The sequence below is a fragment of the Zingiber officinale genome, unplaced genomic scaffold, assembly GCF_018446385.1.
Source record: "Zingiber officinale cultivar Zhangliang unplaced genomic scaffold, Zo_v1.1 ctg29, whole genome shotgun sequence".
Classification (NCBI taxonomy): domain Eukaryota; kingdom Viridiplantae; phylum Streptophyta; class Magnoliopsida; order Zingiberales; family Zingiberaceae; genus Zingiber; species Zingiber officinale.
Window position 1 is genome coordinate 23431 of NW_024589929.1, and position 72089 is coordinate 95519.

The window sequence follows — 72089 nt, forward strand, 5'->3', positions numbered from 1 at the left end:
CTTATATAAAAAGGGTTAAGAAATGACATTCTTGACCAGTCATACATCCAGACCAGCCGGTCGTGCAAGTATTCTCGACCTGGCTTAGTATACCCTGATCAGACTAGCTCTCCCTTGGAATAAACTTACAAGGGATAAAGCTATCTAAATGAGATAAGGTCGGAGATAGTTAGCACTCCAAGGCCGATCTAACTTCCTACCTCGGTCATCTTGCAAGTAGTAGGCTCCGGACGCTAACTTCTTAACTACTTTATAGGGCTCATCCCATTATGGTGCTAGCTTGGTAACGCCCCCCCTCCCCCCCCACAGGCTTCGTTTGTTTCCAGACTAGGTCCCCTTCCCCAAAAAACCAAGGGATTATCCTTCTGTTGTAATTCTACCTCATTCTCTGTCGGTAGGCCTCTAGTCTTGCCACTGCCCACTCGCAGATTTCACTAATGAGATCCAGCTCTGCTAACCGTCGCTCAGTATTTTCCTCATCATATAACATTCTTCTAACTGATGGCACCCCGATCTCTATAGGCACTACCGCTTCATTGCCGTAGACTAGATGAAATGGTGTAAGGCCTGTACTCTCCCGGGGTGTAGTACGATAGGCCCAAAGGATACTTGGCAGCTCTTCTGCCCAATCACCTCCAACATGGTCTAATTTTACTTTCAGCCCTCTGACAATCTCTCGATTGACAACTTCGATCTGACCATTACTCTGCGGGTACGACACTGAGGTGAAAGCTTGAGTTATGCCGAACCCCTGACACCAGGCCTGGATTTTTCGACCTTGAAACTGTCTTCCATTATCTGACACCAATTTATGAGGTATGTCAAACCTACACAGGATGTTTCTCCACATGAACTGAATAACTGCCCCCTCCGTAATCCTTGCCAGGGTTTCGGCCTCCACCCATTTGGAAAAATAGTCCACTGCCACGAGCAAAAAGCATTTTTGACCAGGAGCCATGGGGAATGGTCCTACGATATCCATGTCCCACTGATCAAAGGGACATGAAACTATGGCTATTTTCAGAAGGGCGGTTGGATGATGTGTCAGATTCTGATGTTTCTGACAGGACAGACAAGTATTCACCAGCCGCTGAACATCCTCCTGTAAAGTAGGCCAGAAATAGCCGGCCAACATCACCTTTCACGTCAACATCCTACCCCCTGCGTGATTGCTACAACAACCCAAATGTATTTCTCGCAAAGCATGCACTGCTTCCTCCATTCCTAAACATTTGAGTAATGGTCTAGAAAATGCTCGCTTATATAGTTGATCTCCAATCATAGTGTAGGCATGAGCTTTTTTCCTTACCAGTCGTGCTTCCTCTGGGTCAGATGGTAGGGTACCCTGCTGAAGATAACTGAGCATGGGCGCCCTCCAGTCGATCGACTCCTCCCTATTGTTCTACAAATCTATCTGAGCTATGAGGAAGGTCTATGCTATGGACTTATCCAATACCCATATGGTCAGAGAACTAGCAATTTTGGCTAACTCGTCTGCCCTCATTTTCTGCCCTGGAGATCTTGATCACGGTGCTTTCCTTAAACTCCTCATTCATCTTCTCATACGCTTCTCAATATATTTGTAACTTATCACTATTTACTTCAAAATTGCCTGCTACTTGTTGGGTCACTAACTGAGAATCTGAATAAATTATGACCCGGACAACTCCCACATGTCGGGCTGCCTGCAGTCCTGCTAACAAGGCTTCATACTCTGCCTTGTTGTTAGTGGCTCTGAAATTCAGCGGGATAGCTAGCTGTAGTATATCCCCCTGAGGAGAGATCAAGAGTATTCCTACACTGCTCCCGTGCTGGGTGGTTGACCCATCTAAATAAATCTTTTAAGTTTCTTCAGAGTCCGTCTGATGAATCTTCGTTAAAAAATCTACTAAGATTTGCACTTTAATAGTCATATGCAGTTGATATTGTATATCATATTCCCCCACCTCAGTTGCCCATTTGATGAGCCACCCGGCAACCTCTACGTTGGTGAGGGCCCGACCCATGGCGCTATTCGTCAGGACCTTGATGGGATGTGCCAGGAAACAGGGCCTCAAGTGACGCGCCATAAGAACCAACCCATAGACTAATTTTTCCAGGGTTGTGTATCGAGACTTAGCCCCCTTTAATAGATGAATAAAAAAGTACACCGGCTGTTGTACATTATCTTGCACCTTGACCAACACTGCCCCCACGACCTCAGGGGTTGCTGACAGATAAACCTAGAGCGGCTCTCCTGTAACGGGCTTGAACAGAGAAGGTAATGTTAGGGATCGGTGGCCGGCTTGAATGAGGGTTGGATAGATGACGCCCCCAAATACTTACTCTTCCTACAACGTTAGCTTGCACAGCGGAATAATACTAAAACAAACAAGCTAAATAATAAAGGAAAGAAAAATAAGCAAACCGCTAACACGTTCGTTTAACGTGGTTTGGAGATTATGGCTCCTACTCCGTGACTTGTCCTTGAGGTGGACGATCCCGATCCGTCGGTGGATTAACCTCAGGTAAACTCCGGCTATCTCAAGTCGCTCCTTGTGGGTGAAGAAACCTCACCACAACACCAACCAAGACTCTTGAGACTAGTAGACTACTAATTAGGGTTTACCACCACTAATTTCGTCAACCTCAACCAAGCTTCCAAGCTTGGTTATATAGGCCGTGGGTTAGAAAATCCCGCCTACCAGTCGACTGCCAAAACATGCAGTCGACTGCCCTCTGTGGAAATTCGACCGTTACATCCCAACGGCTCGATACCAGTCGATTGCTAAAACTAGCAGTCGATTGCTCCACACTGACCGAATGAACATAAGCATTCTGTTCGCTCCCAGTCGACTGCATGGTCGACTGCACCAGTCAACTGCTAAAACATGCAGTCGATTGCTACAGTAACGCTACAGTGCTGCTACAGTAACGCTATAGTAAAACCTTAAAACTAGGATTTTACTCCGAGTACAATCTCTCGTGCACTCGTACCCTCACTCTTATGACTCACTTGATGCTTCTTTGCAGCCTTGACCTCTTGCCTTCAAGTATACTTCCTTTAGCTCTCGTCCCTCGGATGCATTCAAGCCCGTGGCTCGTCCCCAATGTCATCCTTCGCGTATGCCTTGAAGTCGCTTCTCTCGGCCCTTGTCCTCGTTGCCTTATCCACAATCCCTCGGATACTCCATCCTTCACCAGACCCAAAGCCATCAATTTGAGTCACATGTGTATCCTGCAAACTTGCACAACTCAAATACATATATCAAATACAAGGGTAAACCTAACTTAAACTCTTTGCCCAAACACCAAAACACATGGTCGCACGGACCATTGGGATTGCTCCAACAATCTTCCTCTTTTTGATGTTTGGCAATACGTTTAAGTTAGGGAAAACAAATAGCAAATAAACATTCTAAAAACAATGGACTTACGTTGCTACGACTACACATTTGGACTTACACCGCCGAATGAACTTACGTTACCAAGGCTACACACTTGGACTTACACTGCCAAATCAAAAACAATGCAACATGCATTTGAACCTATCACAAGGCTCCCCCTACACATAAGCTCCCCATTGAGCTAAGAATTTTACCACAGGGCTATTTAAGAACCTATCACAAGGCTCCCCCTACACCTATGCTCCCGAGCTAGGATTTTTACAATTGCAAAGGTATTTTTAGGTTTTCCCAACTAAACCTTCTCCCCCTTTGCTTAACATCCAAAAAATTCTCCAACAATATTCCAATTGTTGAAAACTTGTCATCCAAATTGACCCTAAACTCATATATTTATCCCCTATGGATCTCATACACCTATACGAGCTGACCCGGTCACAAACAGCGCTGAAAAATAATTTCAGGCTGGTATTAGTCGACTAGTCGCTACTAGCTGAGTGAACAGAATGCTTCTGTTTGCTGCCAGTCGACTGCTAAAACATGCAGTCGACTGGTGCAGTCGACTGCTAAAACTAGCAGTCGACTGGCACCCTTTTTCAGCATTTTTCAACATTTCTGACCCAATTTCAAAAATGCACCAATAATTCCACAGACCTCCAAAAATCTCCAAATTTTGTGGAGAGGTTTGTTTTACCCATGTCTATTTGGGAAAAATACATTCAAAAATGTATCTATCACCAATCCCAATATTGACACAAAATCCAAAATTAGCTTAAATGGTTCAATAGAACCTTGACCTAAAGTCCTAGTTTTGACTTCCTCTTGATGTATTTGCCCATACTAACCCACAATTCATCCTTAGCATTGATTTGTATGACATCTATACATCCAAAATTAATTATCATTCTATATGACCCCAATGTCATATTTCTTTGCATGAAACACAACCCAATTGTGCCAAATCCCTAGGTTTGAGACTTAAGTCCGTCTCCAAACCACTTGGCACAATCCATGACCCAACCTAGACTCCCAAGTAAAACCCACTTGAGATCCATTGGCCATGGGTCTAAATTGACTCTTAGAGCTCCCCCTAGAGCTCTTAGCCTTAACCACCTCCCTAGGTGACTCATCCACAATGGCTAGGCCACATCGGTGCACCTCCGGTGATACTTGGCCTACAAACCTAACTTTCTTAACCTTGGACACCTTGTCCTTGGTTAATTTCTCCTTACCTTTAAATGGATTTCCCTTGCCATTTATTGACTTCTCCTTGCTATAGTCATATGCAACCCTAGCATACGACTTTCCCTTAGCCTTAGAGACACTAGATCGGTATCCCAAACCCGATCTATCATTGTTGAGTCTTTGACTACCCAACACCATACTCAACCCTCTAGATCCAACATTGAATCTTTCTAGGGTTTTCTCCAAACGATCACGCTTTGCCTTCAAAGCTTGATTTTCCCTTTCTAGGTTCCTAAACCTAGAGTCAACATGTCCACCATGGACATTCCTAGACCTACCCACTTTTCTAGGCATATGTTTCCCCTTCTTGGGATTAATGCCTTGGGTCTCCTTAGGTTTATCACTTCTAGATTTTTCATGAATTGGTTTCCTAGGGTTATGATTTACAATTACCCTATTCCTATCATGATATCTAAATCCAAAGTTTTGCATGGGTAAAGAATAACAATTATTTCTAGCTAACCGCACCAACACTAGCATGCATGGAGGAATTTAAATTTGACTTCAAATTTAAACTAGGGTTTACCTTTCCCTTTACCTTTGGAGCTCCCCCTTGACATGAGCCTCCATTCTTCCTCCACTTCTTTTCCCACATCCTTAAATGCCCCAACTTTTTGAGCTCTCTCTTCCTTGGGAATTTGGTGTGGTAGTGCCCTATCTCACCACAAGTGAAGCATCTAATGTGCTTCTTCTCCTTCTTCTTCTTGGCACCATCATTCCTACAACCCAAATTAGTATCTAAAATAATTTGAGTGGGTTTAGGAGTTACCTTCTTACCCATTGGACATTTACTTTTGTAGTGTCCCGTTTCACTGCATCCGAAGCACACAATGTGATCTTTTGACTTTGCTTCGGTGGAGGTGCTCACTAGGTTGACTTCTTCCAAGATTTCTTCTTCTTCTTCTTCACTTGTCTTGGATTCTTCTTCAACCTTTGAGGATGTAGATGCTATATCTTCCTCATCCACACTTGTGGATGGCCTTTCTCCATCATTTTCCTCAAATGTGACCAAATTCACTTCCTCTTCTTCTTTTGATGTTGAATTGGTCTCCATATCCGATTGATCCTTCTCTACTTGAGCTTCTTCATCCGTTTCTTCGAATTTTTCTTCCTCTTGTGTAGACAAAGGTTCTTCCCATGGAACCTTCTTTATCTTGCTCCACAAATCGTGGGTGTTCTCATATTCACCTACATGACTCATCATGTCATTAAGTAAAATATCAATTAAAATCGATATTACTTTTGAATTTGCCTTTGATCGTGAGGTTTACTCCTCCATCCAATGGCGTGGCGCGGTCAGAGTCTCTTTCCTTTTTTGCCCTTCGGAACTTCGAACGGCTCTTTGACCACCATCATAGTGTCCCAATCTGTGTTGAAGAAGACCTCCATCTTCATCATCCAATATGTGAAGCCCCATAAGCCTCTGCCTTCAAACTTTGGCGGTTCTATCAAGCCGGTCATCTTTGCTTCCTCGGCGGTTAGTCCGACAGAGAGCGGCCTTGCTCTGATACTATTTGTTGGGGATCGGTGGCCGACTTGAAGGGGGGTTGGATAGATGATACCCCCAAATACTCACTCTTCCTACAACATTAGCTTGCGCAGCGGAATAATACTAAAACAAACAAGCTAAATAATAAAGGAAAGAAAAATAAGCAAACCGCTAACACGTTCGTTTAACGTGGGTCGGAGATTAGGGCTCCTGCTCCACGGCGTGTCCTTGAGGTGGATGATCCCGATCCGTCGGTGGATTAGCCCCCGACAAACTCCGGCTATCTCAAGTTGCTCCTTGTGGTTGGAGAAACCTCACCACAACACCAACCAAGACTCTTGAGACTAGTAGACTACTAATTAGGGTTTACCACCACTAATTTCGCAAACCTCAACCAAGCTTTCAAGGCTTGGTTATATAGGCCGCGGGCTAGAAAATCCCGCCTACCAGTCGACTTCCAAAACATGCAGTCGATTGTACTCTGTGGAAATTCGACCGTTACATCCCAACGGCTCGATACCAGTCGACTGCTAAAACTAGCAGTCGACTGCTCCACACTAACCAAATGAACAGAAGCATTTTGTTCGCTCCCAGTCGACTGCTAAAACATGCAGTCGACTGCTACAGTAATGCTACAGTACTGCTACAATAACGCTACGGTAAAATCCTAAAACTAGGATTTTACTCCGAGTACAATCTCTCGTGCACTCGTACCCTCACCCTTATAACTCACTTGACGCTTCTTTGCAGCCTTGACCTCTTGCCTTCAAGTCTACTTCCTTTGGCTCTCGTCTCTCGGATGCATTCAAGCCCGTGGCTCGTCCCCAATGTCATCCTTTGCGTATGCCTTGAAGTCGCTACCCTCGGCCCTTATCTTCGCCGCCTTGTCCACAGTCCCTTGAATGCTCCATCCTTCACCGGATCCGAACATCAACCTGAGTCACATGTGTATCCTGCAAACCTGTACAACTCAAATACACATATCAAATACAAGGGTGAACCTAACTTAAACCCTTTGCCCAAACACCAAAACACATGATCGCACGGACCATTGGGATTGCTCCAACAGGTAAAGCCTCCAAGTATTTCTTCAGTTCTTCAAAAGCTCAGGTGCATTCTTCATCCCATTGAAATTTGGCAGCTTTCCTGAGTACTTTAAAGAAGGGAGCCGCCTGATCTGCTGATTGAGAAATAAACCAGGATAGAGCTGTTATTCTGCTGACCAACTTCTGCGTTTCCTTTAAATTTTGTGGGGCAGGCATGTCTCGAAGTACTTGAACCTTTTCTGGATTGGCTTCAATTCCCTGTTCAGTTATGAGGTATCCCAAGAACTTCCCTCCTTTAGCCCCGAACAAGCACTTCAATGGATTCAACTTCAGTCCGTACTGCCGGAGGGTTCCATAGGTCTCCTCCACATCGGTAATCAGGTTTATAGCAGTAGGGGACTTGATGAGTATATCGTCGACATAGATCTCCACATTATGCCCCATTTGCTCTCGAAAAATCTTGTCCATCATCCTCTGATAGGTAGCTCCCGCATTCCTGAGACCAAAAGACATGACGGTATAACAGAAGGTACCATCTGCCATAATAAAACTAACCTTCTCCTGATCTTCTAAAGCCAGTGGTATTTGATGATATCCATGATAGGAGTCCAACATACAGATTTTTTCATAGTCAGGAGTTGAATACACCATCTAGTTTATCCTAGGGAGAGGATAGCAATCCTTAGGGTTGGCGCGATTAAGATCTCTGAAGTCGATGCACACTCTCCACTTATTGTTGGGCTTTTTTACAAGGACTATGTTGGAAAGTCAGGACGACAATTGTACTTCTCGAGCCTGGTCTACTTTCTTGAGCTGGTCTATCTCAGCTCGAATTATTTCGGCCAAGAAATTCCTCTTCTTCTACTTGACTGGCCAGGCATCAGGTAGGAGATGGAGCTTGTGTTCTGTTACTTCAGGTCTGACTCCCGGTAACTCCTCCGGAGACCAGGCGAAAACGTCTCTATTGCGGATCAGACACTGGATCAACTCCTCTTTAAGATTGGAAGGTAGGTCGCTTGCTATGCGAGTAAGGCTTTCTGGGTGTCCATGATGTAATTGTACCTCCTCCCAGGGGATGGGCTCCTCTGCCGTAGGTAGAGGCTCTTCTTGGATGACATGAATGCGGCCATCCTGCATCCTCTGAGCTTTGCGGGCCTCTACTTTGACCATATCAATGTAGCATCGGCGGGATACCCGCTGATCCCCTCTAACTTCCTTGACCTGCTCACCGACTGGGAATTTGATCTTTTGATAAAATGTGGAAACGGTTGCCTGGAACTCATGCAACGCTGGCCTGCCTAGGATGACGTTGTAGGACGAGGGGGAATCCACCACTATGAAGGTGCTTCTCTGAGTGCACACCAATGGCTCACTACCCAGGGATATAGCTAGCTTGATCTGACCCATGGGCTTTACCTCATTGCTCATGAACCCATACAAAGAGGTGGCCACCGGTTGAAGTTCGCAGGCGTCAATTTGCATTTCCTCGAATGTTGTTCTGAACAGTATATTGACTGAGCTCCCGGTGTCAACAAAAACCCGGGCCACACGGCTGTTGACGATGATAGCTTTGATGATAAGGGCATCATCATGGGGCAGTTCCAGTTATTTGAGATCTTGTGGCCTAAAGCTAATAATAGGGCCAACAGCTTGTTCCTTGCTGCACCCGACGACGTGTATCTCCAGGCAACGCTCATGAGACTTGCGCACCCTACCCGAATCTCCATCAGTAGGCCTGCCAGAGATCATGCCTATCTCTCAGACAGCCACATTGCCCTGATTTTCTGCTTCATGGGCTTCTCCTTGTTTCCTAGCACGACCAGGCTGCTGAGTACTTGGCCTTGCCAAGTCGGGATGAAGCCGTCCTGCTTGACCGGTTGTGGCACGTTGATCATCTATCATTTTCTGCACCTGGGGAGCTAGCTCAGGAGGTGGTAGTCCTAGCTCGACAGCTCGTCGAGAATCACGGGCGAACTGAAAACAACCGTTAGTAGCGTGTGTATGGGATCGATGACAGGTGTAGTACCGTGAACCCCAGGGGCCAGGCCGGGGAGCATGGATTGCTGCAACTCTTGGAGTTGGTCGGATGTCTTGACCGGGCGAAAAGAAGGGTCTTACTTCCCGACCACGGGGAAGTGGTTGGGCCGGCTGTTGAGGCACATGCTTCTCTAGCTTGTTAATGGTAGAAGGTGCTCGATCAGCCTTCCTTCGAGCCGTCTGGGCTTCCTCCACGTTAATGTAGCTGGCGGCCCTTTCCAACATGCCATCGAAATTCTTTACTAAATATCGGATGAGATCTCAGAAAAACTCTCCCTCTACCAACCCATAGGAGAAGGCGCTCATTAGTATTTCAGAAGTGGCTGATGGAACATCCTGAGCCATTTGTTTGAAACGCTTGATAAAACTTCTTAGGGGCTCGACCGACCCCTACTTAAGGGCGAAGAGATAGTGGTTTGTTTTTTGATATTTCCTGCTACTAGCGAAGTGACGTAAGAAAACAGTTTTAAAATCTTAAAAGCAAGTGATGGACCCGTGTGGCAGTTCATCAAACTACTTTTGCGCTGAGCCGGATAAGGTGTTAAGAAATACCCGACACTTGACAACATCACTATATTGGTGCAGCATTCCTAAACTTGAAAAGATGGTCTTCGGGATCTTTGCTACCGTCATATTCCCCAATAGCCGGGGGTCTGTACCCTTTGGGTAACCTCTCGTCTAGTATCCTTGCGGAAAGGGTACTTTTTCATCAGGCTCCATGCGAGGCTCTTCCTTAAGAACTATAGCCTTTCCCTTCCTTGAATCTCGAGGAAGGGAACTCTTCGCCATAGATACTGGTGGTTGTTCCTTCTTAAGACTATGGTCGTGGGGACCTGGATGATGATATCCCAGGTCATGCTCTCGGTAGAAAGCTTGGGGAAACTCCTCGGGTTGTTTCTTTTTAGAGCCCCGATCTGAGACGGGAAGAGGCTCTTTAGCGGCTTCGAGCACCTTGCGCGGTCGGGAGACGGTAGCTTGCTTTTCAGAGGCAGCCCGCCTCTTGGCCTCCTTAAACAATTCGTACTCACCAGCGGTCATGGTTATGTTGATTCTGCCGGAATCCTCCATCGTCACGTTTTGGAATGGGTAGATGTGTTCCCACAGACGACGCCAAATTGATCCTGTCCGGAAGTTGAGTTAGACGGAGGTCGGCTGCGCTGTCCTTGGTGTTGACGGAAAGTCGTTGAGATGCCTGAATAACCCGGCAACTTGTGGAAAGGTTCCCACGGGTGGATGACAAGGGATGATGATTGGAATGATGAAATGAAGGCGCTACGCATACTCAGACGAGCCCACCTAACGTTAGAGGCTAGAAACCAGGAAAAAAGTCCCCGGAGCAGGCCCTCCGACGCTTAAGTCAGGTACTTTTTCCCCAGAATAACAGTAAAAGTGAAAAGATGAAAGTAAAAGACTGATGCGAAAAGGTGAGTGAGCGTACCTGCGTAAGGAAGAGGACCTCCCTTTTTATATGACACTGCATAGTTCTGGAATCTGACAGGTGTCAGGGAATGTCGGGCGTCAGGGTTTGTCTGGCGTGGAATGACATGTGTTGTCCTATGATAGGCTTAAGGAAGGTTCCCCGACCATTGATCTATAAACCGTTGGAATATTCCCTGACATGCACCAGTGATTCCTTGACAGGTTGTTACGATCCTTTAGCTTGGTTGTCATGTAGTGCCACGCTGACCGGGGGTAGAGGGAAAAGCTTCTGATGGTCGGTAGTCTGAGACTTCGCCTATATATCCTGCTCTGTTTATCCAACCCTGTAAGTTCTAACCTATACGTCCGTAATAACTCACCTGTTTGTCCAACCCTGAAATCCTGACCTTTTTCTGTTTATCCCGCTCTGTAAATCTTGACCTGTGTATCCGTACCTGTGTACATAGCCTTGTAACTCTTGACCTGTGCATCCAACCCGATGACTCCTGACCTAGTTGCCAGCCCTGTAAATCCTGACCTGATTATTCCACCCTGTGACTCCAGACCTGTGTATCCTTACCTACGTACATAGCCTTGTAACTCTTGACTTGTGCATCCGTAACTACTTACCTGTATTCCTTGATCCACAATCCCCATCCGTAACCCCTGCTCGATAAATCCAATCCTGTGAGTCTAGATCTAGATATGAGTAGTCCTTTACCTTGTGTGTCCTGCCTTGCGTACCCAGCTTCTGTATGTTTTAACTCGTATTTCTTGACCTGACTATATCTTACCGATCTACATGCCTCTGTGCTTATCTTACCCTGAATGGCATACCTTTGTTAGTTAGAGCTCTAGAGCCAATCATTTGATGATTGTATGGACTCATGTATATCATATTTTTTTATATTAATAAAGGCATTGGTTTTTGGTTATTATGCTTATTTGTATTAGTGTCAGATAAAATAAGTATAGTAATGTCCTTGAGTAGAACGTTCATACCTATATCAATCGATTAGTTGAATCGATAGTGAGATGATATAGGGAACACTACTCTAAATCATTCCTAGTCGAGTATTAACATTTAGGGACAATGTTAATACAATAAGACTAGCATGTAGGTCAGCTCGATGACTTGATCTCACAAGTCATAGATATAGAGATATCAAGCTGCCACATGGGTATGCATTAGAGAATGTATACTGAATGACCCGCCATGAGAAAGTATCATGGATCGTTATATGAGTGTCATATACTTTCTCATGTGGCTATTAGTATGACTATTAGTCCTTAGACCTGAAGTCACCATGGATCCCTACATAAGGAGTTATGTACTTTAGTTTCGTCAAACGTCACCCGTAACTGGGTGGACTATAAAGGCGATTACTGGGTATATAACAAATTATGCAGAGGGATGTGAGTGATGTAGATGGGATCTATCCCTCCTATATGACGGGAGAGACATCGATATTCTTGATAGAGTGAGACCACGAAGTGTATGGCCATACCCAAATGAGTCAATATGAGATATTGAACTCATTTGATTGAGTGAGTCTACTCGGAGTTCAAGATTTAGATTGGTCAGAGGATGACACTGTCTATGCTTCACATTGATTAATCTAGATGTCTAGGATAGAAGGACACTTGTCACATATTGTGAGGAGTCACAATTAGTAGTCACAAGGTGATGTTGGATCTCAACATTTCTTGTAACTTGGGTAGCAATGATGTATTGCTAGATGCCGCTCATTGCTTATGTTTTTAAAGGAGTTTATAACATTGCCAACGTTACAAGAACCTATTGGGTCACACACAAAGAACATGTGCATGGAGATTAGGTTCATATGATGAACCAATAGGATTGGATTCATATGATGAATCAAAGATTGGATTCAAATTAGACTTATTGAGTTAGACTCAATTAGATTCAATTGTTGAATGAGTCTAATTTAAATTTGATTCATGAGTCAATTTATATTAATGAATTGAGATTCATTAAATTAAAATTGACTTGAATCAAAGCTTGAATTTAACTCAACTAGGAAGAGCATTGGTCAAGTTTGACTTGACCAAATAGAGGTTGACACATCAAGTTTTGACTTGATGAATTGACACATCATGAGGATGACTCATCCTACATGGCATGCCACATCATCCCCTTATATAATGGTGTGCCACCTCATGGAGGTTACACACCATTAATCCTCTTAATGTGGCCGACCACATTAATGTGGGGGTTACACATGTGGTGGCCGGCCACACTAAGTGAGGAGAGGGTTTCATTTGGTGGCAATTGAATGGTGTTCAATGCTTCTTCTTCCTTGGGTGCTTCTCCCTCTCTCTAGCTTGCTGATGGTCGTGGCTTCATGGTGGAGAAGAAGTGAGAGTTGATTCCAAGCAACTAGGTGGTGTGAAGGTCACAAAAGGAGAGTACCTAGAGGAGTGTGTGAGTTCCTTTTTCCCTTCTCTCCTTTCTCACCTTTTAGATCCAATCCAAGAGCCCTAGAAAGTGCTAGCACACTTGTGGGTTCTCCTCTCCATCTTTGAGTGGTAGAAGACCACTCCTTGTTCGTGTGGATACCGCTAGAGGACCGTTCGCTTGACGGTCTCGAGATCCGGTTACCTTTGGACGTTGCGGGATTACGAAGGGCACGCATCAAGGGTAAATGTTTTTCCCTCGTAGATCTAAGAGTCGATCGTGTTTTAAACTCGTACTCGTATTTTTCGAAAGTTTTACCTTGCACGAGATCCGTGGCTTGGGCGATTCGGGGTTTCCGCGACGCGAAAAGCGGTTTTCGCGGCCCGAAAAACCCAACAACCTTGGTACGCCCTGACCCGTATATCTTGCCCCGCTATCACTGATCCGAGTCTCCTAGTACATACATCTTAATCCGTACAAGTTGATCTTCAAGTCCTGGTCTGCAAGTCTTGCCTTATACAATGTACGTTTTGACTAATATTTTCCTATCCTGTAAATCCTGACCCGCATGCCTTACCTGTAAGTCTTGTCCGGAACTACGCCTCGACCGGTATATCCTGTTCTGTATATCCTGATCCAGCGGATCTTACCGACCTGTACTGACCCGTGCATACCTTACCCTGTATATTGAACCTTGTACGTCCTGCCTTGTATCAGGACGTGCATATCCCGACCCGGTGGGTCTTACTAACCTGTACTAACCCGCGCGTACCTTACCTTGTATGTCGTACCTTGTTCATCCTATGTCGTATCTGGTACGTCCTGACCTGTATTTCCTGATCGGTATATCCTGACCTGGCGTCCTTTGACGAACGACCTTCGGCGGTATACCCCTTCTTCTAACTTCTAACTGCCACGTCCTCCTCACTTTGGACTGCCACATCTCTTGACTTTTGACTGCCACGCCCTTTGACTTATAACCGCCACGTCCCCTTGACCTCTGACCGTCACCCCCCTTGACTTCTGACCGTGACGTCCTCTTGACTTCTGACCACCACGCCCCCTTGACTTCCACCTGGCCAGCTTCTCTGGGCCTACCCCTATGCGCCGTATCATTGATCATTTTTTATATTTTATATTTTTAAATTTTGAGTTTGTTTAGAGATTTTAAAATTATGAGTCTTTTTTTCCTTTTCATTTTCTTTATAAGATAAGAATTGAGATTTTTTTTAGATCTTAAAGTGTATATATATATATATATATATATATATATATATATATATATATATATATATTATCCTATTCGAAAGCTAAGAAGTTGGAACTGTCGGTGAGGCGTTTGGAATGTTGACTAAACCACCATAACCCGGAGGGAGAAAGGGGGGGGGTGAGGTGTCATCTGGGTTGACCAAGTTATCAAAAAGTCTCTGGTCAATGCTACCCTGTCCCAGGAGGCGCCCTCTGGTAAACCGATGAGCTGATCGTAACGTTGATCGAGTTGTCATGACCCGGAAGAGTAGATAAATATAAGTCGAATGAGAAGCTGGATTTGGAGAGCCAAGGGTCGGAGCATAATAGTGGCTCATAGGCCGGAGCATAATAGTGGCTCGTAGGCTGGAATGTGATAGCGAACGTAGGCCGGAATATGATTGCGACACGAAGGCCAAAAGCAAATTAGATTGGAGCACAATGGCAACGAGAGCTCGAATGTCAGATCAACATTAGAAGCATACGACAGTAGCGAATCAATGTCGAAGGCTGCCGGATCAGCGGCTGGAGACCGTTGGGTGGGGACGATGTTGATTGAGCTACAGATGGAGAGGGAGAAGGGGTGGAGCCTCGCTGGAGGCAGTGTTGGTAGTTGGCGGGAGTTCTACCATCGGCGTGGGACAGAGGCAGCATCAAAGGTATCAAAGTCTCGCGAAGAGGAGGCTTCCGTCAGGAAAGGGGGCCTCCTCTGATAGGCCCGACTGATGACGAGCAAGGAGTCAGTGGGAGAGGAGGGCATCAGTGCTGTGAGGAAGAAAAAGGGGAGGTCGGTGGCGTTGGAAACGAGGTTGGCGGTCGATGGCGTGAGCAAGAGTTCGAAGCGGCACTAGCGGCAGCGTGGAAAGGAGAAAAGGGGAGGGAAAGTTGGCGTGTTCACGTGAGGGTGGCGCCCCTCGTGCATGAGAAAGAGGAAGGAAGGTCTGGCGGTGTGCGTCAGGCCTTGTGTGTGAGAGCTAGGGGTTGCCGGCATCGGATGTGCTCGACGTCAGAGGCGACGAAGGTGACATCAGCGTGCGTGGCTATGGAAAAACCACCTCCCCTCTCTATGATGAACAATGCCCTCCCTCTTAAACCCATAGACAGTAAAATAACTTAAATGCCCCTCTTACCACATGTCTTCATCTCCATATCACTATACCATACATGTTTAGGAGTTTGAAATAAACTTCACATATTAAATAAATTTTTTTCCTTAAAAATCTAGACGACAAATATTATTCTTTTCTGGTCTTTTTCCTCAAATGTGTCCACGAGATAATATCGAGCCTGTGAGGCGTCAATCGTTAATAGTGAAACCCAGTTGACTAACTCATCCTATCGTTGCTTTGAGATCACCAACTCCATATATGGTTTCCCACGCAGCCCTCAGCTCTCGAATCTCTGAGGGTTGGCAATGCTCGAATTCTAGCAATGATTCCATTACTAATTGAACAGGCAGGTAGCAAAGTTACTGATCGAGCAAGGTTAAAAAAGCTTGCTGGCTCCTCCGTTTAGAAGACAGCTCTCTTATCGGTGCAACGAATGATAATACAGATGAGAGCAAGATTAAACCATCATTTCTTGAAAAGAATGGGCAATACTGGTTGATCCTGTCCGAGCGCTGAGTCGATGGATGCTGAGGACGTGACGCTCTCCGTTATCCTCTGATGATGGTGTAGACCTCCGGCGAACCTGCAAAGAAGCCGAGCCGGGAGGGGTTTCTCGGCGACGACCCTCCGACTCTCAAGTCAGGCAGTGAAGAAGAAGAGGAGCACAGTAACGCTACTGTGACTACAGTGATCAGAATCGCATACTTCCGTTGAAGTCTGGGGGTCCTTATATAGGACCCCGGGGAGGCGCGGGCACGCTTCTCGATGCGTGCACGCTTCCCCAAATATACCTTGGTAGGGTTGTGTCAGAAAATCATGTCTGACGCCATTCCGTAATCGTCCGAGCATATCCCTGACGTGACGGTGGAAACTTCCACCGTACGATACTCTGTCCGCTCCGGCCGCCGACCATGCTGTTTGTCGGCGGTAGGTGTCTCGAGGATGATGTTACCAGCGGTCCCTTCTGTCCCTTTGCGCCTCTTGCGCGCCTATTCCCGGGTCGAGCGGACCGATCGCTCGGCGCTCATGGCCTCCGGGAATGCGCATACCTCAGACCGGGCGAGGAAGCCCTGCTCATGTGCTCGGATGGGATTGTGCCTTATTGTCCCGTGGCTCGGCCGAGCGGCCTGTTCGCTCGTCCCAGAGACTCTTTTACCTTGAGCATCGGAAACCCGACCCCTGGTCGGGCTGTCTTTCGTCCGGCCTGGGAGACCCCTAGCCAGATGTTCAGTCGACCACTACTGGAATTAAGGTCTTTAAGGACACACATAAATGCCCTTATAGTATACTTTTAGTGACAATAAAGCTATGGTGACACCACCGAAAAATGTATTGATATGCGGTGTTAGCATAGACCCTTTAGCATTCCTGACATTTGTATAATGTCATTATATAATATTTATGCTAACTTCAAAAGTGTCTTAAATATAGGAATATAATGACAATCGAAATTGTCATGAAAACATATTTCATGGACATTTATGTATGCCTTTTTATTATGTAAATAAGGACAAATATAAATGTCACCTAACCTAATTTATATTGACAATTATAAATGTTTTAAATTTTTATATAAGGACAATAAATTATGTTAGTAATGATAATTTATAAGGATATTTTAAAGTGTCATCTTATATAATCTATAATGACATTATGAAATGTTAATTATAATATTTTATAAAAACATTAAATAGAAACATTTAGAATACACTACAATAAATTAATAATATTTATTCAGAACACAAAACATTCATCATATAATAGAAAAAGTTACACATCATCACAATTTAACCATCATCACAATAAGAATAAAATTTTTTTATATCCAAAATATCCAATCCATTCGCCATGTCATCATATATAATTTATCCCATCATCACAAAAATACAAATGCATTACTAATGTAAAAGTATTGAATCCAATGTTAACTAAATACTAACAAATCATTGAATTTTAAAACTAACAAAGTCTTATAAAATAAAAAACTAACTAATTTACTATCAACCATCTTCAACCATCATATGCAAAATCCAAGTACCTGTCACCTACAAATACAATCAATAAATTTGTATAAGTAAATTAAACAATGAAAATATAAACCTAATAAACATAATTTAAAAGATTGAAAAGCATACCGAATGAGAAACATATAAAGTATTATTCTATATGCACTAATAGAAATCTTCGCACATTGTCAACTGCAAATACATTTCATATTTATTTAAAATTTTAATAACATGATAAATATAAAAAAGTAATAATATTTCACTAAAATGTTTAAATCATACCAAATGACAAGGCCAAGCTATCAGTCCTCCAAGTGCATCCTCAAACCTTTGTAAAAGATCATAAGGTCTAATTAAATTTTCTTCGGGTTCTAGGACAACTAGTACTTGTACTTCACACCAATTAGGTCATAATTTTTGTCTCCCTACTATATTATTTGGATCCATGTCAAGGAGCAATCCTTTTGCTACAGTTTTTGTTGAATCAAATAAACTTTTGATCAAGACAGAACTTCCAATCTACATGAAAGTGAAAGATATAACATCAATTTTTCAAGATGTGTAGAATATATAATAAAATAGAAATTAAAAAAAAAAATCTTACCTGTAAGGTTGGACGAGATGGAATAGAACCTTGTGGATTACTACTTGATGAAGTGTATCGACTATTATTAGAATTTGAAAGAGGATTTGTGCTTGATTGTTCAGAAATCTTTGTTTCTAACATTGTAATATGTTGACCTTGCTTTTTGATTTGTTTATTCATCTGTTCTAACTTTGCATTCTGTTCCATAACTAGTCGATTGCATGTGCCACGACTAGGAACTACTCCCCATAAATCAGATGGGCTAATTCCATCACCAAGCATACGTACTCGACCAGATCTATCTGGTCCCATGATTTGAGCAAATATATCATTCGGGTTCACTTGATCATTGTAATCTTCAGGAAGTTGATTTTCTAGTTCTTTCATTGCAGTCTTCAAGAAATATTAAGATTTAGTTAATACATAATGATAATTAAAAAATACTTTAAAATAAAATAAATGAAGAGTATAAAACATCTTACCAATCTTTCTTTTAAAATATTACTTGAGGGAGTTCCATTAGCATGCGTAAAACATGCATGAAATAATTCAATTTGTGTTGGAGGATGCCCCTTTTCTTTTTCCTAAAATATATTTGGTTACTAATTTCTATAATCAAATGCACATAAAATTATAATATAATAAAAAGATCTACCAATGTTTGTTGCACTTGAGAAAAAGATGTCCTTCCTGTGGTTTGATTCATTATCCTTTGCTTTCTTGCATTTTTATTCTTTTCACTTCTTTCCTAATATATAAAATTACACATAATACATAAAATAAAAGTCTACTAACATTATATTTTAAATAAATAAAATACATACCTTTGATTTTTCTGTGTTCCAAAAAGCAACTAGTCGCATATATTGTTCTACTTGAGCTCTTTCATCTCTTTGTTGTAAAAGAATTTGAATTGACAACTCCGGATCATAGTACTTATTTTTTAGTTCAGACTTCCAATTTCTTCATTTTTTTGCTATTGAGCATAATGTCCAATTTTCCGTCCCTAACTGAAGGTCATACTTATCTTGTAAAAAAAAATATATAGACAAATTATTATTGCATAAATTATAATTTTTAAATCCTAAAATTATACAAAGTAATTTACCTTTATAACATTTAACATGTCTTTCTTTTTGTCCATTGACATTTTGTGCCAATCTTCTATATCAATTGGACAATACTTACCATTCCTTGTTAAAGAACCCAAGAAATCAGTAAATTTATTTTTTTTGGTTCCTATAGGATGTCCCATATCATCACATAGAATTTTAATGCGTGGTAGTGTACTTGGTCGGTGTAACGACCACCCTTCTTACTACTACTACTCTCTAAGGATGACCGTTACTTAACTACTAACTCTACTTAATCGGTATGATTAAAAATCACATGGAAACCCTACCGAAAAATTTCGGCAGAATCTCCCTTGTACCGGTGACCATAATCATTAATACATAACATAATATACACAGCCACAGGCGGCTGGAACACATATCAAACACACAAAAGGAATAACATCACCACGCAGTTTAATGAAATCAAATCATGCAAGTAATGAATAGCGGAAACAAAATAAAAACATACAATTAACTAACAGCGGAAGACTAAATGACTCATCTAATACATTCTTAATAAATGACAATCTTAATAAGATCTTAAACTAAGTGCCAAGGCTTCCATAGTCCTGGCATCACACACCATCAGCACCACCTTGTCGCCTTCCTTGCTAAATCTTTTCTTTTCCTTTATCTGCAGTAAGAGGAAGTGTAGTCTATAAGCAAAATTTGCTTAGTAAGCGCTATCTAACTCACAAAATCACGAATGTGCATGTATACGAAAAGAACTAGAAACTATATGCTCTAAAAAGAAATAAAGCATAAACATAACTGCTCATGTCAAACTAATAGCAAAGAAAAGCTAAGGAATCTACTAATGTAATTCTAATAGTTAATCATGCTGCTCATCTAATAGGTAAACATGGAAACTACTCATCTACTAGATAAACATGGTAGAATAAGGAACTAAACTTACTGATTTTTAGAACCATATGAAACTTATTTCATTTGTTCTAACTTAATCTTTAATACTTTATGTTTATGTAAAACTCGTTTTACTTGTTCAAAAACTTATACTTATAATACTTCAAAATAGTAATCAACTTCTCTTGGGCCCGACAACTGTGCTTTTACTTTTGTAACGACTCGACCCATTCGGCGGCCCATTTGGCGACCCTATGGTCGTCGACCGTCGACCGTCGGCCGAGCCGTTACTACTAGGTTATCTAAACCTAGGGACGACTATGGGAGCCCAACCCAAGGACAACTGAAGGTCCAGCACAGTGCCACTGATAAAAGTAAAATACTTGTTATCTTTTAATACTTCTATATAATGCCTCGGCATTTTCTTTAGCACCTTGTGTGCCAAAATCCCTAAAGTCTTGACTTTGGGATCTACTTAAGGCCTTGGCCTTTTTTTTTCTTTTCTTTATCTTTCTTATACTTTTCTTATAAAAGAATGCTTCTTACAAAACTGAAATGTTTAACCAAATTCTAACACTGCAATGCTTAAACAAAATCTGCATACAAGTTTAAACATAAATCTGCATATTAAGCTTAACTAAAATCTACATACTAAGCTTATCTAAAATCTGCATACTAAGCTCAACAAAATCTGCATACTAACTCAATCGAAATTCTGCATACAAGCTTAATCAAAAATCTGCATAGTAAGCTTATCTAACTTCTTCAAACATGCTACAACAGATTTAAAACAAAGGAAACAATTCTGAGATCTTTAAGCATGCTAAAATGAATGCAAAGGAAACCCAAAACTGCAACGTGAACTGACATAGCTGTTCCTACTCATTGGAGCTACATAAACTTGAAATCTGCATGCATAAAACTAATAAGGAAGGATCTGTATCAAAACTAAGCAATGGAAATGCTAACAGCACAAAACCACTCTACTGCATGCTCATTAAAAGGCCTATTCCTACACATGGCAGCAAAGAAGAAAATCAAATACTAGGATGTTTCATGCTCTCATTTCCAAATCTAAACAACTAAATCTGGTTTTATGGCAGCAAGCTTCAAGATAAACCAAACCTAAGTTTGTTCATGTTATTCTAATAGCAAGGAGAAACATTATAATTCAATACTGCTCATGCTCTTCTAGTAATAAAGGAACTACACATGCTTAACTAATAACAAATAGGAAAGTCCAACAACATGCTAAATCATAAGACTAAAGAATCTAACTCACATATGCAAATCCAATTTGGCTATGGCAGTGAATAACACAGGTAATATATTTTATATATGGGTGACCAACTTCGAGCATTAGCTAGTAAAATCCAAGGATAATTTATGGTTCATTTCAGTTTGGAACTTCAACTACAGTGCCTATATATTTGAATTGCTATCATATGTTACCTTGCCTCCCTTAATTAGATTTGTTTGTCCACTGTCCTTAGCTTCCACACGGAATGCAAGGGTTTAGCATGGAATGTATTATACAACATGAAAGTAGTTAAGCATAACTATGAGAAACATGCCTCTGATCTTAGAGGGATTGCCCATAGACATATACTACTAAAACTTCAATAGAACAGAACCCTAACCAGAAAGGGAACAACATGGCAGTGAAATAAAACGCCAATACTACAAAGCTTAACAGCAGTAATTCACAAAATTTACAACATAATTGAAACCTGCTGGAATTTTACCCCTATAAGGCTTATTTCATCTCCAATTCTTAGCACAACAAAACTATAACCTGCTGAGATTAAAGTTCCATGTAAACATGTTCATAACCGAACCCTTCATAAGGCAACAAAAAAAACCCTTAGGGCAAAACATGCTGCGGCAGAAATTCAAGCAGAAAGAATTTCCTTGAACTCTTCTTAAACCCCTAATCAAACACGAAATTGAAAGAAGGAATTCACGGCAGCAAACATGCATTCCCAATCTTCACAGAAAATTCAAAAACAAGAAGGAATACGAATCCGGAACTATCCTACTGCAGGTGCGTAGCAACTTACCTTCGTTTCCTTGACTCACAGCCGAAGGAGAAACCTTCTAGTGCTTCTAGGGTTCGGATAAAACTCAAGCTTCCCGGCGATTCCTTGCGTCCACAAGCTCTCCTCGACGAGGTGATCGGGAAGATGTGAAAATCTCGCGAAAACACCCCTTGGTCGGTGCCGAAGACGAAGCCCTAGTTTCGGCTGGGGTTTCACCCGAGAGGAGGTCGACGCCGCGAGAGAGGAGAAGGAAAATAAAAAAACTAGGTCACCCGATCAAGCCCTAAGTTAAGTTCTCCTCTTATAACTCAATATTTTGTTAACTTCTTTAAATAAATTCGCTATCCTTTTTAAACAAAACCGGTGGCTGGATCACTTGGTCAGCCGGGATTTGACCGAGCCAAAAGCCGCAGGTTCAAATCCCCAGCCGAACATTTTATTTTGCTATTGACTATTTATTACTTAAATACAATTCGATCCTTATTCGATCAAGTAATAACTGCTAGCCCAGTTGGTTAGCCGGGTTTTGCTCGGGTCAGGGGTTGCCGATTCAAGCCTCAGCTTGGACATTTTTTGTCGAAACTTCTTTCGTTTAGTAAAAATACCAAACGACCTCCAAAAATTACATAAAAATATTCTATAAATTCCTAAAAATCTCTAGAATTTTTCTAAAGCATTTCTAGATTTTAATAAGGTCTTTTAGGACTTCAAATCGTGAAATTTGGGATGTTACAGTCGGCCCCAAATTTCTTTGAGAAATGTAGGACCTCTTTTTTTCCTCTTAACATTATGATCACTAGCTGTACAAAAACAAAAGTTATAATACAATTTTAAAATAATGAATCAATTAAATTATTGCATTCTTCATATATGTTACCTTCATTATATTCCTGGTTCATATGATCATCTTGGTCTGGAACTGAAGACATGTTTTCAACAAGTGGGGCATTACCTTGCACATCAACATGTAGTTGATTTGAAACTACATCTCTTTGGTCATTCAAGGTACCTTCTATGTTTTGACCATCTGTAAAAGTATTGATTTCATAAAAAAAAGATAAATATGAATAAACGCAATCAGTTATTAAATTTGTCATGCATTAAAAGAGATATTACCTTGTTCATGATCAGTGTGATTTTTACTTATACTTGGCGGTTGCATATCTAACTCAGCTTGAAGTTTAAAACGAGATTTTCTCTTAGATCGACGCTTAAGAGTCATTCCTACAACAAATAATAGTTATTAACAGATTATAAATAATAAAAGGTCAATAGTTAAAAATGGAAAGGAAATACATATCGACACATATACTAAGCATAGCATTAGTAAATAATACTAAGTTCATATAAATAGTACTGCAGCGTGATGTTAAATTATACTAAGCATAGCATTAACAACAATAGTACAACAGCATCCATGGAAGATAAATATGAAGGATGGTATACCAAACATAGCAGTAACAACAATAGTACAACATCATATCCTCACTATATGGATGTTATGCAACAATAGCCTCTACTTTTTAACAAGTGGGGCATTATCTTGCACATCAACATGTAGTTGATTTGAAACTACATCTCTTTGGTCATTCAAGGTACCTTCTATGTTTTGACCATCTGTAAAAGTATTGCTTTCATTAAAAAAAAAGATAAATATGAATAAACGCAATCAGTTATTAAATTTGTCATGCATAAAAATAGATATTACCTTGTTCATGAACAGTGTGATTTTTTACTTATACTTGGCGGTTACATATCTAACTCAGCTTGTAGTTTAAAACGAGATTTCCTCTTTGTTCGACGCTTAAGAGACATTCCTACAACAAATAATAGTTATTATCAGATTATAAATAATAAGCATGTAGTTAAATAGGTAATCAGTTTATAGCAATTCCAATGAAATGAATCATCATTTTTACTATGATATTTATTCCACATTGAAGATGGCTACCGGTGCAGGAAGTATGGGCAGAAGGCAGTCAAGAACAGCACTTATCCAAGGTAATTGAGATGGTGACGCTGCATAACCTTAACTGCATCAACTTTTATGCTGATGGTTTTGTTATTTTGTAGGTTATTACTGCAATCCTTAACTATGTCACACGAGGTTGCCTTCCTTTTACTATTGAAAAGAAAGGAAGAATACAAAAAGAGTATATTGGGAATGATAGTGCTCAACTTGTTTTGCATATTTACAATAATGAGCTAATACATGGAATGATCGATAAGGCTCAATTTGGAACTTATGGTTTAGTTCATGCAGTCCATGAACTTTATGGTCCAGATGTTGCAGGAACTCTGCTTTCTGTATTTAGCCGATTATTTACTTCCTTTCTTCAGGTACATTCTCCCAAGTTGTTTCATTGTTCTTCTAGTATTTTTTTTTTAAATCAACATGAAGGATGGTATACCAAACATAGTAGTAACAACAATAGTACAACAGCATATCCTCACTATGGATGTTATGCAACAATAGCCTCTACTTTATAATAAGTGGGACATTACCTTGCACATCAACATGTAGTTGATTTGAAACTACATCTCTTTGGTCAGTCAAGGTACCTTCTATGTTTTGACCATCTATACAAGTATTGCTTTCATTAAAAAAAAAAGATAAATATGAATAAACACAATCAGTTATTAAAATTTGGCATGCATAAAAAGAGATATTACCTTGTTCATGATCAGTGTGATTTTTATTTATACTTCGTGATATTCTCTTAGTTCGACGCTTAGGAGCCATTCTTACTACAAATAAAAGTTAGTAAGAGATTATAAATGATAAAAACTCAATAGTTAAAAATGAAGAGAAAATACATATCACCATATATCCTCCAAACATATATAGTAAGAATCTATTCTACTGTTTTTACAATGATAATTGACTAAACATAATGCATAGACTAGATAAAATCTCTTCATAAATCAGTATCAATTTCCACTCCTGCAATATCATCACGAACCCAGACTACTTCTTCATGTTCATTGCAATCTTCTGAATTACAAATACAACTTTGAAGATATGTATCAACATCTGCCATAGGCTGCATATTATACTTCGCTCGTGCATCAGTCGTGATAATGACATGCCAATCACAATCATTTGGATCTTCCACATAAAATACTTGCATAGCCTGAGATGCTAAAATATAAGGCTCATTATGACGCCTAACATCTTTAAAATTGGCCAACATAAAACCATCTTCATCCAATTTTAGTCGTTTGCCTTTGGAGACCCACTCGCATTCAAATAAAGCAACTTTTCGGCCTCCCCCATAATCCAACTCAATCACATTTTGCAAAATCCCATAATAATCAAGTTCGCTTAATACTGGATTGTGATCTTTTATACTTGAATAACTTGAAGTAGTTGCCCTAACAGTCACACCACAATTTTGAGTTTTCCTCTTACGTTCCACTTCTTTTGTATGAAACCTAAATCCATTTGAAACGAATTTATGATATTGTATCCCAATGATATTTGGGCCTCTAGCAAGTGATCTCAAATCATTTGAAATAGGATCATCTTCTGGAAGATTTGTATCTTCAATCTATTATACAAGAAGGACTCACTCATTTATATTTGAAAAAAATAATATGTATTTTTAATAACTATTACAACACAACTTACATGATTAGCAAACCATGAGGCAAAAGTTTCACTATGTATACGTTCAATTTGGTGTAATGGAAGACGAGGATGACTAAGTTGCACAATTCCACGATGTTCACTGCAAATTAGTAATATTAATTTCATAAATAATAATGACTAAATAGTTTTATATTTAAACAACATGAATTATATAAAACATACTCTATATAAGATTGTAAGCGATGACAATTGAATAACACATATTGATGTGCATTCTTTAATATCTCAATATCAAACTTAGTAGCAATGGCCTTTCCAAGTGCATAGCCAGATGTGTTAAACACATCTAATGCAAATGTTGAGTCAATATTTGCATTATCATTTCTTGATGATTGATTAAATCTTGTCTCTACATAATCCGCTAAATATAAAGAGCAGAATGTCAAACATTCCTCAGCCAAATAGCCCTCAGCAATAGATCCTTCTGGCCTATTTCTATTTCGAACATAGGACTTCAATGTCCTTAGGTACCTTATGTCAAAAACACAGGAATTAGTATTATTTAACAAATAATATATTACAAATGTAATAACATTAAAAAGATATATATATATATATATATATATATTACCTTTCAATTGGATACATCCAACGATAGTGAACTGGCCCAGCAAGTTGTACTTCAGTAGCCAAATGAATAGTTAGATGAACTATTATGTCAAAAAATGAGGGAGGAAAAATCTTTTCCAACTCACAAAGGATCACTGCAATATCTCTTCTCAGACGAGTCATATCCGTAGGAGAGATTACTTTACTACATAACTCTCGAAAATATCTGCTTAATCTAATCAACGGAACTCGAACTGACTTAGACAAGGTTCTACGTAATGCTACTGGCAACAATTGCTACATCAAAATATGATTGTCATGACTTTTTAGACCAATTATTTTTGGTGGTTTCATTTGAACACATCGTGATATGTTAGATACATAGCCATCTGGAACTTTAATTTGCTTTAAAACCTTGCAAAACATGTTCTTCTCTTTTTTCCCCATTGAAAAAGATGCTGGAGGTAAATAAACTTTCTTTGGTCCTTTCTCAATAGGATGAAGTGCTGTTCTTATCCCCATTTCTTGCAAATCAAGTCGTGATTTAAGATTATCTTTTGTTTTTCCTTCCATATTCAGCAATGTCCCACAAATATTTTCGCACACATTCTTTTCAATATGCATAAGGTCAAGATTGTGACGTATAACATTATCCTTCCAATACGGTAAATAAAAAAAAATACTCAATTTTTTCCAATTAAATGGTAGTGTTGAATTATCATTAATTGTTTTCCCAAATGTAAATTTTAAAATTTTCAACTCATCCATCATCATGTCTCCTGATAGTGTGGGTGGTGGTCTTCCAAATTCTTCCGTGTCATCAAACAATTGAGCATTTTTGTTGGTTGCTACTCGGAAAACCTAGAGGTTCCACTGTATAAAAATTTTGTACAAAGGTCTGAACCTTTTCCTACCTACCATGTGTTCTTTTAAATTAAATTTTGGATCGCCTGCGGAACTTAACACGTTTGATCCAAAACTTAATCTATTTGTTCTTTTAGATTTTGACTTGGATCTCCTGCGGAACTAGACCCAAATCACCTTAAGTTATTGATTCCATTAAATATTAATTTCCATAATTGGTTCCCAGTACTGACGTGACGAGACACATGGCCTTCTTGGATATGGGAGCAACCACCACCGACTAGACAAAACCTTTTATGGAAAGCTAATATTTAATTTCTTAAAATAACTTTAGGTTAACCGAAAAGAACAATCAAATCACAAGGAAAAGAAAAACAAAAGAACACTATATCGAAAACAAATTCGAAACACTAGAATCGTATGCCTCTTGTATTTAGTATTATTTCCAAAAATAACTAGTATGATGCGGAAAGAAAAATTACTAGTTATACCTTTTAGAAAGACCTCTTGATCTTCTACCGTATTCCTCTTCTAACCTCGGACGTTGTGTGGGCAACGATCTTCCGAGATGAGAACCACCTAGGCACCTTCTTTCTTCTTCCTTCAAGTTTCGGCCAAGCACAAGAACTTCCAAAGGATGAAGAATTTTCCACCAACCAAACTCCAAGGGATGCATGCTTTCTCTCCTTCTTCTCCTTCCTTGATCCGGCCACATCCTCTAAGCTCCAAGAGATGATAGATTTCGGCCACAACAAGAGGAGAGAAGAGAAAGGGAAGGGCCGGCCACCACACCAAGGAAAAGAGGGAGAAAAATAGAATAGAGTCCATAGACTTGAAGCCTCCTCTACCCCCTCTTTTATAATCCTTGGTCTTGGCAAATAAGGAAAATTTAATAAAAACTTCCTTAATTCTTTTTCCATTGAAAAGGAAAATTTATTTAATTAAAAACATTTTTTCTTTTTAATTTTGCAATGGCCGGCCACACCATAAAATCTCCAAACAAATAAAATTTTAAACACCAATTAAAACTTCCTTATTTGCTTCTAGAAATTTATAAAAATTTCTCAATAATTTTTATCCCTTCATGATTGGTTTATAAAAAGGAAATTTAATAAATTAAAATCTTTCTTTTAAACATGTGGATAAAAAAAAAGTTATCTCTATAAATTAAAATCTCTTTTAATCTACAAATAAGGAAAGATATCAAATCTTTTCTTAATCTTTTGTAGAAACTTATAAAAGAGAATATTTAATTTTAAACTTTCTTTTAAATCATGAACATGATTAAAAAGGAAAGTTTTCTTAAAATTTAAAATCCTCCTTTAATCAACAAATAAGGAAAGATTTCAAATTTTAAACTCTCTTTTAAACATGTAGATGATTTACAAATAAGGAAAGTTTTTACCAAAAATTAAAACCATCCTTTTAAACTACAAATAAGGAAAGAGATTAATCTCTTCTCTTAATCTTTTATAGAAAGCTATAAAAGGGAATTTTTAATTTTTAAACTCTCTTTTAAAATCATGATATCCACATAAGAAATAATTTTAATAAAAATCCTTTTTAATATTCTAGTGGCCGGCCACCTAAGCTTGGGACCCAAGCTTTGGCCGGCCACCTACATGGCTCATCCACTTGGTCTTGGCCGGCCCTAGCTTGGGTTCCAAGCTAGCTTGGCCGGCCCCATTGGATGGGTAAGAAGGTGGGTATGCGGTGGGTATAAATCTCTATATACTAGAGGCTACGATAGGGACCGAGAGGAGGAATTGGTTTTGGTCTCCCGATAAAATTAAGCATCCCGTGCTTGCCCCGAACACACAACTTAATTTTATCAATAATAATTCATTCCACTAAAGAACTATTATTGAACTACCGCACCAATCCCAAATTACATTTTGGGCTCCTTCTTATCATGAGTGTGTTAGTCTCCCTGTGTTTAAGATAACAAATGCCCACTAATTAAGTAAGTTACTGACAACTCACTTAATTAATATCTAGCTCCAAGAGTAGTATCACTCAACTTCATCGTCATGTCGGACTAAGTCCACCTGCAGGGTTTAACATGACAATTCTTATGAGCTCCTCTTGGGGACATTCTCAACCTAGATTACTAGGACACAGTTTCCTTCTATAATCAACAACACACACTATAAGTGATATCATTTCCCAACTTATCGGCCTTATTGATTCATCGAACTAAATCTCACCCATTGATAAATTAAAGAAATAAATATCAAATATATGTGCTTGTTATTATATTAGGATTAAGAGCACACACTTTCATAATAACTGAGGTCTTTGTTCCTTTATAAAGTCAGTATAAAAGAAACGACCTCTAATGGTCCTACTCAATACACTCTTAGTGTACTAGTGTAATTATATAGTTAAGATAAACTAACACCTAATTACACTACGACCTTCCAATGGTTTGTTCCTTTCCATCATGGTCGTGAGCTACTGTTTATAATTTATAAGGTACTGATAACATGATCTTCTGTGTGTGACACCACACACCATGCTATCTACAATATAAATTAATTGAACAACTACATTTATCATAAATGTAGACATTTGACCAATGTGATTCTTATTTCTAGATAAATGTTTATACCAAAAGCTAAGCTTTTAGTATACATCCTAACAATTTTTTCGAAACACATGATCACTATTTAAAAACTTACGGTGACCCATATAGCAGTATTTTCCACCATTTTTTAACCATTTTGAATGTGTAAATTTATGACATACTGGGCATGCAAGCTGTCCTTTAGTGCTCCATCCTGATAAGGTTGCATATCCAGGAAAATCACTTATTGTCCATAATAATGCGGCATGCAATTGAAAATTTTGTTTAGTTGATGTATCATATGTTTGCACTCCTGTCTCCCACAAATCCTTTAAATCTGCAATAAGAGGTTGCAAGTAGACGTCGATGTTATTTCCTGGAGCAAATGGGCCAGGTATCAATAATGACAACATAAAGTATGGTTGCTTCATACACATCCATGGTGGAAGATTATATGGCATTAAAATGACCGACCATGTACTATGTGCCACACTCATATTTTTGAATGAATTAAATCCATCTGATGCTAAACCAAGCCTTATGTTCCTAGGATCCTTTGCAAATTTTGAGTGTTTATGATCAAATGTTTGCCAAGCCGGAGAGTCAGCTGGATGTCGCATGTAGTCATCCTTTGTGCGAGATTCAGAATGCCATCTGATATGGGAAGCTGTTTTGGATGACATGAACAACCGTTGTAATCTAGGCTTTATTGGAAAATACCATAAAACCTTACGTGAAATTTTTCTCTTTTCACCGGTTGAATCATTTTCAGATGTTTCCCATCTGAGCTCACTACATGTTTCACATTGAATTCTTTCTTTATCCAATCTCCAGTACAAAGTGCAATCATTAGGACAAGCATCAATCTTTTCATAACCAAGTCCTATTTGCTACATCAATTTCTCTGCTTCATAGTATGACTTAGGCAAATCATCCATTGCATTAGGAAATGCTTCTCTCAACAAATCTAAAAGCATATCAAAAATCTTATTATTAATTTTGCCTAGACACTTTAAGTGAAGCAAGCGAATCATGAATGCAAGTTTTGAGAATTTCTTGCATCCTGGATATAATTCTTTTTCTGAATCATCAATTAATTTATAGAATTTCTCAGCCTCTCCCGTTGGAATCTCGTTATCATTTTCAAATTCTGATGTGCTAATTATATTATCATTGTCTGAGATCCCAAATGCCTCATAAACTAAACCTTGCATATCATCTGCATAATTTTTAGATGGAACAGAAGCAGAGTTTGTAGATGTACTATATGATATCTCTCCATGAGCTACCCAATGAGTATAACCTTTGATAAATCCATCAACCGTCAAATGATCAAAGGAAACCTCTCTGGAAACAAATATATCAATCTTACACCGTATACATGGACATAAAATCATTCCATTTATATTTGCATTAGAAAATGCAAAATGTAATAAACTTTGAACACCATTTCTATACTCAGTTTGTCTTGGTAAAAACATCCAACTCTTATCCATAATGATCATAAAAAAAAACTTATTAAAATTAATTTAACATTATGATATATTGTTAAATTTTAAAATGCATGTATACTAAATTTAACACTTATAAATAAAGAACTGTATCACAAATAAAATTCACAAGTTAGAGAACTCAAGATATAGATAAATCTTTATAACACAAGGACTCAAGAGGCTACAACATAACAATCTATAGCATCTGCATAATTTATCTCAGCTAATAAAAATCAACAGTACAAAAAAATAACTCAATATGACATCTTTTTTTTATCATGTCCTAGGTGCAAATTGCCAGATATCTGATGTGGAATAAAATTATTCATTTTTCTTGGCTCTTAAACACATGCAACCATGCTTGGCTGTACATAGTTTGTGAAATACATAATCAAAGTTTTTAGGACAAAAGGATAAGGTGTTGCATGAGAGGATCTCATTTCTACAACTCTAAAGCAAATGAGAGGATAAGTTAAGATCCTGTCTGACTAGGTATGCAAATGGAAGCTACTATGGCGCCTTGGGAATTATTTGTTACATATAAGTTGATTTGGCATTTAAGTTTATTCAGTAGTTAAAGGATTTTATCAGGTTCTTATCTTTAAAAATGCATATCTAAATATGTAAATTAGTATGGAATCCCTATAACTATAACTCTAAAGCATTTTGGCTGAATTTTACATTTACTATGTCTGGAGATGCGTTATGACTACTGGGAAGAACATATTCTGATGTTTCCTGTGACAAATAATAGAAGATATTGAAGCCACATGTTTTGCATAGTATCTTTTTTATGCTTTTATGATAGTATTATAAAATGAGTTCACCTTTTGCTTTTCAGGCAGAAGTTAACTATCTAGGGCAACTAAATCACCCGCATCTTGTCAAACTTATTGGTTATTGCTGTGAGGGTAACCATAGGCTGCTAGTATACGAGTATATGGCTTGTGGAAGCCTGGAAAAGCACCTGTTCCGAAGTAAATACTTATGTTTTTATTTATTATCATGCAATTAGTTTAATTAACAAGGATCACTAACTTCTGATTTGACATATTTTAGTTAATGTCCATTTATAGCCACCTCCCATATCTTGATATTGGACAAAAATATGTGGAATAGTGCGACATCAACAAGTTCATCAAATGGGTTACTAATGAGCAAGATATGCATCTATCTCTTGCTTCAAGCTTACTCATAGACACTAGTTATAACTGTATAGCATAAACTAATTACTATAAACAGATTTGTAGGCAGTTCTACTACCTATCCCTTAATTCTCCTTGTTCTCCATATAAGGCAGATTTTAGCAGAAGTTAGATACAAAGAGTAATATAAGCAGAAGTTAGATACAAAGAGTAATATATTTGTACATGTATAATACAATTTTTGTTCTGCTCTGCACATTTATCCATGTGATTTTCTTTGTGTAACAAGGAACAAATTGTATTCTCAGATTATTTGGTTCAATGCTGTTAATCCCTCACATTGATTTTATTTTTTTGCATAAATATCATTAATAAATTTTAATGTTAAACTGTTTATACTTTGGCTAACTTTTCCTATTTGACACTAATCTATATTTCCTGTTTATAATCTCATTTCTTATCTTAACATAAGAAAGAAACCTATCCATCAAAATTCAAAGAAAAAAGACCAAACACATACACAAGTGAAGCTTGTTAGATAAGGACTGAAACTTAAAACTATTATTATATATACCTGTTTGATTCGATTAGGTAGAAAGGAGCAAGGTGACTATTAAATTCTTCCAATCCACAACCTAAAAAAAAAAAAAAGAAATTAGCAAGAAATTAGTTAGGAGCATATACAATGCAAAACTTCCAATCCACAACATTAAAAAAAACATTACAAATCATGGTGAGATCCGCAGATTAGGGAGCAGCGACGACAAGAATGAGTTTGGGAGGAGAAAGGCAGAATCACAGCGTGTATGCAGTGCTGTGGAGGAATCGTGGTGGAGGCCGGCGGCGGCACAAATATGCGTGAGCGTGGGTGAAGATCCCAGCGACAGTGAGAGCAGATTAGGGAGAGGAGCGGCAACGAACGAGAGCAGAGGGAGGAGAAAGGGAGAGGAGCGCCGCTGAGAGCAGATTAGGGAGGAGCACGGAGAAAAGCAGCGATGACGAGAGCAGCTAACCGGAGAGAAAGGGAGAGGATCGGAGCGGCGCTTAGGGTGGGGGAGCGACGAGCGAGTACAGAGGAGAAAGAAAATCGTGATTTTTGTGATAAGGGAAAGGGCCGGGTTAGCGTTAGGGCAAGGGAAAAAAACAAAAAATTTTAATTATTAAGTGATTATTAGGTTACTAATTTGGTGACATTTGGTGAAATATGTCACTATATATTATCTAATATGATATTTTTATATTTAAAATAATCTTTTTTGATAAATGTCATTAAAAAATATTTATAGTGACATTTAAATTTAAATGTCATAAAGAAAATGTCGTGATAAGCTATATTTCTAGTAGTGGACCGGATGCTTGGCACGACCTCGGGGTTGACCCTCTTGACCATTGACCTCCACGTGTCGTTGACCTTCCGCCAACGAGGGTCCCCCGTCCTTACCACCGGATCACATGCCTCCCCCTCAAGTCTAGTCGAAGGAGACGCTAAGTTTGACTGACTAGACTATGAGTTTGGCCAAGCGACAGCCATCCTGCCACTCCCGAAAGTGTACATCCGCTCGGCCACTATGGGGTCGAATAGCGTCGGTCGGCTAATTGCCGAGGGCTGCCCAACTGGCCTATCAATGGCCTGTGATGATGTCTGCGGGATCTTCTCGGAATGTGTGCAAATCTCCGCCATTATGGTTGAGCACACGGGTTTTGCCTCGTGATGGGGCTCATTAAATGCCCTCCTCTGACCGAGTGCCACGTGGCGCTGTTGACGTCATCGTATGGCCGCTGCCTTACGCCCGATGCGATGTTCATCGGTTTGAAATGGACGGTTGGATGCGGGCTTTGGGTTATGTGACCTGCATCCGACGGCTCGGGCGGATCGAGCCCATCCTTATAAAGCTCTCGTCGCCTTCTTCCGCCGCAATTTCGCCGTCGCGTGCTCAAAAGCCTTTTCATGCGCTCCTTGCTCCGGTGACCTTGTTCCTCGGCACTCCGGTGACCCCTTGCCCTCTTCTTTCGATCCTCATCTTTTCTGTAAGGTTCTCTGCCTTTCTCCCTTCGGTTCTCGTGTTTTCTTCGCGTTCCTTACCGCGTTCTTGCCTTTCGGTCACTGTTCCGTTCGTCTTCCCTGAGCCTTTGCGTTTTCTTCCGATCCCTGCCTCCTCCACTGTTCCGGCGATGGCTAGCTCTTCCCAGCCCGCGGACCTCGCTCTCGGCCCATGATATACTACCATGGAGTCGCGATTCGATCGGCGTGATGCCTAGAGCCTGATAAACGCTTTTGACATCCCTTCTGATTTCGAATTGATTTTACCCTCGCCTTCCGCTCGGCCGAACAAACTGCCGCGCGACGCTATTTGTTTCTTCCACGACCAATTCACAGCCTGTCTGCGGTTTCCTCTCCATCCCTTCATCGTCGAAGTTTGTGATTTCTTCGGCATTCCGCTCGCCCAGTTGGTTCCCAACACTTTTCGCCTTCTGTGCGGAGTTGTGGTATTATTTAAGATACACAACATTCCCCTCTGCTCAGAGGTCTTCTATTATTTCTACTATCCCAAGTAGTCTGAGCTGGACACTTATCTGTTTCAGGCTCGGCCCGGTTTAGTCTTTTTTGATAAACTGCCCTCTTCCAACAAACATTGGAAAGAGTATTACTTTTTTCTTCGTATCCCCGGTCGGCTTCCTTTCCGGACCAAATGGCAGGTCGGACCGCCCACCTCCCCCGAACTGAAGAGGTATAAAACCCGACCGGATTATCTTCAGGCAGCCAATATGCTCGTTGGTCTGAAGCTCGACATCAATAAGCTTCTTCCTGAAGGTATGATGTATATGTTTGGCTTGAGTCCGAGCCAAACCCCCCTCCCGAGCAGCTTTGGTAAGAAATTTACTTGTGCATTTGCCTTGAGTTCTAACTGATTTTCTTCCCCTTTCCTTGCAACGAACATCGTAATGGAGTCTGTGCTGTTCGGGATCTTGAAGAGAAAAGCGGCGGCGCTCGAGGCGGCGCTACTGTCAAGGAAATGGAGCAGTTGGGCCTCTCCCCAGTCGGCTCTCACGAGGGTGAGAGCGAGGCAAATGCAGGGGAGTCGGCAGCTCAAGCTTCGCCTACGGAAGCGACGGGTGGTGCAACTTCCAGCCAGGAGCCGACCGTTCGGGAGGTGGGCTCCGATCCAGAGGGCGAGCTCCCACTCAACCAGAAGAGACGGCGTGTTGAGATGCCCCTTCGTTCGGCCACCTCCGCCGTGCAAGCGTCCGAGCGGACGGGCACCGCATCTCCCCGCGGCAAAGTGCCATCGGTCGAGGCGCTCTCCTCCGACCGGACCCCTTCCCAACTGGATCCGCCTGCGGACCCCATTGAAGCGGTGCCGATCAGCTCTCTTCCTCTTGTACCCCGCCGAGTCCGCCGCTCGGGCATTTTGTCCTCGATGTCCAGCCCGGCCTCCGATCCCTCGGCGTTTGCTCACACGACTTCGGGTCGGCGCCGCACTATTAAGGCCACCCTGCACCTCCCCACTGAGGCGTTTATGGCTGAGTCAGATCAGCCGACGACTCCTGAACACATGATCACTATCAAGGGGCCCCTTGCTGTGATGTGGGCGGACGCCCAGGCTCGTGTTGCCATGATACCACTCGACAAACTGGTTGACAGCCACATGCAGCAGTCCACAGGGGTAAACCTCATTTCTGCTCTTTTATGTAGTCTTCCTGGTCGGCATTTTAACACTCCTGTGTACATCAGAGATGGGTGGAAGACATCTCTGTCGCCAACCGCTTGGCCATGGTGGAGGAAGAGCTGAAGAGACTGAAGAGTTCGGGCGGCCCGTCTTCTTCTCAAAGCCCGTCATATGCCGAGCTGCAGAAGGAGCTTACAAAGACCAAGGACCTGCTGGAGACCGAGCGGAAGAAGACGGCCGACCAGGCATACATGCTGGCCCAGCTCGAACAGTAGGTCAAAACTTATGACCGCAAGATAGAACTCGCAACCACTCGGAAAAATACTGCTATCGCCGATCTGGAAGCGAAGAATGTGGAGGCCCGCACCCTAGAACAGCGAGTAAAGGAGTTGGCGAATCTGCTGAACCGCGAGAAGAAGGGCCATTCAGTCGAGGCGGCGGCTCTCAAGGATGATTTGAAGGCCATGCAAGAGGCTCTCGACGCTTCCCGCGCCGCCTTCAAGGAGTACCAGGAGGCGGAGCGAGGCCGTGTCGCCACCTTGAGGCAGAAGTACATCTGCTTGGCGGAATTTGCTGAGAAGGTTTGCGACTGGATGGTCATTGCCTTCGAGTTGGCCATCACCGCCATGGCAGACTATCTGAAGTCCAAGGGTTAGTTCCCCGAATCCGTGGTCATCCATGCTACGGAGCATGCGGCGCTTCTCACCACCATTCCGAAGCATGTTTTCGATTATCTTGAATGAAGTGTTTTCTATAATCCTCCCGATCGGCGAACTTATAAAAGTAATTTTGGAATGCCAATTTTTGCTCTGTTAGCCTTCCGTGAAGTGTTTCTTGTAACTGCACCGCTCGGTCGAACGACTTTCATTCTGCATGGAACTTCTGTTAGTTTTTCGTTGAAGTGTTTTTCTCAACTGCGCCGCTCGGTCGAACGACCTTCCATTCCGTTAGCTTTTCCCTGGTCGGCGCTGGTAGGCGCACGCCATTGTTTTCTCCTTGTCCTTAGGATCAAGGCTTGCTGATCATCGGCCCTAGACGTTGGGCTTTAGTATATCTGCGCGACGCTGTCCAGTCCGGGAGGTTTATAGTCGCCGGTCCGACTCTAGAGTTTAACGTCGCCGCTCTACGGTCTTCAAGTCGGGGGCTTTATAGTCGCCGGTCCGACTCTAGAGTTTAACGTCGCCGCTCAACGGTCTTCCGACCGGGGGGTTTATAGTCGCCGGTCCGACTCTAGAGTTTAACGTCACAGCTCGATGGTGTTCAAGCCGGGGGGTTTATAGTCGCCGGTCCGACTCTAGAGTTTAACGTCGCCGCTCGACGATCTTCCGACCGGGGGGTTTATAGTCGCCGGTCCGACTCTAGAGTTTAACGTCGCCACTCGATGGTCTTCCAGCTGGGGAATTTATAGTCGCCGGTTTGACTTTAGAGTTTAACGTCGCCGCTCGACGATCTTCCGGCCGGGGGGCTTATAGTTGCCGGTTCGACTCTAGAGTTTAACGTCGCCGCTCGATGGTCTTCTGGCCAGGGGGTTTATAGTCGCCGGTTCGACTCTAGAGTTTAACGTCGCCGCTCGACGGTCTTCATGTAGTTTGCCGTTCGGCGAATAATGCTCAGACCCTTCGCAATTTTTCTTATCTTCACTCCTGCAGCCAAAGGATACAGACGAACGGAATATACATGAAATGAATTACACTGGCGCACTTTTCATCCAGCATGGTACGTCTGGAGGTGGTTTGCGCTCCATGGTCGATCTAGCTGTCGTCCGTCCTTATCTTCCAGGTAGTATGCACCCGATCGGAGCTTCTCGACGACTCTGAAGGGCCCCGCCCAGGGAGCTGCCATCTTACTCACATCGCCGATCGACTTCAACTTCTTCCATAGTAGGTCACCGACCTGGAATGCTCTGGGAATTACACGCCTGTTGTTATTCTGCTTCATTCTTTGTCGGTACGCCATCAGCCGGACGGCTGCTTTAGCTCGTGCTTCGTCAACTAGGTCCAACTCCAGCTATCTCTGTTCGGCGTTGTCCCCATCGTAGTTCTGGATTCGATCGGACTCAACTCAGATCTCGACTGGGACGACTGCTTCATCCCCATATACCAAGTGGAATGGTGTCACCCCCGTTCCCTCCTTTGGGGTTGTGCGAATGGCCCATAGCATGCCGGGCAGCTCGTCCACCCAGCTTCCTCCCATGTGATCGAGCCGAACCCGAAGCATTCGCAGGATCTCCCGATTGGCTACTTCGGCTTGACCATTGCTCTGAGGATACGCCACGGAAGTGAAGTGTTGTTCGATGCCGTATCCCTTGCACCATTCTCCAAGCTGTTGTCCAACGAACTGCCGCCCATTATTCGAAATGAGCCAACGAGGAATGCCAAACCGACAGATTATATGCTGGCAGATGAATTTCTTGACCATCTGTTCGGTTATCTTGGCCAGTGGTTCGGCTTTGACCCAATTGGAGAAATAGTTGACCGCCACCAGTAAAAACCTCCGCTGCCCGGTCGCCATAGGGAAAGGTCCGGTCCCACTATATCCATACCTCACTGGTCGAACCGGCAGGACATGGTAGACGCCTTCATCTTCTCCATTGGCCTATGGGAGAAGCTGTGGAACTTCTGACAGGAAAGGCAGGCAGCGACGGTCCGAGCGGCGTCTTCCTGTAGGGTTGGCCAGAAGTATCCGGCCAGCAGAATCTTCCTAGCCAACGATCGCCCGCCCGGATGACCTCCGCAAGATCCTTGATGTACTTCCTGGAGAATATATTCTACGTCTTCCGGGCTGACACACTTCAGCAGCGGGCGGGAGAATGCCTTCTTGTAAAGCTGGTCCCCAATGAGCGTGAACCGGCCGGCTCTCCTCCTCAGTAGTTGGGCTTCCTCCCGATCGGACGGCGTGACCTCCGAACACAAATTCTATTATGGTTGTTCTTCAATCGCTCGGGAATGTGAGGCCTTCCATCCGGTCGATGTGCGCCACCAAGGACACTTGCTCAATTGGCTGTTGGATGACGATCGGCGATATTAAGCTAGCGAGCTTGGCTAATTCATCCGCTGACTAGTTCTCGGCTCGGGGGATCTTTTGTATGGCAACCTCGATGAAGTTATTTCTGAGCTTTTCAAAGGCCTCTGCGTAGAGCCGGAGCCTTGTGCTGTTTATCTCGAAGGACCCCGAGAGTTGCTGAGCGGCCAATTGGGAGTCAGAGTACAGTATCACCTGGTGGGCTCCCACATGCCGAGTGGCCTGTAAGCCGGCTATGAGGGCCTCATATTCCGCCTCGTTATTTGTTGCTCGGTAATCCAGCCGGACGGACAGAAACATCCGTTCTTCTTGAGGAGAGAGCAGCAAGATGCCGATCCCACTCCCGAGCCGAGTGGACGACCCGTCCACAAATACCTTCCACAAAGCTTCGGGTTCAGGATTTTGTACCTCTGTTATGAAATCTGCCAAGGACTACGCCTTGATCGCCGATCGGGGTTGATACTGGATGTCGAATTCACTGAGCTCCGTTGTCCACTTAATGAGCCGCCCAGACGCCTCAGGGTTTAGGAGTACTCTTCCCAGCGGGCTGTTTGTCATAACGATGATAGTATGCGCCAAGAAATAAGGACGGAGCCTCTGTGTGGCCAGGACTAGGGCGAACACGAGCTTCTCGAGACCAGTATAGCGGGACTCAGCATCTTTTAAGATGTGGCTCAAGAAATACACAGGCTGCTCTTCTCCGCCTCTCCTCACTAGCGCCGAGCCGACAACATGCTCGGTTGATGACAGGTATATACGGAGCGGCTCGCCTACATTCGGTTTTGCCAGTACGGGCAATGAATTCAGATAGGCTTTCAGCTCCTCGAATGCCCGGTCGCACTCCTGATCCCATTGGAATTTGGTTGCTCGGCGCAAGATCTTGAAAAATGGCAAGCTCCGGTCGGCTGTCTTAGAGATGAATCTCGACAATGTCGTTATCCGGCCGGTGAGTGTTGCACTTCCCTCAGATTCCTGGGAGGCGACATGTCTTGCAGTGCTTTCACCTTGCTAGGGTTCGCCTCTATGCCCCGCTCGGTCACGATATATCCCAAGAAGCGCCCGCCTTTTGCTCCGAACAGACATTTTTGGGGGTTCAGCTTGACTCCATACCTCCTCAGTGTTCGGAAGGTTTCCTCTATGTCTGTACAAAGATCTGTCGCTCGGAGTGACTTGATTAGTATATCATCCACGTAGACTTCCAGGTTGCGCCCGATCTGCTCCCGGAACACTTTGTTCATTAGCCTCTAGTATGTGGCTCCGACGTTTTTTAGTCCGAACGACATCACGTTGTAACAGCAAGTGTCATCCGCAGTAACGAAGCTCACTTTGTCTTGATCTTCCCGGGCGAGTGGCACTTGGTGGTAGCCCTGATATGCATCCAGCATGCATATCAGCTCGCATTCAGTAGTAGAGTCTACCAGTTGGTTGATCCGGGGTAGAGGGTAAAAATTCTTCAGGCATGCCTTATTTAGATCCCAGAAATCGATGCAGACTCTCTATTTGTTGCCTGGCTAGGAGACCAGCACCACATTGGCGAGCCAACTTGGGAATTGCACCTCCCGTATGTGGTCGACCTCCAGAAGTTTCTCAACTTCAGCACGGATGATGACATTCTGTTCGGCGCTGAAGTCCCTCTTCCTCTGTTTCACCGGCCGAGCGTCCGGTCGGACGTGGAGTTCGTGCTGCGCTACGCTCGGCGAGACCCCTGGCAGCTCGTGGGTCGACCAGGTGAAGACGTCGCAGTTTTGCTGGAGACATCTGATCAGCTTCTCCTTCTGGCTTGGCTCCAGGTCAGATGCGATGAACGTAGTGGCATCCGGTCGGGTAGGGTGGATCTTTACTTCCTCCTTTTCTTCGTAAACTAAAGAAGGTGGCTTTTCAGTTATAGCGTTTACCTCGACGCGTGGTGCCTTCCGGGTGGCCTTGGCTTCGGATCAAACCATCTCTACATAACAGCGCCGGGCTGCTAGCTGATCACCTCGGACTTCTCCCACCTGATCTTCCACGGGGAATTTTACGTTTTGGCAAAAGGTGGAGACGACCGCTCGTAACTCGTTGAGAGCCGGTCGCCCCAAGATCACATTGTACGCGGAGGGAGCATTGACTACAATGAAGTTAGCAGTCTACGTTCTTCTGAGCGGCTCCTCTCCCAGCGAGATAGCCAGCAGGACCTGTCCGACCGGCAAAACTTCATTACTGGTGAACCCGTAGAGGGGGGTTGTTATCGGCAGCAACTCGACTCGGTCGATTTGCAATTGGTCGAATGCCTTCCGGAAGATTATGTTGACCGAGCTGCTTGTATCAATAAAGATGCGGTGAATAGTGTAGTTAGCTATTACCGCTCGGATGATGAGGGCGTCATCATGCGGGACTTCGACTCCCTCGAGGTCCCTAGGCCCAAAGCTGATCTCGGACCCGTCTGCCCGCTCCTGACTGCAGCCTACCGATCGTAAGCTGCCTTGCATGCGCCTTCCTTGCCCTGTTGGAGTCGCCTCCGGTCGGCCCTCCGGCGATGATGTTGATTTCACCCCTCAACGCATTGCCTCTATTCTCCTCCTCCCGAGCGGATGGTCGGGGTCGTTCATGCGATGCCCGAGGAATGACCCTATGCTGCTGGTTATGTTGCCGCTCGGGAGATCTCCTTTCTGTACGCCGGCCAGGACTTTGGTGTTGATGTCGTCGACTAGGCGAAGGTGATTGACGGCGATAGCTCCTTGGTGTAGGATGAGTGGTTGGGGGGAGGCTCCGACAGTCGCGGGTGTTGTGAGTTGCTGACTGATGGAGCGAACAAAATATTGGAGTCCATAACTTCCCTTTCGGTTTAGGTCGATCGGCCTCTACTTGTTGGACGGCGTGTGACCTCTGATGAGGACGGGCTACCTCTGCGCGGGGTCCTCTCGGTGGTTGATAATTGGAAGGCGACTTCCGCTCGGCATGAGCTGGTGGCTCGGATGGTGCTTCCTTTTTCCTCGCCATCTGAGCTTCCTCCACGTTGATGTACTCGTTGGCCTTGTTCAACATGTGGTCGTAGCTGCGAGGCGGCTTTCTGATAAGCGAGTGGAAGAAATCACCGTCCACAAATCCCTGTGTGAACGCGTTCATCATAGTTTCTGAAGTGACCGTCGGGATATCCATGGCCACCTAGTTGAAACGTTGGATGTAGGCTCAGAGCGACTCCTTCGAGCCTTGTTTGATGGCGAACAGACTGACGCTGGTTTTCTAGTAGCGCCTGCTGCTCGCGAAGTGATAGAGGAAAGCCGTGCGGAACTCTTTGAAGCTCGTGATGGATCCGTTCGGTAGCCTCCGGAACCATCGTTGCACCAATCCAGAAAGGGTGGTGAGGAACACTCGGCACTTCACACCATCTGTATGTTGATGCAAAGTGGCTGTGTTGTCGAACTTACCCAGATGGTCGTCCGGGTCGGTGGTCCTGTTGTATTCCCCGATCGCCGGGGGCGATCGCGCAGGATGACATCGGAGAACTGCCTATTGATCCGCTCGGGGGACGAGTCAGTCCGTGGCGCCTTGCCCTTCCTTGCGTCGCGGAGGGGCGCCTCATCGGACGAAGAGCCCCGGTCGAGGTTGGCTTGCGCGACTTTCGAGGGCGTTTGGAACAGAGCCCTATGGAAAGGTATAGGGGCGGGCGGTGCTTCCATCTGAGTGCCAGTCGGACCTTTGTTTTGCCCCCATATCGAGAGCTATTCCGGTCGGTCCTCTGGGGCTGCCTTGCCGCCTGACGCGGAAGTCGCCTGCTGTGTCATTCACTCGGCTTGAGCTTCTGCTGTTGCTCCACAATCTTCGCTGCTCGCGCTTGGATGAGTGCGTCGAGCTCTTCGGGGGAGAGTGTCACCATGAGTTGGCGTCCAGCTTCTTCCATCTTATCAGCTCGAATTCAGGTGCGTTCCCACAGACGGCGTCAATTTGATCCTGTCCGAGCGCTGAGTCAATGGACGCTGGGGACGTGACACTCTCCGCTATCCTCTGATGATGGTGTAGACCTCCGGCGAACCTGCAAAGAAGCCGAGCCGGGAGGGGTTTCCCGGCGACGACCCTCCGACGTTCAAGTCAGGCAGTGAAGAAGAAGAGGAGCACAGTAATGCTACTGTGACTACAGTGATCAGAATCGCATACCTCCGTCGAAGTCTGGGGGTCCTTATATAGGACTCCGGGGAGGCGCGGGCACGCTTCTCGATGCGTGCACGCTTCCCCAAACATACCTCGGTAGGGTTGTGTCAGAAAAGCATGTCTGACGCCATTCCGCAATCGTCCGAGCATATCCCTGATGTGACGGTGGAAACTTCCACCGTACGATACTCTGTCCGCTCCGACCGCTGACCATGCTATTTGTCGGTGGTAGGTGTCTTGAGAATGATGTTACCAGCAGTCCCTTCTGTCCCTTTGCGCCTGTTGCCTGTTCCCGGGTCGAGTGGACCGGTCGCTCGGCGCTCATGGCCTCCGGGAATGCGCATACCTCGGACCGTACGGGGAAGCCCTGCTCATGTGCTCGGATGAGATTGCGCCTTATTGTCCTGTGGCTCGGCCGAGCGACCTGTCCGCTCGGCCCAGAGACTCTTTTACCTTGAGCATCGGAAACTCGACCCCTGGTCGGGCTGTCTTTCGTCCGGCCTGGGAGACCCCTGGCCGGATGTTCGGTTGGCTGGATGCTCGGCACGACCTCGGGGTTGACCCTCTTGACCATTGACCTCCATGTGTCGTTGATCTTCCGCTAACGAGGATCTCTCGTCCTTATCACCGGATCACTGGTGATGTATGAAAGAGGGGCAAATGAAAGAATGAAGCGGGGACAGGAAGAGTGGCAGGATCCGTTGAACAAATAGACATTGTACCGTTGTCTTTTGGCTCTGATCCCCTTCCCTTGATTCGCTCCTTTAATTATTGAACCCTACGCCTCAATCCCCCTCCTCTCCCTCTGTTATTACTGCGTTGAGATAGAGGACATTGAAGGATGAGGCACGGAGACAGTAAAATGATTTGCTCACGCTTCCAAGTTCTTCACTGCAAAGTTAAAACCCCAGAAAAGAAGAGCCAAAGTTGGTTCAGGAGGCTACTCCTATTCCTTGACCCTTTGCCCGCCCTTTACATTAAATGCCCTTCGCCAAATAGCGACACATGCAGGCCCTCTGCCTTCGCCCCACATCATCCCTTTCCAGCCATGGATACGTCCTTTTTATGCAATGCATAGATCTTGGAAGAATGTTAGATCCTGTTCTGCCACATGGTCTCGTCTTCAGTTTAAAAAGTGCCGCCGTATTTGGACTGCCCCACTTGATCTTTCAGTGCCGCCTCCATAAAACTTCATTGCCTTTGCTTGCTGATCATCAACCCTTAACAACCACTCTGTTTCATCTCCCCATGCCTCCCTTTGATTTGAACCAAGCATTAAAAGAAGAGGAAGAGGGAAATCAACCCGAAGCCATTCTGTTCAGCGGCGGCGGCGGCCACCATGATCGCAAAGCTAATCACTGCGCTCAACCCCCACAACAAGAGGAAACTAGATTAGCTGGAAAAAGGATGCCTTCCGAGACTCGACTTGTGAGGAAGATGATAGATTCGAATGGTGAGATCATTCGAGTCTGCAGCGACTGCAACACAACCAAGACCCCTTTGTGGAGAAGCGGCCCAAATGGCCCCAAAGTAGTTATCTTTTTAATTATCGAATTAGCTTGTTTCTGTATAACATCCAAAAATGATCCATAAATCAAGATTAATTTTGGCAGTCTCTGTGCAATGCATGCGGAATACGGCAAAGGAAGGCAAGGCGAGTGATGGCTGGAGTGATCCCTCCACCTCCTGCACTGCCAACTAATTTGAAAGACAGGAGGAAAGAAAAGAAGAAGAAGGGAGAGGTTTATCGAAGTCTCCCCCTCAAGAAACAGTTCAAGTTAACCAGTGCAGGGAAGCTTTGTTTTGATGATAATTATGGTGATGCGGCGTTGGGCTCGAGAAATAATAGATCAGCAACGCGGGAGCAGAGAGATGCTGCGGTCCTGCTGATGACTTTATCCTGTGGCCTTATTCTGAGCTGAGCCAAATTCTTCACTAATTTGTTGCATTTTTGTTTGCTGCATGTTTCCCTCTTGTGATAATTCATCCACAAGCATGTTTGTTTCTTCTGTTGCGCTAGCTAGTAATGTGAAAGAAATTAAGAAGCTTCTGAATTCGTTTAAGCTCCTAGCTAGATCATGAAAAACATAATTAGCAACAAACAGTACAAGAGTTTTGTTGACAGTACTTAAGCTTTTCCTTTCTGTATCCCCTTAGAAGCATCGAGCAACACAAATACTTCTGAAGCGTCTACCGATCCCCCTTCCTTTCCCTGCGGGCTCTGTACGGTGGCAGCAGGCGACCGAGGCCTTCCTCTTATCCCTTCTGCTTCATGTTCTTCGCATTTGACAGCGAACAATCAAGGCAAAAACCTTTCGATCTGCCAGATCCTTTGAACTTGAGCAGTGAGTCAGGTCGCGAGAAGGGAGCTTTCTCTCTAATGTCACCGGTGAGATCTCCAATTTTCTTTTCTTTCTGTATTCCAACTTGAAAGGCTGCTTCATACTTGGGAAATTAACGGCTAAACTCAGAGTCGTATATTGTATGTTAGTGATCGCTTGGTAAGTTCAACGTTTTGAGATCATTGCTGAGTGATACGGCTGGCAATGGGGGGGCCCAAAAGGAAAGGGTGAGAAGGGTCAAGGCCATATAGAGGTCAAAAGTCAAGATGATATGGCAGTCAATAGTGAGGCTGACTAGGCAGTCAAAGTCAAGCATATGGGGTAGTCAGAGGTCAGGCAGACTGGTCAATCAAGGGAGCAAAGTAGTTGAAAGACAAAGGAGGATGACAGGCGGAACACAGGGTATAGGTTGGGATCGGCAGAGCTGTGTAGAGACAGCTCGATCTACAGGCCTGCGATTCGGAGGCCCGGAAGTACAAGTCACAAATCACAGGTCGGGATCAGCAGGGCTGTGTAGAGACAGCTCGATCTACAGGCCTACGGTCGAGGGCCAGGAAATACAAAGTGCAGGGTACAGGCCGGGATCGGCAGAGCTGTGTAGAGACAGCTCGATCTACAGGCCTGCGATTCGAAGGCCCGGAAGTATAAGTCACAAATCACAGGTCGGGATCTGCAAAGCTGTTTGAAGGCAGCTCGATCTACAGGCCTGTGATTCGGAGGCCCGGAAGTACAAGTCACAAATCACAGGTCGGGATCGGCAGAGCTGTGTAGAGACAGCTCGATCTACAGGCCTACGGTCGAGGGCCAGGAAATACAAAGTGCAGGGTACAGGCCGGGATCGGCAGAGCTGTGTAGAGACAGCTCGATCTACAGGCCTACGGTCGAGGGCCAGGAAATACAAAGTGCAGGGTACAGGCTGGGATCGGCAGAGCTGTGTAGAGACAGCTCGATCTACAGGCCTGCGATTCGAAGGCCCGGAAGTATAAGTCACAAATCACAGGTCGGGATCTGCAGAGCTGTTTGAAAGCAGCTCGATCTACAGGCCTACAGTCGATGGCCAAGAAATACAAAGTGCAGGGTATAGGTCGGGATCGGCAGAGCTGTTTAAAGTCAGCCCGACTGGCAGGTGACGCTTAGAGGCTGGATCTGATCGGAGGATGCGAGGTAGATGCAGGCCACAATAGATCGGATGAACTAAGCCGTGCGGAAGTCGGAGAATCACAATTGTCTGTCAAAGGGTAATCATTACATACCAGCGATGCGTGCGAAGGCGGAGGTTTCTAAACGAAAAAATGTCCTCATAACCAATAGCAGCCTGACAGATGTCCTTCATTACAAGACAAAACCCATGTGTAAAGGCGGAGGTTCCTAAACAAGAAGATGCCTTCACAACCAATAGCAGCACGACAGGTGTCCGGGACTACACGACAAACCCCAGCGTCTAACGTTTTCTGACATAATTGCAGGTTCTAGAAGCGAGGTGGGGGCATAAAAAGAGGAGGATTCTTCGTACGCGGGTACACTCTCTCTGGTCACTTTTTTCCACAACTTTTCACTTTCAGTCGTTTTTGGCTTCTTTTTACATTTTCTGGGGAAAAAGTACCTGACTTGAGCGTCGGAGGGCCTGACCCGGGAACTTTTTCCCTGGGTTCTGGTCTCTAACGTGAGAGGGGGGGATCGTCTGAGTGTGTGCAGGGGCCTGCAGCATCGTCAGCCGCCCGTGGGAGCCGGATCGCCCACGACTTTCCGTCAACAACCAGGTCGTTGCGACCAGCCTTCGTCCGACTCAGCTTTCGGACAGGATCAAATTTGGCGCCGTATGTGGGAAACACAACAGCCTGATCCGAAGCGTGAAGATGGAGGACTCTGGTCGAAGTTCCAGCAGGAGGATTAATGTTACCATGACTGCGAGGGAGTACGAGCTCTTCAAGGAGGTCAAAAAGCGAGCCGCCTTTGAAAAACAAGGAACAGTTTCACGACCTCGCCTAGCGCCTGAAGCGTCTAAAGAACCAGCTCCTGTCTCCGACAGGGGCTCAAAGAGGAAGCAACCAGAAGAACTCCCTCGTACTTCATTCCGAGAGCCTCGCTGCAACTATCATCAACCTGGACCTCGCGAGCATAGTCCAAAGAAAGAAGAGCCGTAGGCGTCGATGGCGGAAAGCTCTCTACATCCACCCCGGGATGCAGGAAAGGGAAAAGCTATATCTCTGCCAAAGACCTGCCCGAAGATCCGGATGACAAGGTACCCTTCTCGGCTCAGATCTTGAGGGAAAACCTACCAAGGGGTTATCGAGCCCCGAACATCGGAGAATACGATGGAAGCAAAGATCCGGAAGAGCATCTGCGAAAGTTCAAGAACACGGCTATATTGTATCAATACAGCGATGTCGTCAAATGCCGGGTATTCCTACATACCCTGTCGGGTTCGGCGCAGAAGTGGTTCGATGGATTGCCCCCAGAGTCCATCAATCGCTTCTTGGATTTCAAAACGGCCTTCTTACGTCGTTTCGCCAGCAGTCGTAAGTATCAAAAAATCGACCACTGTCTTTTCGCTCTTAAACAGGGTCCGACCGAGTCTCTGTGGAGCTATATCAATCGGTTCAGTCAGGTGGCCAATGACGTCCCCTCCGCCACCTCAGAGATACTGATGACCGCTTTCTCCCACGGATTGTTAGAAGGAGAATTCTTCAGGGACCTCATCAAGAACCCCGCCCGGAGCTTTGATGATATGGTGGAGAAAGCTTCTTGCTACATCAAAGTGGAGGAAGCTCAGGCAGCTAGGAGGAAGGACGAAAAGATAGTGGCTCCTGGCAACCGACCTGAAAGGAGAGCACCACAGCCAGCTCAGCCTCTTCAGCGCGTTCAACCCAGGCCTGCCCCTCAGCCCGCTCAGGGAGTCAGACCAGCTCCGCGAGTTGCTGCCATACACGCGCCCAGGCCTGGACCAAGGGGAGCACCATATTGCACATATCATCGGTCCAGGACGCATGATCTCAGTAACTGCTTCCAATTCGCACGTGACTCCAGGTGAGTCGCAGAGCAGGGCTTGCCTCCCCCGGAGTTAGCACCCCAAATACAGAGAATGGAAGAAGAACGGGCCGCAGCCGGACGTGCTCGTCAGACCCGGCCCGACCTAGCCGGGCCTTCTAACCAAACTGGCCCCGTGGAAGACCGAAGAGATATCGGGGAGCTGGAAAACCGGAGTAACGCTGCGGTACGAGAGATCGGCATGATTTCAGGAGGGCCCACTGACGGAGACTCAGGCCGAGCCCGTAAGTCACACAGTCGGCGGTTATATGTGGGAGTTGTGGGGTGCAGCCACGAGCAGGCGTCTGGCCCTGTTATTAGCTTTGGGCCACAAGACTTGGAGGGTCTGGAACTACCCCACGACAATGCTCTCATAATCAAGGCCGTTATTGCTAATAGTCGAGTGGCTCGGGTCTTTGTGGATACTGGGAGCTCGGTCAATATTTTGTTTAGAGCTGCGTTCGAGGAGATGCAGATTGATGCCGCTGAGCTCCAACCCGTAACCACTTCTCTATACGGGTTCACAGGTAACGAAGTCAAGCCCATGGGTCAGATCAAGCTAGCCATATCCATGGGCACTAAGCCACTGGTGCGCACCAGGAGGAGCACCTTTATAGTGGTAGATTCTCCTTCCTCCTACAATGTCATCCTGGGAAGGCCAGCTCTGCATGATTTCAGGGCTGCTATTTCCACTTTTCATCAGAAGATTAAGTTCCCGGTCGGCGAGCGGGTCGGAGAAGTCAAGGGAGAGTAGAAGGTGTCTCGTAGTTGCTACATTGATATGGTCCGGGTGGAGGCGCGCAAGAGCAGGAGGACTCAGGATGGTGGTGTGCACGCTATCCAAGAGGAGCCTCTGCCTATGGCCGAGGAGTCTATCCCTTGGGAAGAGATTCAGTTGCATACTGACAGAGCAGAGAGCATCACTTGCGTTGCTAGTGACTTACCACCGGCGCTTAAGTCGGAGCTGATACAGTGTCTGATCCGTAATAGGGACGTTTTTGCTTGGTCCCCGGAAGAGCTGCCCGGAGTCAAACCAGAGATAGCTGAGCACAAGTTGCATTTAATACCTGAAGCCAAGCCAGTCAAGCAGAAGAAGAGAAATTTCTCTACCGATCAGAATAAAATTATCCGAGCTGAAGTGGATCAGCTCAAGAAGGCGGGACATGTTCGGGAGGTGCAATTCCCGTCCTGGCTTTCTAACGTGGTATTAGTAAAGAAGCCTAACAACAAGTGGAGGGTGTGCATAGACTTCCGCGACCTCAATAAAGCCACCCCCAAAGATTTTTATCCTCTCCCGCGGATCGATCAGATGGTGGATTCAACGGCCGGCTGTGAGAGGATATGCATGATGGACGCTTATCAAGGATATCATCAGATACCCTTAGCTAGGGAGGATCAGGAGAAGGTTAGCTTCATAACGGCTGATGGTACTTTCTGCTATACGGTCATGCCATTTGGACTTAGGAATGCTGGGGCCACCTACCAAATGATGATGGACAAAGTCTTTCGGAGTCAGATCGGGCGGAACGTTGAAGTCTATGTTGATGACATCTTAATCAAGTCCCCCCTGGCGTCCAATCTAATAAGAGATGTAGAAGAGACCTGTGGGACTCTGAGACAATATGGTGTGAAGCTGAATCCTCTGAAATGTCTGTTCGGGGCCAAAGGAGGGAAGTTTCTGGGATACCTGGTGGCTGAACGAGGGATAGAAGCCAATCTTGAGAAGGTTCAAGCACTCCGAAACATGCAGATCCCTCAAAATCTGAAGGAGACGCAGAAGTTAATAGGCAGGATAACGGCGCTGTCCAGATTCATCTCCAGATCTGCAGATCGAGCCGCGCCGTTCTTCAAAGTGTTCAGGAAAGCAGCTAAGTTTCAGTGGATGGAAGAGTGCACACAGGCCTTCGAGGAGCTAAAGCAATACCTGGAATCTTTACCATCGCTGTTCAAACCTGTTGTTGGAGAACCCCTTTGTGTTTATTTATCAGCCACCCCCAAGGCCGTGGGGGCCGTGCTGGTTAAAGAGCAGGATAATGTATAACGGCTAGTGTATTTTTTCAGCCATATATTGAAGGGGGCTGAGTCTCGGTACACAGCCCTGGAGAAGTTGGTTTACGGACTTGTTCTCATGGCTTGGCGCCTCCGACCGTATTTTTTGGCGCATCCTATTACCGTTCTGACAAACAGTACAATGGGTCGAGCTCTCACCAAGGTGGAGGTAGCAGGTCGGCTTATCAAATGGGCAACCGAGCTAGGGGAATATGATATAGAGTATCATCCCCGAACCGCGATCAAAGCACAGGCTCTGGCGGATTTCTTGACAGAGGTTTATCAAGCGGATTGGGAGGAGGTTTGGAAGGTTTATGTAGACGGGTCGGCTACCCATCATGGAAGTGGTGTAGGAGCACTTCTAATATCTCCGCAGGGAGACATTATGCAGCTGGTTGTACGGCTAAATTTCAGAGCTACCAACAATGAGGCAGAATATGAAGCCCTATTAACAGGTCTGCAAGTAGCTCGGCATGTGGGGGCAAGCCGAGTCGTAATATATTCAAATTCATAGCTAGTAACTCAACAGGTGACCAGACATTTTGAGGTAAACAATGAAAATATGCAAGTTTACAAGGAAGCCTATGAGAAGATGAGGAAAGATTTTAAAGAAGTCACAGTCACTAAGATTCCCAGGGCTGAAAATAAAAGAGCGGATGAATTAGCTAAAATGGCCAGCTCCCTGACCACTTGGGTACTTGACAGATCTATAGCACAGACCTTCCTAATAGCCCAGATAGATCTACAAAATAACCTGGGAGGAGTAATTGATTGGAGGGCGCCCATAATAAGCTTCCTCCAGCAAGGAATTGTACCAACCAACTTAGAAGAGGCGCGTATGCTCAGGAGACAGGCCCATTCTTATGTTATGATTGGAGATCAATTGTACAAAAGGTCTTTCTCCAGACCTCTGCTCAAGTGCTTGAATATGGAAGAAGCGGATCAGGCCTTGCGGGAGATACACTTGGGGTGCTGTGGCAATCATGCAGGCGGAAGAACGCTGGCTCGGAAAGTACTACTGGCCGGGTATTTCTGGCCTACCTTGCAAAAGGATGCACAGAAGCTGGTGAATACTTGTTTGTCATGCCAGAAGTATCAGAACTTGACGCACCGACCCACAGAGCTGCTGAGAACTTCTATCGTATCTTGTCCATTTGACCAATGAGGTATGGATATTGTAGGACCTTTCCCGATGGCTATTGGGCAAAGACACTTTTTGTTGGTAGCAGTAGATTACTTCTCCAAGTGGGTAGAGGCAGAAGCTCTGGCCAGAATTACTAAAGATGCGGTGATCCAGTTCTTGTGGAAGAATATCTTTTGCAGATTCGGCTTGCCTCATAAGTTAGTGTCGGACAATGGCAGACAATTTCAAGGACGCAAGATACAAAATTGGTGCAAGGGGTTTGGCATAGCTCAGGCCTTTACTTCGGTGGCTCATCCTCAAAGCAATGGTCGGACAGAGGTAGTCAATCGAGAAATAGTGCGAGGGCTCAAAGTCAAGCTGGATCACACGGGAGGCAATTGGGTGGACGAGCTGCCGAGCATTTTGTGGGCTTATCGTACGACACCCCGAGAAAGTACAGGTCTGACACCTTTCCATCTAGTATATGGCAATGAAGAAGAGTACCTCTAGAGGTCGGGATACCATCCATCAGAAGAATGATGTATGACGAAGGGAACACAGAGCGACGGTTGGACGAACTAGATTTCATCAGCGAAATTCATGAACAAACAGCTGCCAGGTTGGAAGCCTACAGACAGAGGATGAGACAGAACTATAATAGAAGGGTGATCCCCCGATTCTTCGGAGAATGAGACCTAGTCTGGAAGCAGGTGAAACCCTTAGGGGAAGCGACAAAGTTGGCGCCTCAGTGGGACAGACCGTACAAAGTTATCAAGAAATTGGCATCAGGGGCCTATTATTTGCAGGATGCTCAAGGAAGGAAGCTAGACCGACCTTGGAGTGCTAACTACCTACGACCCTATCGGGTTTGAGGGGGCTGACTCTGTTGGTGTAAGCCAGATCAGGCGAAAGGCCTGGAGATAGTAGGATAGTCAAGTAAAAACTCAAAGATACGTATGTACATGTAAAAATTCATCAGTTTAAGCAGTTAGTACAGATCATTTAAAAGGGGCAAAGATCTCATACGGAAAGCCTTGAATGATCTTGTCTTGATCCAAGAAGTCTGCGGGAGGGATGGAGTTCAAGAAGTTCTGTGCGTGAAGTTGTCGGATAACTCCAGCCGCCGTGTGGGGTACGGTCGCAGAAAAGTGTGCCCCAGCCTGGGATAAAAATTCAGGAGAGCTCAGATAGGACGTTCGACTTCGCAGGCAACGATCATTCTCTCCCTCTTGATAGACCGCCAGGGCAGTAGATACTCCCGTTAAAGCCGCCCGAGACTGGGATAGTTCCGCCCTCAGAGCCCTCAGCTCAGCTCCTTGAGTTTCCAACTGAGCTGCCTGAACCTCCAGTTTATTGTTCCTCTCCTGCAGAAGGACATCCTTGGACTGTATTTCCTGAGCCTGGTGGGCTAGTTGTTGCTGATACCCTGCCTCAGATGCAGCTCTTTCCTCCTTCAAAGCTTGGAGCTCATCTTTGACCTGTATCAGGGACCTTTTCTGTCGGTTGGTCTGATTGGTTAAAGCTTGGATTTCTGCTCGCAATGCATAGCTAGCTTGGGCTGGGTCATTCAGTTGCTGCTCTAATTCAGAGACTCTCTCTCGGAGTTCTTTGCTTTGATAATGGAGGTTGTGGAAAGATTGGTTCAGAACTAAAGATTCTGCATGAGTCTGGATGGAAGATATAACCTTCAGTTAAAGCAAACTAATAACAAGTGTAAGGTAAGGAGTACTTACTTTAGCCCAGGACTTTGAGAACCTATCCATCTGGACTAATGGCAGCGCGCTATCCATTTGACTCATGCACTCTGCCCACAAACTGCCGAGACCGCCTTTCATCATCAGAAGGCTCGTGGGGACGTCATGTCGCCGAGCTAAAGCAGCTTCAGAGGGGATAGTGGTTCTGTAACGATAGTGGTCAGAGGAGGAAGGTCGAGAAGGGCCGGCGGCAGAACCAGTTGGAGCAGGAGGTGGCCCGGGAATGTGCTCAGTTGGCACTATGTCATGACGCTCGCTTGAGCTGGTTTCCTCAGCAGGGGTAGGGGCAGAGCGGAATGCCGCTGGTCTTCCCCTGTAAGGGTTGGGAGAGGCTGCCAGGTAAATAAAACAAGAATGAAGAGGGGAGTGGTGTTAGAGCCAGCCACGGTGGCAGCGGGGAGCAATATGGTAGTAAAAGGAACAGGATCAAGCGTTTGTGAAGTCAGACCTGGTCTTCGACGCCGTCTGTGAAGCAAGGGCTAGTTGTCAGAGTCAGAATTATCAGAGCAAGGCTGACCCTGTGAAAAGGTTGCAGCACTCCTGTCTAGGGCGTCCTGACCGGATGAGCCTCGACCTGCACGATGAAGGGCTGCGCGAGCACGTCTAGAGGCCCGGGGGGCTCCTCGGAAGACGCATCTGGCCAGACGGCCGGCTTGATCATGACCCCGACCTCGGCTTGGGGCGGCAGGTGAAGGAGAAGCGTCGTGTGAGGCGGGGTTGGAAATAGGCTGAGTCGCTGCCCCGAATGAGGTGGATCCAAGATGAGGGAGTAGCCTCCTCTCCAAGATTACCCGACCGCGTCGCAGTATTTCCAGATCACTGAGGGGCAAAGGCAGAACTTCTGATGCGCGATACAAAACTTTAGCTGTAGGCACCGACATGAAAGGCCATTTTAACAGAGAAAATGACCGAAAGTGGGGGCTCAGCACGAACTTACCTAAGGAGTGCGATGTTTCAGGAGAAGGGGGCTAAGCCTGAAGTAAGAAAGTAGGTTTTCAGATAGCAGTCTTGTTAGATTCAAGCGCCAATTCTCCATCTGGGTTGCAACCATAGTAAAGGAGAGGTCCATATGGAATTCTTCCAGTGCCGGAGGTAGAGGCAGCTCAGATTGCCAATGCGTAGGCCAGCTTGTTTCCTTTGGAAACCGGAGAAAAAAGAACCTTTTCCTCCAGTTAGCGGGCGGAGGAGGAAGAGGAGAGAAGAAAGTAGTGTGACTGCAAGCTTAGAAATAAAAAAAGACTGTCAGCGTACCGGGCAAGAGCGAAGAAGCAGTGAAAAAGGGGAGCTGACCAGGAAACCTCACAAACTTCGCAGAGTATTACGAAGCCACATAAAATCTTTATGGAATTGGGAGTCAATTGACCTAGGGGGATCTTAAAGTAGCGGCACACTCCGGATAAAAAAGGATGTGGGGGTAGACGAAGACCAGATACAAATTGTTCAGTGAAGAAAGTACAAGAACCAGGCGGAGGATCGAAGTATAGGTTTGCACCGATGGGGATGATGGGGCGAAAGCTAGTAGGGATTTCGTAAATATACTGTAGGTCATCCCAATCTAACTCAGCGAAAGTTGAAGCGTCCAGGAAGTGCTCCGCTAACAGGGAGAACCAAGAAGAAGAGGTCATTACAAAAGAGATTACCTCAGGAAGGAAAAAAGAACAAACGAAAAGAAGAGGCCTGGAGAAAAGGAAGGATCTCGGCAACGTCTCAGGGGAAGTCAGTCTGCGGCGCGACGTCCGAATGCTCCGTGGTGATGGCGAATCATAACAGAAGGAAGAGAGTAAGAAGATACTTATAGGTATTGTGGAGGAAGGACATTTTCGTAAGTTGACAACGGACGGCTGATACAGGGGCGGAGATAGACAGGGAACGCCTGGTGATGATCCTCGAGAATATAACCGGGGGGCATTACAGGAAAGGCAGGGGCTCGGGATACGAGGTGCCTCATAAGGTGATCGCTCCGAACAGGACAAAGGTGTACAGAAGGGCCATCAGAAAGATAGGTAGATCAGACCAGCGGGCTTCATGGACATGCATCAAAGACAAAAAGTAAAATCTAGCTCTCGTCGAGCTCAGTATAAAGGCAATTATTAGAAGAAGGGCAATGTAGCAAAGCACAATAAGCAAAGGCGAGCTCATTACTAGAGATCAGCGGATTAACAAAAGCCGTGGACGACCTGCTAAGAAAAGAGGCAAGCTAAGGATGCATGGAAGGGAAGTAGTATGACCATCCAGATATAAGGGCGGATAAGTATAGTCGTCAAAAGTTCAGCATGACCACATAGATAAGTACAGTCATGAAAGATTCAACATCAGCGCATAAATGTTAACATTACAGCATGTTTCCGATTATACAACATCCGGGGAAGAGGGTGCAGGGTCATTGGATACCGACGGAAGGAGCACGGGAAATGGCTCGGGCAGAGGCCGCAGATTCCCCAGCGGCACGCAGGTAGGCATCCAAATTTCCAAGTGAAGACTTAGGAGGAGCTGAGGAAGCCACAAGAGGCTCTAGTTCCCGAAGACGGGCCTTGAGCACCGCATTCTCTCGTTGAAGCTCGGCCGCTTGTTGAACGGCACTCAAACTCGCGGAACAGGTCTGCAAATGGCCATAGGAAGGGGAAGGGGGTTATAGAAATGTATGAATACCCAGGAGAAGAAAAGGAGTTTACCGCTACCAAGCAACGGGCAATTTGATCAAACCCCTCCAAAGGGGAACTGCTCTCCCAGAATTGACGATTGGCTGATTGCCAGGAGGTGGCCAAGTCCCCGTAGAAGTCGACCCTACCAAGGATAGAAGGTAGAGCGGCAGCGGGTGCATAAGCTGGATCGGTCTCCGAGGGAAGTCTCCAGGGTCGGTGTGGCTGAGCTTATAGGAATGAGAAGAGGAGAGGCTGAGGGAGTCATTGAGCCCTGGGGCTGATCGCCAGAGGACGAAGGCGGGGCAGGTAATGAGCTCTGGATCGGTACCGGAGCTGTCATATCTAATGACAGGTCTGCAATTCCCAGATCAGAGGCCTTCTCCTGGGCCAAGCTTGTATCCGAGGACCTAGAAGGAGAGGAGATACTAACTACACGTTGACGGCGAGGGAGTGGAGGAGAAGTCACGGTGACCGGCGCCACTCTTTTGCCCTTGCGCGCAAGACGCAGCTTCATAGTAGGAGGGGGAGAAGGCACTTGCCCTGCTGGCGATGGCTCAGTGGCAGGTCGATCAGAGACTCGGAGCAGGGCTGAGTCTGCAGGGCTGGGGGCAGGTGGTTCAATAAGTGTCGAGGTGGCTACCGCATCAGAAGTCTGGGGTTCTGAAGGCGGCAGACCGACGGAAGCAGCGGGATCAAAAGATAGGCCTTATGTTAACTCTTCATTCAGAGCTTGCAGAACGGCCACAGATGGTTTTTCCTGGCTGGCAAAAGAACGAAGAATGGCGGCCACTACAAAAATAAGAGGAAAAAGCACCTCAGTTAGCGAAGAACGACATATAAAAAATAGCAACTTACCAAAAGGAGCTCCGATTTCTGTTGAAACAGGGCTAAGACCAAAAGCGTACAGAATGCCTTCTAGCATCAGCACGGACAAGCGAACAACAACACCGGTCAACTTGTCCGAGGCTGTGGAGCAGGCAGGTTCATGAACATGTGAAGGGAAGTCCGAAGGAAGGATGGAACGCCATTGGGAAGGCCCAGCTAAGGGGATGGGGGGCTTAAGAAAGAAAAAGCGAGATCTCCAGCCTTTATTGGAAGAAGGTAAGTCATCAAAAAATTTATAGCCCGGCTTGGCCTGTACGTTGAACTCCCCTGGCTCGACCCGCCTGAAGGAATAGAAATGATGGAATAGTTGAGCGGTCAAGGGAATTTGATAAATGCGGCACAAGATGATGATTCCGCAGACGGCTCGGAATACATTGGGGGCAAACTGAGAAATGCCGATGCCGCAATACTGACACAACTCGGAGAAGAAAGGATGTAAAGGAAAGCGAAGGCCGCCTAAGATTTGATCCCTAAAAACAATGACAAAACCTTCGGGAGGAGAAGAAGGGAGTTCAGTTGGCGAAGGGAGACGAAGCTCATACGAAGAATCTAGCTTCAAGTGGGATTGCAGTAAAGACAGGTCATGATGGTCTAAATCAAAGATGTAGCATGAATACCAGAAGATTTCCTTACCATCCATTGATCCTGTCCGAAAGCTGAGTCGGACGAAGGCTGGTCGCGATGGCCTGGTTGTTGACAGAAAGTCGTGGGCGATCCGGCTCCCACGGACGGCTGACGATGCTACAGGACCCTGCACACACTCAGACGATCCCCCCCTCTCACGTTAGAGACCAGAACCCAGGGCAAAAGTCCCCGGGTCAGGCCCTCCGACGCTCAAGTCAGGTACTTTTTCCCCAGAAAACGCAAAAAGAAGCCAAAAATGACTGAAAGTGAAAAGTTGTGGAAAAAAATGACCAGAGAGAGTGTACCCGCGTACGAAGAATCCTCCTCTTTTTATGCCCCCGCCTCGCTTCTAGAACCTGCAATTATGTCAGAAAGCGTTAGACGCTGGGCTTTGTCGTGTAGTGCCGGACACCTGTCGTGCTGCTATTGGTTATGAAGGCATCTTCTTGTTTAGGAACCTCCGCCTTTACACATGGGTTTTGTCTTGTAATGAAGGACATCTGTCAGACTGCTATTGGTTATGAGAACATTTTTTCGTTTAGAAACCTCCGCCTTCGCACGCATCGCTGGTATGTAATGATTACCCTTTGACAGACAATTGTGATTCTCCGACTTCCGCACGGCTTAGTTCATCCGATCTATTGTGGCCTACATCTACCTCGCATCCTCCGATCAGATCCAGACTCTAAGCGTCACTTGCCAGTCGGGCTGACTCTAAACAGCTCTGCCGATCCCGACCTATACCCTGCACTTTGTATTTCTTGGCCCTCGACCGTAGGCCTGTAGATCGAGCTGCCTTCAAACAGCTCTGCAGATCCCGACCTGTGATTTGTGACTTATACTTCCGAGCCTTCGAATCGCAAGCCTGTAGATCGAGTTGTCTCTACACAGCTCTGTCGATCCCGGTCTGTACCCTGCACTTTGTATTTCCTGGCCCTCGACCGTAGGCCTGTAGATCGAGCTGTCTCTACACAGCTCTGCCGATCCCGACCTGTGATTTGTGACTTGCACTTCCGGGCCTCCGAATCACAGGCCTGTAGATTCAGCTGCCTTTACACAGCTCTTCCGATCCCGACCTATACCCTGTGTTCCGCCTGTCGTCTCACTTTGTCTTTCAACTACTTTGCCCCCTTGATCGACCAGTCTGCTTGACCTCTGACTACCCCATATGCTTGACTTTGACTGCCTAGTCAGCCTGACTATTGACTGCCAAGTCACCTTGACTATTGACTGCCACATCATCTTGACTTTTGACCTCTATATGGCCTTGACCCTTCTCACCCTTTCCTTTTGGGCCCCTCCATTGCCAGCCGTATCACAAACCTCCCCCACAAGTCTAGTCGAAGGAAGACGACAGTCTGACTGACTAGACCTCAGCACCTCTCTAAGATCTCAGCATATCTTTGTGACCTCAGCACATCTTTAAGATCTCAGCATATCTTTGTGACCTCAGCACATCTCTATGTCTTACTATACCTCTGCACCCTCTGCTTTTTGCCTCACGTACCAACCTTTGTGTCCTGTCGCCTGGGATACCATGCCTCCTTAATTACTTTACCAGTCGCTTGGGGTATCGTGCCCATGTAGTTGCTTTGACTTGGATACCCACCCTCTTTTTAAAGAGCCTTACAGTCACATCTTTATTCTATCCTTCCTCTTTCACTCTTTCCTACTTTCTTTTGATAACCCACGTTCCACCAGTTTCTTCCCCACGCGATGCATTCTTCTTCTTCTGATGAGGTTGATCAACCATCCTCCCAAATGCGGATAGATCAACTCACCTCGCAACTTGCCGCGAATGAACGTGAACTGGAGCGCATGTCCAGGGATCGAGCTCATCAGCTGGCTGCCCTGCACTCCATGGAAACCCAGTATCGTCTCGCAAAGTTTTGCGTGCATGCTGAGAAGGCGAGGAAAGAGGAATGCCAGGCTAGCCTGCAGCGCCAACTTAGCCTTCAGGAACGTTTGCAGCGAGAGCATGAAACAGAGCTATCTCTCCTCCGTGCATATCTCGACGAAAAGCAAGACACAATCGCTCGGCAACAAACAGTCATCAACTCCTTACACGCGGAGCTGGCTCGAGCCTGGAACGCCCCAGAGGCTCCTGAGTCCCCAGGCATCTCTTCACACGGCAGTGCTCATACTCCATAACCAATCCTTTCCCCGAGTTAAAGCTAGTCTAGGTTTTAGTTGTCTCAGTGGCTTCTGACCTACGGGATGTTCCTTCTTGTAGCCTCAGCTGTATCGCCCACTTATCGAGCTGTGCTGCTATACTTGCATATTTGTCCTTTTCTTGCGTAGTCTTTCCCGATCGATTTTCATCTAGCAAGCATTCTTAGAAACTGGCCCGTATATAAGAGACAAGAGTTGCATCATGACTCATTTTTATGAATTTTGGATAATCAAACCAATATAATACTTGAAAATTAAAACTGTAATGAATGGGCGAAACCTGATTTCGCAGTTAATATTGATACTTTATGGGTATGGTGGATGACCTCCGGTATTCAGTACCTTGCATATTTGCTGCATATTTGTAATTCGCATAAAGGAGCTACAACAAGATCAGATGTAGCTGACCTGATTATTTGAAGACGCTCTGCTTAGCGTGAGGCATATCAGTCTAAAAGGTCGTTAGGTGTGGGCGCCGGGCTCACTTTTGATTCTCCCAGGGGAGTTGATTTTTGATTCTTGCATGGGAGCCAACCTGAAAGGTCGTTGGGCGTGAGAGCAGAGCTCACTTTTAATTCTCGCATGGGAGCCGACTTGAAAGGTCGTTGGGCGTGAGAACAGAGCTCACTTATAACTCGCACCGAGGCGAGAGTCTGGGATAACCGACCTAAAAGGTCGTTGGGCGTGAGCACAAGGCTCACTTTTGATTCTCGCATGGGAGCCGACCTGAAAGGTCGTTGGGCGTGAGAACAGAGCTCACTTATAACTCACACTGAGGCGAGAGTCTGGGACAACCGACCTAAAAGGTCGTTGGCCGTGAGCACAAGGCTCACTTTTGATTCTCGCATGGGAGCCAACCTGAAAGGTCGTTGGGCGTGAGCAGGCTCACTTATAGCGGCCTGGGGGCGAGTGCAGGACAACCGACCTAAAGGTGGTTGGGCGTGAACACAAGGTTCACTTTTGATTCTTGCATGGGAGCCGACTCGAAGGTCATTGGGCGTGAGCAGGCTCACTTATAACTTCGTCTTGGGCGAGTGCAGGACAACCGACCTAAAGGTGGTTGGGTGTGACACAAGGCTCACTTTGATTCTCGCATGGGAGCCGGCCGGAAGTTGGGCGTGAGCAGGCTCACTTATAACTCGTTGGGCGCGAGAGCAGACAACCGACCTAAAAGGTCGTTGGGCGTGAGCGCAAGGCTCACTTTTGATTCTCGCATGGGAGCCGACCTGAAAGGTCGTTGGGCGTGAGAACAGAGCTCACTTATAACTCGCACTGGGGCGAGAGTCTGGGACAACCGACCTAAAATGTCGTTGGGCGTGAGCACAAGGCTCACTTTTGATTCTCGCATGGGAGCCGACCTGAAAGGTCGTTGGGCGTGAGAACAGAGCTCACTTATAACTCGCACTGAGGCGAGAGTCTGGGACACTCCGGTCCGAGACCGGTGGCGATGGTGCTGGTCTGAGACCAGGTATGATACTCCGGTCCGAGACCGGTGGCGATGGCGCTGGTCTGAAACTAGTTGGACCCCAAACGGCAAAGGTATAGATGAATTGTTCTTTTTCGCTTTCATCCATCTTGCCTATGCCGGCCTAATTGCTTTTGTCGACCTGGTCGTTATTGCTAGCCTTGGGCTTACTCATCCACACCACATTTCTCCCTGCAATCGCATTATGTATGGTATAGGATTAATAATAAAGATGGGAGCACATAAACCTTACTCGACCCTTGAGCCATAGTGCCCTCGTGCTTTACGATGACCCCGCAGCTCCCGCGATGCATTTGGTTAGATGATTTGATCAGGAGATACCTACGCAGAACTACTTACTCGGATGATCCGAGCAAGCAACACTCCCACTGGCTTGCTTGCTACTTCTCTGACCTGATACTCACTCCTGCTGACCTGCCCTGTCTCATTCTCGGCCCTTGTGAATTGTCTGGATTCTGTAGCTTTATGAAACTTCCCGCTTGGTTTCAGGCCTTTCATGAAGAATGCATCTTCTCTAGGCCACGCCACTTAATGATTGCCTTGCCATGTCAATCCTTAATGCACTTCTTCTCGCGACGACACCTATTCGAAGCTTTTAATGCTCACGCCTCCTGACGCTAGCTTCTGACCCTTTTTCGCACCCTTCGGCGCTTACCTCATATCAGACGGCGCTGGGGCGTGTTACCCAAAAAGATACTTGGATTGACTCTCGATGTTTCCTAGGAATGAATGGGCTTTATAAACCCTAAAGGCAGTCCGCCGTCTTCACTTTGATGCTTCGCTATCCTCTTCCTCTCATTCGTGGTCGTTTCCGGTAGTGCAACTTCTCGTCTTCCTGCTTGCGCCCGACCTGTGACCCCTCTTGTCTTCGACCCCCTCACTTGCTTACTCCTCGTAATCATGGATGGTAAGGAAATCTTCTGGTATTCATGCTACATCTCTGATTTAGACCATCATGACCTGTCTTTACTGCAATCCCACTTGAAGCTAGATTCTTCGTAAGAGCTTCGTCTCCCTTCGCCAACTGAACACCCTTCTTCTCCTCCCGAAGGTTTTGTCACTATTTTTAGGGATCAAATCTTAGGCGGCCTTCGCTTTCCTTTACATCCTTTCTTCTCCGAGTTGTGTCAGTATTGCGGCATCGACATTTCTCAGTTTGCCCCCAATGTATTCCGAGCCGTCTGCGGAATCATCATCTTGTGCCGCATTTATCAAATTCCCTTGACCGCTCAACTATTCCATCATTTCTATTCCTTCAGGCGGGCCAAGTCGGGCTATAAATTTTTTGATGACTTACCTTCTTCCAATAAAGGCTGAAGATCTCGCTTTTTCTTTCTTAAGCCCCCCGTCCCCTTAGCTGGGCCTTCCCAATGGCGTTCCATCCTTCCTTCGGACTTCCCTTCACATGTTCATGAACCTGCCTGCTCCACAGCCTCGGACAAGCTGACCGGTGTTGTTGTTCGCTTGTCCGTGCTGATGCTAGAAGGCATTCTGTACGCTTTTGGTCTTAGCCCTGTTTCAACAGAAATCGGAGCTCCTTTTGGTAAGTTGCTATTTTTTATATGCCGTTCTTCACAAACTGAGGTGCTTTTTCCTCTTATTTTTGTAGTGGCCGCCATTCTTCGTTCTTTTGCCAGCCAGGAAAAACCATCTGTGGCCGTTTTGCAAGCTCTGAATGAAGAGTTAACACAAGGCCTATTTTCTGATTCCGCTGCTTCCGTCGGTCTGCCGCCTTCGGAACCCCAGACTTCTGATGCGGTAGCCACCTCGACACTTATTGAACCACCTGCCCCCAGCCCTGCAGACTTAGCTCTGCTCCGAGTCTCTGATTGACCTGCCACTGAGACATCGCCAGCAGGGCAAGTGCCTTCTCCCCCTCCTACTATGAAGCTGCATCTTGCGCGCAAGGGCAAAAGAGTGGCGCCGGTCACCGCGACTTCTCCTCCACCCCCTCGCCGTCAACGTGTAGTTAGTATCTCCTCTCCTTCTAGGTCCTCGGATACAAGCTTGGCCCAGGAGAAGGCCTCTGATCTGGGAATTGCAGACCTGTCATTGGACATGACAGCTCCGGTACCGATCCAGAGCTCATTACCTGCCTCGCCTTCGTCCTCTGGCGATCAGCCCCAGGGCTCAATGACTCCCTCAGCCTCTCCTCTTCTCGTGCCTACAAGCTCAGCCACACCGACCCAGGAACTGCCTCCCACGGAGCTAGCTTTCGAGGCTTCCTGGAGACTTCCCTTGGAGACCGATCCGGCTTATGCACCCGCTGCCGCTTTACCTTCTATCCTTGGTAGGTCGACTTCTACGGGGACTTGGCCACCTCCTGGCAATCAGCCAATCGTCAATTCTAGGAGAGCAGTTCCCCTTTGGAGGGGTTTCGTCAAATTGCCCGTTGCTTGGTAGCGGTAAGCTCCTTTTCTTCTCCTAGGTATTCATACATTTCTGTAACCCCCTTCCCCTTCCTATGGCCATTTGCAGACCTGTTCCGCGAGTTTGAGTGCCGTTCAACAAGCGGCCGAGCTTCAACGAGAGAATACGGTGCTCAAGGCCCGTCTTCGGGAACTAGAGCCTCCTGTGGCTTCCTCAGCTCCTCCTGAGTCTTCACTTGGAAATTTGGATGCCTACCTGCGTGCCGCCGGGGAATCTGCGGCCTCTGCCCGAGCCATTTCCCATGCCGCCTTCGATAAGCTACAAAAGTTGGAGGCGGCTTTAAAGACGAGTGAATCCTCATTAGCTTCTGAAGCGGAGCACCATCGAGCGGCAGTTTCCGAACTGAAAAATAAAGAGGCAGAGCTGCTTTCCCGATCAGCTGAGTTGACACTGTTACGGCAAAGTCAGGAGCTCCTACAAATGGGACTGGCCGATGCCCAGGCTCTGGCTCTTGCTTCCGCTGCCCGGGAAGCAACCATGCGGACTCAATGGGAAACTTGCCAAGCCACTCTTCAGTCTTTGCAAGCAGATCTCTCGAAGGCCCAGGAAGCAGTATCTCAGGGCCAGAGCGACTTATCCGTGGCCCGCGCTGAGGCTGTCGAGAACAAGAACAGTTTGGAAGTGTACCAGGCTGGCGAACCAGGGCGGCTGAAAGCTTACAGACTGGCCTATGTCCGCTCCTCTTTATTCCTCCGAAAGTTGGGGAGCTGGATGATCTTGCTGCTATGTCACGGGGCCGCTGGCGGGGTCAGACAGGCGTTCGAGCAAGGTTTTCTACGCTCGGCACCTCCTGCCACTTTTTTGGACACAGCTCGCTTATCCAGGGAATTGCCGCAGGAAACTTTTCCTTCCTTTGAAGCGGATGATGGACTTTTCCTTCTAGAGGCTCCTCCCCTTGCGGTCGACCAGACTTCCATTGCTACTTCTGCCCAGGCTCTTCCTGCTACTGTTCCTGAAGTGTCTGCTGACCCTGCGTCTTCCTCCATAGTGCCGGTCGAACCCGTGCTCCTTCCGTCGGTATCCAATGACCCTGCACCCTCTTCCCCGGATGTTGTATAATCGAAAACATGCTGTAATGTTAACATTTATGCGCTGATGCTGAATCTTTCATGACTGTACTTATCTATGTGGTCATGCTGAACTTTTGACGACTATACTTATCCACCCTTATATCTGGATGGTCATACTACTTCCCTTCCATGCATCCTTAGCTTGCCTCTTTTCTTAGCAGGTCGTCCACAACTTTTGTTAATCCGCTGATCTCTAGTAATGAGCTCGCCTTTGCTTATTGTGCTTTGCTACGTTGCCCTTCTTCCAATAATTGCTTTTATACTGAGCTCGACGAGAGCTAGATTTTACTTTTTGTCTTTGATGCATGTCCATGAAGCCCGCTGGTCTGATCTACCTATCTTTCTGATGGCCCTTCTGTACACCTTTGTCCTGTTCGGAGCGATCACCTTATGAGGCACCTCGTATCCCGAGCCCCTGCCTTTCTTATAATGCCCCCCGGTTATATTCTCGAGGATCATCACCAGGCGTTCCCTGTCTATCTCCGCCCCTGTATCAGCCGTCCGTTGTCAACTTACGAAAATGTCCTTCCTCCACAATACCTATAAGTATCTTCTTACTCTCTTCCTTCTGTTATGATTCGCCATCACCACGGAGCATTCGGACGTCGCCGCCGCAGACTGACTTCCCCTGAGACGTTGCCGAGATCCTTCCTTTTCTCCAGGCCTCTTCTTTTCGTTTGTTCTTTTTCCTTCCTGAGGTAATCTCTTTTATAATGACCTCTTCTTCTTGGTTCTCCCTATTAGCGGAGCACTTCCCGGACGCTTCGACTTTCGCTGAGTTGGATTGGGATGACCTACGGTATACTTACGAAATCCCTACTAGCTTTCGCCCCATCATCCCCACCAGTGCGAACCTATACTTCGATCCTCCGCCTGGTTCTTGTACTTTCTTCACTGAACAATTTGTATCTGGCCTTCGTCTACCCCCACATCCTTTTTTATCCGGAGTGTACCGCTACTTTAAGATCCCCCTAGGTCAATTGACTCCCAATTCCATAAAGATTTTGTGTGGCTTCGTAATACTCTGCGAAGTTTGTGAGGTTTCCTGGTCAGCTCCCCTTTTTCACTGCTTCTTCGCTCTTGCCCGGCACGCTGACGGTCTTTTTTATTTCCAAGCTCGCAGTCACACTGCTTTCTTCTCTCCTCTTCCTCCTCCGCCCGCTAACTAGAGGAAAAAGTTCTTTTTTCTCCGGTTTCTAGAGGAAACAAGCTGGCCTACGCATTGGCAATCTGAGCTGCCTCTACCTCCGACATTGGAAGAATTCCATATGGACCTCCCCTTTACTATGGCTGCAACCCAGATGGAGAATTGGTGCTTGAATCTAACAAGACTGCTATCTGAAGACCTACTTTCTTATTTCAGGCTGAGCCCCCCTTCTCCTGAAACACCGCACTCCTTAGGTAAGTTCGTGCTAAGCCCCCACTTTCGGTCATTTTCTCTGTTAAAATGACCTTTCGTGTCGGTGCCTACAGCTGAAGTTTTATATCGCGCATCAGAGGTTCTGCCTTTACTCCTCAGTGATCTAGAAATACTGCGGCGGGGTCAAGTAATCTTGGAGAGGAGGCTACTCCCTCATCTTGGATCCACCTCATTTGGGGCAGCGACTCAGCCTACTTCCAACCCCGCCTCACACGACGCTTCTCCTTCACATGCCGCCCCGAGCCGAGGTCGGGGTCGTGATCAAGCCGGTCGTCTGGCCAGACGCATCTTCCGAGGAGCCCCCCGGGCCTCTAGACGTACTCGCGCATCCCTTCATCGCGCAGGTCGAGGCTCATCCGGTCAGGACGCCCCAGACAGGAGTGCTGCAACCTTTTCACAGGGTCAGCCTTGCTCTGATAATTCTGACTCTGACAACCAGCCCCTGCTTCACAGATGGGGTCGAAGAATAGGTCTGACTTCACAAACGCTTGATCCTGTTCCTTTTACTACCATATTGCTCCTCGCTGCCACTGTGGCTGGCTCTAACACCACTCCCCTCTTCATTCTTGTTTTATTTACCTGGCAGCCTCTCCCAACCCTTACAGGGGAAGACCAGCGGCATTCCGCTCTGCCCCTACCCCTGCTGAGGAAACTAGCTCAAGCGAGTGTCATGACACAGTGCCAACTGAGCACATTCCCGGGCCACCTCCTGCTCCTCCTGGTTCTGCCGCCGGCCCTTCTCGACCTTCCTCCTCCGACCACTATCGTTACAGAACCACTATCCCCTCTGAAGCTGCTTTAGCTCGGCAACATGACGTCCCCACGAGCCTTCTAATGATGAAAGGCGGTCTCGGCAGTTTGTGGGAGAGCATGAGTCAAATGGATAGCGCACCGCCATTAGTCCAGATGGATAGGTTCTCGAAGTCCTGGGCTAAAGTAAGTACTCCTTACCTTACACTTGTTATTAGTTTGCCTTGACTGAAGGTTATATCTTCCATCCAGACTCATGCAGAATCTTTAATTCTGAACCAATCTTTCCACAACCTCCATTATCAAAGCAAAGAACTCCGAGAGAGAGTCTCTAAATTAGAGCTGCAACTGAATGACCCAGCCCAAGCTAGTTATGCATTGCGAGCAGAAATCCAAGCTTTAACCAATCAGACCAACCGGCAGAAGAGGTCCCTGATACAGGTCAAAGATGAGCTCTAAGCTTTGAAGGAGGAAAAAGCTGCATCTAAGGCAAGGTATCAGTAACAACTAGCCCACCAGGCTCAGGAAATACAGTCCAAGGATGCCCTTCTGCAGGAGAGGAACAATAAATTGGAGGTTCAGGCAGCTCAGTTGGAAACTCAAGGAGCTGAGCTGAGGGCTCTGAGGGCGGAACTATCCCAGTCTCGGGCGGCTTTAACGGGAGTATCTATTGCCCTGGCGGTCTATCAAGAGAGAGAGAATGATCGTTGCCTGCGAAGTCGAACATCCTATCTGAGCTCTCCTAAATTTTTATCCCAGGCTGGGGCATGCTTTTCTGCGACCGTACCCCACACGGCGGCTAGAGTTATCAGACAACTTCACGCACAGAACTTCTTGAACTCCATCCCTCCCGCAGACTTCTTGGATCAAGACAAGATCATTCAAGGCTTTCCGTATGAGATCTTTGCCCCTTTTAAATGATCTGTACTAACTGCTTAAACTGATGAATTTTTACATGTACATACGTATCTTTGAGTTTTTACTTGACTATCCTACTATCTCCAGGCCTTTCGCCTGATCTGGCTTACACCAACAGAGTCAGCCCCCTCAAACCCGATAGGGCCGTAGGTAGTTAGCACTCCAAGGTCGGTCTAGCTTCCTTCCTTGAGCATCCTGCAAATAATAGGCCCCTGATGCCAATTTCTTGATAACTTTGTACGGTCCGTCCCACTGAGGCGCCAACTTTGTCACTTCCCCTAAGGGTTTCACCTGCTTCCAGACTAGGTCTCCTTCTCCGAAGAATCGGGGGATCACCCTTCTATTATAGTTCTATCTCATCATCTGTCTGTAGGCTTCCAACCTGGCAGCTGTTTGTTCACGAATTTCGCTGATGAAATCTAGTTCGGCTAACCGCCGCTCTGTGTTCCCTTCGTCATACATCATTCTTCTGATGGATGGTATCCCGACCTCCAGAGGTACCACTGCTTCATTGCCATATACTAGATGGAAAGGTGTCAGACCTGTACTTTCTCGTGGTGTCTTACGATAAGCCCACAAAATGCTCGGCAGCTCGTCCACCCAATTGCCTCCCGTGTGATCCATCTTGACTTTGAGCCCTCGCACTATTTCTCGATTGACTACCTCTGTCTGACCATTGCTTTGAGGATGAGCCACCGAAGTAAAGGCCTGAGCTATGCCGAACCCCTTGCACCAATTTTGTATCTTGCGTCCTTGAAATTATCTGCCATTGTCCGACACTAACTTATGAGGCAAGCCGAATCTGCAAAAGATATTCTTCCACAAGAACTGGATCACCGCATCTTCAGTAATTCTGGCCAGAGCTTCCACCTCTACCCACTTGGAGAAGTAATCTACTGCTACCAACAAAAAGCGTCTTTGCCCTGTAGCCATTGGGAAAGGTCCTACAATATCCATACCCCATTGGTCAAATGGACAAGATACGATAGAAGTTCTCAGCAGCTCCATGGGTCGGTGCATCAATTTCTGATACTTCTGGCATGACAAACAAGTATTCACCAGCTTCTGTGCATCCTTTTGCAAGGTAGGCCAGAAATACCCGGCCAGTAGTACTTTCCGAGCCAGCGCTCTTCCGCCTGCATGATTGCCACAGCACCCCAAGTGTATCTCCCGCAAGGCCTGATCCGCTTCTTTCATATTCAAGCACTTGAGCAGAGGTCTGGAGAAAGACCTTTTGTACAGTTGATCTCCAATCATAACATAAGAATGGGCCTGTCTCTTGAGCATACGCGCCTCTTCTAAGTTGGTTGGTACAATTCCTTGCTGGAGGAAGCTTATTATGGGCGCCCTCCAAACAATTACTCCTCCCAGGTTATTTTGTAGATCTATCTGGGCTATGAGGAAGGTCTGTGCTATAGATCTGTCAAGTACCCAAGTGGTCAGGGAGCTGGCCATTTTAGCTAATTCATCCGCTCTTTCATTTTCAGCTCTGGGAATCTTAGTGACTGTGACTTCTTTAAAATCTTTCCTCATCTTCTCATATGCTTCCTTGTAAACTTGCATCTTTTCGTTGTTTACCTCAAAATTTCCGGTCACCTGTTGAGTTACTAGCTGTGAATCTGAATATATTACGACTCAGCTTGCCCCCACATGCCGAGCTGCTTGCAGACCTGCTAATAGGGCTTCATATTCTGCCTCATTGTTGGTAGCTCTGAAATTTAGCCGTACAACCAGCTGCATAATGTCTCCCTGCGGAGATATTAGAAGTGCACCTACACCACTTCCATGATGGGTAGCCGATCCGTCTACATAAACCTTCCAAACCTCCTCCGAATCTGCTTGATAAACCTCTGTCAAGAAATCCGCCAGAGCCTGTGCTTTGATCGCGGTTCGGGGATGATACTGTATATCATATTCCCCTAGCTCGGTTGCCCATTTGATAAGCCGACCTGCTACCTCCACCTTGGTGAGAGCTCGACCCATTGTACTGTTTGTCAGAATGGTAATAGGATGCGCCAAAAAATACGGTCGGAGGCGCCAAGCCATGAGAACAAGTCCGTAAACCAACTTCTCCAGGGCTGTGTACCGAGACTCAGCCCCCTTCAATATATGGCTGAAAAAATACACTAGCCGTTATACATTGTCCTGCTCTTTAACCAGCACGACCCCCACGGCCTCGGGGGTGGCTGATAAATAAACCCAAAGGGGTTCTCCAACAACAGGTTTGAACAACGATGGTAAAGATTCCAGGTATTGCTTTAGCTCCTCGAAGGCCTGTGTGCACTCTTCCGTCCACTGAAACTTAGCTGCTTTCCTGAGCACTTTGAAGAAGGGCGCGGCTCGATCTGCAGATCTGGAGATGAATCTGGATAGCGCCGTTATCCTGCCTACTGACTTCTGCGTCTCCTTCAGATTCTAAGGGATCTGCATGTTTCGGAGTGCTTGAACCTTCTCAGGATTGACTTCTATCCCTCGTTCAGTCACCAGGTATCCCAAAAACTTCCCTCCTTTGGCCCCGAACAGACATTTCAGAGGATTCAGCTTCACACCATATTGTCTCAGAGTCCCACAGGTCTCTTCTACATCTCTTATTAGATTGGACGCCAGGGAGGGACTTGATTAAGATGTCATCAACATAGACTTCAACGTTCCGCCCGATCTGACTCCGAAAGACTTTGTCCATCATCCTTTGGTTGGTGGCCCCAGCATTCCTAAGTCCAAATGGCATGACCGTATAGCAGAAAGTACCATCAGCCGTTATGAAGCTAACCTTCTCCTGATCCTCCCTAGCAAAGGGTATCTGATGATATCCTTGATAAGCGTCCATCATGCATATCCTCTCACAACCGGCCGTTGAATCCACCATCTGATCGATCCACGGGAGAGGATAACAATCTTTGGGGGTAGCTTTATTGAGGTCGCGGAAGTCTATGCACACCCTCCACTTGTTGTTAGGCTTCTTTACTAATACCACGTTAGAAAGCCAGGACGGGAATTGCACCTCCCGAACATGTCCCGCCTTCTTGAGTTGATCCACTTCAGCTCGGATAATTTTATTCTGATCGGTAGAGAAATTTCTCTTCTTCTGCTTGACTGGCTTGGTTTCAGGTATTAAATGCAGCTTGTGCTCAACTATCTCTGGTTTGACTCCGGGCAGCTCTTCCGGGGACCAAGTAAAAACGTCCCTATTACGGATCAGACACTATATCAGCTCCGACTTAAGCTTTGGTGGTAAGTCACTAGCAATGCGAGTGATGCTCTCTGCTCTGTCAGTATGCAACTGAATCTCTTCCCAAGGGATAGGCTCCTCGGCCATAGGCAGAGGCTCCTCTTGGATAGCGTGCACACCACCATCCTGAGTCCTCCTGCTCTTGCGCGCCTTCACCCGGACCATATCAATGTAGCAGCTACGAGACACCTTCTGTTTTCCCTTGACTTCTCCGACCCGCTCGCCGACCGGGAACTTAATCTTCTGATGAAAAGTGGAAACAGCAACCCTGAACTCATGCAGAGTTGGCCTTCCCAGGATGACATTGTAGGAGGAAGGAGAATCTACCACTATAAAGGTGCTCCTCCTGGTGCGCACTAGTGGCTCAGTGCCCATGGATATGGCCAGCTTGATCTGACCCATGGGCTTGACTTCGTTACCTGTGAACCCGTATAGAGAAGTGGTTACGGGTTGGAGCTCAGCGGTATCAATCTGCATCTCCTCGAACGCAGCTCTAGACAAAATATTGACTGAGCTCCCGGTATCCACAAAGACCCGAGCCACTTGGCTATTAGCAATAACGGCCTTGATTATGAGAGCATCGTCGTGGGGTAGTTCCAGACCCTCCAAGTCTTGTGGCCCAAAGCTAATAACAGGGTCAGACGCCTGCTAGTGGCTGCACCCCACAGCTCCCACATATAATCGCCGACTGTGTGACTTACGGGCTCGGCCTGAGTCTCCGTCAGTGGGCCCTCCTGAATTCATGCGGATCTCTCGTACTGCAGCATTACTCCGATTTTCCAGCTCCCCGATATCTCTTCGGTCTTCCACGGGGCCAGTTTGGTTAGAAGGCCCGGCTAGGTCGAGCCGGGTCTGACGAGCACGTCCGGCTGCGGCCCGTTCTTCTTCCATTCTCTGTATTTGGGGTGCTAACTCCGGGGGAGGCAAGCCCTGCTCTACGGCTCGCCTGGAGTCACGGGCGAATTGGAAGCAGTTACTGAGATCATGCGTCCTAGACCGATGATATGTGCAATATGGTGCTCCACTTGGTCCAGGCCTGGGCGCGTGTATGGCAGCAACTCGCGGAGCTGGTCTGACTCC

General features: G+C 45.8%; 2 protein-coding genes across 6 annotated transcripts; one reads left to right on the forward strand and one right to left on the reverse strand.

Annotated features, from left to right (window-relative positions):
* Positions 1–17268: 17268 nt before the first annotated feature.
* On the reverse strand, positions 17269–33393 carry LOC122037353. Of its 5 annotated transcripts, none has more exons than XR_006127631.1 (5): positions 33000–33393; positions 32849–32909; positions 17684–17729; positions 17531–17593; positions 17269–17440 (listed from the first exon to the last, which is right to left on the reverse strand). XR_006127631.1 is itself a non-coding variant. In XM_042596795.1 (5 exons), the coding sequence occupies exons 1-5, from the start codon at positions 33004–33006 to the stop codon at positions 24924–24926; spliced, it is 1110 nt and encodes a 369-aa protein (XP_042452729.1). In that variant the 5' UTR covers positions 33007–33393; the 3' UTR covers positions 24760–24923. The 5 variants fall into 5 exon arrangements, 3 of the variants coding, with proteins under 3 accessions (XP_042452729.1, XP_042452730.1, XP_042452728.1); XM_042596795.1 differs by lacking the exons at positions 17269–17440; positions 17531–17593; positions 17684–17729 and adding exons at positions 24760–25556; positions 25637–25736; positions 25820–26128; XR_006127630.1 differs by lacking the exon at positions 17531–17593.
* Positions 33394–44278: 10885 nt separating this feature from the next.
* Positions 44279–45104, forward strand: LOC122037354 (protein CYTOKININ-RESPONSIVE GATA TRANSCRIPTION FACTOR 1-like). Its single transcript, XM_042596797.1, has 2 exons — positions 44279–44618; positions 44702–45104. The coding sequence occupies exons 1-2, from the start codon at positions 44337–44339 to the stop codon at positions 45008–45010; spliced, it is 591 nt and encodes a 196-aa protein (XP_042452731.1). The 5' UTR covers positions 44279–44336; the 3' UTR covers positions 45011–45104.
* The last annotated feature ends 26985 nt before the right edge of the window (positions 45105–72089 follow it).

Bases quoted from the DNA above. Each gene is read 5' to 3' on its own strand.
- LOC122037353 (XM_042596794.1), bottom strand. From the start codon at position 26,389: ATGACTCGTCTGAGAAGAGATATTGCAGTGATCCTTTGTGAGTTGGAA. The intron at 26,129-26,228 runs GTAATATATATA...TTTTGACATAAG, and splicing joins TGGATGTATCCAATTGAAAG to GTACCTAAGGACATTGAAGT. The intron at 25,737-25,819 runs GTATGTTTTATA...ACTAATTTGCAG, and splicing joins CGCTTACAATCTTATATAGA to TGAACATCGTGGAATTGTGC.
- LOC122037354 (XM_042596797.1), top strand. From the start codon at position 44,337: ATGCCTCCCTTTGATTTGAACCAAGCATTAAAAGAAGAGGAAGAGGGA. The intron at 44,619-44,701 runs GTAGTTATCTTT...TAATTTTGGCAG, and splicing joins GCGGCCCAAATGGCCCCAAA to TCTCTGTGCAATGCATGCGG.